At 43.8% G+C, this 72,089-nt stretch overlaps 3 protein-coding genes across 3 annotated transcripts; 2 read left to right on the top strand and 1 right to left on the bottom strand.

Moving 5' to 3' along the window:
- Positions 1-20,224: 20,224 nt before the first annotated feature.
- LOC144123939 (uncharacterized) lies at positions 20,225-21,019 on the top strand. The gene has a single exon (XM_077656650.1). It carries the CDS (start codon positions 20,225-20,227, stop codon positions 21,017-21,019), a length of 795 nt encoding a protein of 264 aa, XP_077512776.1.
- Positions 21,020-25,510: 4,491 nt separating this feature from the next.
- Positions 25,511-31,977, bottom strand: LOC144123184 (uncharacterized). The gene is made up of 4 exons (XM_077656063.1): positions 31,944-31,977; positions 30,753-30,809; positions 27,650-27,795; positions 25,511-26,061 (listed from the first exon to the last, which is right to left on the bottom strand). Exons 2-4 carry the CDS (start codon positions 30,802-30,804, stop codon positions 25,696-25,698), a joined length of 564 nt encoding a protein of 187 aa, XP_077512189.1. The 5' UTR covers positions 30,805-30,809; positions 31,944-31,977; the 3' UTR covers positions 25,511-25,695.
- Positions 31,978-60,643: 28,666 nt separating this feature from the next.
- On the top strand, positions 60,644-66,859 carry LOC144123938 (uncharacterized). The gene is made up of 3 exons (XM_077656649.1): positions 60,644-60,695; positions 62,906-63,057; positions 66,428-66,859. The coding sequence occupies exons 1-3, from the start codon at positions 60,644-60,646 to the stop codon at positions 66,788-66,790; spliced, it is 567 nt and encodes a 188-aa protein (XP_077512775.1). The 3' UTR covers positions 66,791-66,859.
- The last annotated feature ends 5,230 nt before the right edge of the window (positions 66,860-72,089 follow it).

Genomic DNA, 72,089 nt, shown 5'->3' with positions numbered 1-72,089 from the left:
AGGAAAAAAAGAGAAAAAAGAAAACAACAACAAAAAACACACACTCAAACCAAACCAACTCATTATCGCGTATTCTTTAGCAATCTATACTCACTTTCTCGTAGGGAGGTAGAAGTGGTGCTGACGCGCATGCCACCTCTCTCTCTGATAAAAAAGGCTTCTGCCAGTTCCCGAGCTAATCTATCTTTTCCTCTAGCTAGAATTTTATTCTCGCCAAGTCATGGTTCACAGTCTTTTTCGTTTTATCAATGCAGGAGCGGCAATGGGCGGGTAGGTTTTCGGACGAATTTGATGCGTTCCCTAACGACCATTTATGTTCCCCTGCACGCTCGTTTACGCAGCGTCCAGTCTGGCCGACGTACACCTTGCCACATGCGAGGGGGATCTCGTAGACCACTCCCGTGGCACATCTTATGCAGGGATTCGAGTGTTTCTTTCCACACCCAGATTTAGCCTTAATTGGCACCGCTGCTAACCTTGGGGCACATCTTGGCGAATTTTCAGGGGGCGGAGAAAACCATGGGGACTCCGCACTTGTTTCCAACTCGTTCTAAATTGTGGGACCCCTTGTGATTGTACGGTATCACCACTGGTTTGGCTTCGCCGAAGTCTTCTTTCCGGCATTGCCCCTTTGGCTTACCCTTAAGTTTTTGCAGCAGTGCCTCGGTCACGGCAGCCAAGGCGTGGTTAGGGAACCCTGCTTTACGCAGTCTATTCACCTCACCCTGTAAGCTCGCCCGCATCATGTGAGGGCACGACTTGAGGAGTGCCGATTCCATTGAAAGGGTGGCAACAGCTTTTAACAGTTTTTGATTGAGCCGAATAGAACGGTGAAAAATCTTTCTTGGCCCTAGGTAGGTAGCGCCAGCAAGCACTTTTGTCCCCCAGCTTAATGTTAAGGTCCGAAAATCGGAGGCAGTCCTGTTGCGGAAGCTCTAATGTGAAACAGAGCCCCTTCCAATGTTGTGTGAACATTTCTAAAATGTTCATGATGGTCTCCCGATAGCGGCCTGTGTCATATCTCTTTAAATTCACTAAAAGACCGTCAACATATCTAAAAAAGTTTAGGACAGTTCCATCGTCAGTTAGTGATGCCGAAATGTTGTCAATGGATGCGAGAAAAATGTTACATAAAACTGGCGCGACACATGAAGTGATGCAAAAGCTCTGGCGTTGTAGGAACCACCGGTTGTCAAACTGGATGAAGGTGGACTTAATATAAAACTCTAAAAAGACATAAAATTGTCAACGCTTACTCCTGCCTTGTTTTGAAATGCAATAGTGCCGCTTGCCTCTATACACTGTCGAACAGCAATGAACAGGTCGCAATGGGGCACAGAGTAAAAAAGACCTACAACATCTATAGAGAACGTGTAACCAATCTGCTCTTCCCTCTCCTACACGCCGGCTACATCGAAGGAATTTTTCGCGGAAAAAGGTCCGAAACGTGCAAATCCTTTAGGTGCTTAAGCAAAAAGCGGTTGATGTGCTGCTGTCAAGTACCTAACTATGGCCCTATGGTTTTTACTTTTGTTACACGATGTTACACCAACTAGCCCAGCAAGAGGTACTGTTAAACGAACTTGCCTATCACAAATTGCATGGACGATCAATTTAGTCTGTTTTTTTTATTTCTTTGGACGATTCGTTAGCTCCTAGGCCTAACGAGCCACGGTCTGTTGTGATGGATCGCGCGGCGCTGTTGATCCGATCGCGGAGGCCACGTTGTTGTAGTAATTTTTCTCTTCATTCAAACCAGATGGCGCCACTTTCAGTTGAGTTATATCGTCTGCATATATTGAATGATGTAACATAAGCCATAATGTCCCGCAGAATGCATGAGTTTACTGCTAGCAAAGATGCATTTCGTATTCTAGAACTCTATATTACCAATTGAAGCTCCCTATACCATGATCGTGTGTATTGCCTGGCAGCGTGAAACAGCTCGTGTGCACGGAGCTCTTGTGCACGGAGTCGCCAGCGACGCGCTGCTACACTGACGCGTTTTAAATAGCCGAGGTGGTTTTTCGGTTCCCCTTACGATTCTTGATAGCCGCGGTGGTGCGCCTCTGTATTGAGTACGCAAGTTAGCTTGCAAGTTATTTTTCAGGCGTCAATGTGGGCATGCCTGCGCTTCGTATCATAGTGAACTTATGAAAACTTCCCCTGCGAAGTCGCCCAACTCATCTACGAAGAGAAGCAGAGCAAGGTTTTTTGGCTTATTCCTTTTAGTTATAGATGGCGGGAAAATTAAAACCTATCAGCGGCATTTCGCGCTTCTTGCAGTACCTGCATAAAAGGAATGAAAAACAATTACCGTCTGCACAACCGTTCGATAACAGCGCCAACTTACGTTCAGCGATGTTTCAGACGGTAATTCATCAGGGCGTCTTGGTTCAGCGCGGCACGGAGCGCGCATTGTGCAGCGAGTGAGTGCATGCTACAAGTTTTCCTCTCCGTTCCCTTTTACCCTCAAGATAAATGTAAAACGCCGTGTTATGCGAACAAGGTAGCTGCCGCTTAATTACCATCGGCCATCGGCGGCAGTAGCGGCTGCCTTCTGTCAATGAAAAACCACGCGTATTGAGTACAATATTTTCTTCTTTAAGTAGACTTCCGGCCTTTACAGTACAGAAAAGAGAATCTGAGCTTTTTTTTTCTATTTGCTGAAGTTCATTTGGCAAATAAAGCAGTTTTCATATTACCCCTTTACAGTGGAATCTGATGGGCAACAAAACTTGCGGCTTAATGTTTCTTCTCTCGCATTGGTCTCGTTCTCGGCGCCACTGCAACGCGTTCCGTGAAAGTTCAGCATTTAATGCACAGCCTTAGAAACGTTTCTTGAGGAAAATCTCTAGTTGTAAACCATGCGCACATGTGCATTAATGTGCGGCCATATGACAGCGAATTTCCGAAAATGCCAGTGCTCAACCTATGAGAGCTTTCTTTGCCTAAGTGAAGACATCGTCTTCACCACGTTTCGAGTACCATTGCTGTGTCGGACTTCTTAATCTCTTGCGATCTTTCACCTGTCTAACAGCTGGCGTTGAAAGTAAGTGGCAACTAGCTGTATCTATTAACCAGTTCTGGGACACATAGAGTGAAAACATTATTTTTCTTTTAGTGTGCAACAAGAAATCTATAGTCGGATAAAACTTAAGTCTGCAGTGAAGCTCCGCCCACTTTCAGGACCGGCGCACAGAATTCCTCTATGACCAAAATATAGTCCGTTGTTAAAACTTCTTTTCTCACCTAAACAAGAAGCCAATCGCGAGAAAAAAGTTAAAAGCTGTAGAATTTTTATACGTGGCTTGTTTAATAAAATCGAACATTAAAAAGCTGGTTTAGTTTACTTTTTTGACTGGCTAGCAGATTAATATAGTGCGCCGTGGATCGTGGCCCAATGTTAACAACTGCTGTTTTTTTTTAAGTTGTATCCTACTATTGAGCAATGCCGAATAAGGATTGAAGAGGCTATAAACAAAACAAAGGAGCACAGCAAATGTTTACCTTCCTTCTCTCTCTCTAACTGGCTGCCAAAGGAAATGCTCTATCGTTTTTCTTCGCTTCGTCTGTTTCGCTGCAAACAAGGTAGTGTGTTCCGGTCGCCATGAGCGGTACATTTATTAAATGAGCTGTGGGCATGCTAAATTCAGTAAAGCAACGCAAACTAGTGCCCGCTTCAAACGGCTGCAGTCAAGCATCTTCGTAAATATGGCAGGCTTAAGCTAAGAATTCCTGGAAACGCATTTAAATATGAGATTCATGCTGAAGACCTCCACGTATTCAGTGTAAGAGTCGAAACTTGAACACGTATAGTTTGTTGCTTATGTTAAGAGTCAATGAGAATATTTGTGATCGTGAACTTTTGCTTACCAACTGCAGTTGTGTGTCAGTTTATAAGATATAAAAATGTATAAAAACGCACAATACTGTGCATTATACGAAAAAATCATTCAGCTAACAATTTCAGTAAAAGAGTCGCTTGCCACACACTTTGCCTTTTACTGTGTCTCAATGAGAGCATGAAATCACCTAGGTATTTTTTTTATTCGCTTGAAGCACCAGAGGAGCTTGGAGGAGGCTAAGATGGTGGCACTTGCGCTTGGTGATGGCACTTGCGATGGCGTCCATCTGCACGACCCACGTAAACAACGGAGACGGAACGGTAGGGGCCAGGGGGGCAGTTGCCCGTGTCACCAGAAGCGCCTAACAACAAGCACTGCCGGACACATTACAGTTTGCTGATCAGAGTGAAGAAAGCCCTTTTTGAACACTCCACTTTTGCTAACGCAATCGTTCCTTTCATGTTTCCTTTCACGCTCAAGAACTTCCTAGCGACACTTGACCAGACTTCTCCCGGCGTAATTCCGAATAAATATTTTTAACAACACTTTGCACTTAAGCGTGGTATTAGCAAAAGCTAACAGTGCATCTTGGGCTTTGTATAGCTTAGAATTAGACTTTTTTCACCCTTTGTTCCCGTTTTACACGATATACTCTGCATCTAGCTCTTTCTATCTCCAAGGTGAACATTGGAAAAAAAAAAAACTCGTAATGACATCAGGAACCTTGCTTCGTCGTCTTTGACAAGTTGTTGCGTTTACAGACCGTGTCTTTAGAATTATGAAGAGAGAAAGTTCACTAACATATTTTGACTCTAGGTCGGCACCGTTTCTGTTCCCCTTTGTTACCAAGGCACAAAAATCTTCTAAGAGATTCGTCATATGCACTTTTTACAACGGCTTATACATGTCTTCAATTCCGTTTGATGTGACAATCATGGGGATCCTTTCGCTCCAAAATGACGTATGCAGTAGAGCCTATCGATCCTACGAAGCCTGCTCTGGTATTGCTTTAGCCAGGCGCTTAAATTTAATAGCTATTATGTTTTCTTTCCGCTGTAAGGACGTGTGAAATGAAATTACAAATTAATTGACCAAAACATGATGTGTTTATTACCCATCGACAAAAGAGCTGTGCACTGAATAGTCCCTATAGTAAAACTGCTCATCAGCTGCCAACGTCATGTCACTGTATCATAAGGCCGACTCGTCATGACTGATGTCGCAATAGATACATGAGGTAAAACATCTGCTTTAGAACTGTATAGAAAAGAGTGGCCTAGCCTCCACTCCAGTGACCCTTATATAATCCTAGGTCTTTTAAGCGCCAACTAATCAGTGGAGCCAACAAATCCCTGGGAGCCCAGTTTCTCAACAAGTTCTATAAGACGTTCGCCTTCTAGGTCCATGAGAGTGCATAGATTGTCCACAACGCCGGTATGCCTGTTCAAGTCTTCCAGAGTGTAGCCAGCCAAAGCTTTGGCGAACTACTTGGTAACAAGTTCAATGGCGTTGTGCTGAGTTTTCGGTTTTACAACTTGAATTACGGTTTTGGCGGCGGACTTTCCAACTTCCTTGACTGTTGACATGATGTATGGCGCAGCTTTCCATGCAGCCGCCTACATTTTATGGGCAGCCTTTTTGAATGCCGCCTTGGTCAAACTACAGAACTTAAGGAAGAAATACTCATCCGTCTTAAAGGGAACAAAGACGGCGACAAAGGAAGACGCCGATAGGCTTCATGCCGTCGATAGCACGTACCGTTATTCACTGAGCGTTAGTCACATGCATGCACTTCGAGCAAAAAAAAAAGCAATTTTTGACACGCACCCCTTACAACCATTAAATTAACAAAGCTCAATACCTGCTGATTTTAAAATAGACGAACTTCGCTTCCGCTTGCATCGGATCGTAGTTAAAATATTCTAGCTGACTACGGTAGGTTTTGTGCTCGATGCATATTTCTTTGGCTTCAAAATTGGACCTTTTTTCTCTGTTGCGCCCTCAACCATTAGGTTACGCGGTTCCTTGTCGAAGCCCACCGCCTGTAGCCTACTATGCCCGAGTGCTTTATTCTTACTTATTCATTGAACTGGTCTTTGTATATTAGAGCATTACAAGATAACCTAACATTTGATTAGAAGCTTCTAGCGTTTCCGGGGTTTCAGAAATGTTTGTGATTGAACTTACTGTACAAATACCTTCCAAGCCCACCGCGTATTTGAATTACAATCAAACTGTTCATATGAGGGTGCTAACGATCGTAGTGTTTTGGTAGGTTGAGATGGTGAGCTATATCTCAACACTTCATGCCTTTTTAAATACAGTCGTGCTTTGCTAGTACGAGCTCCGTTAATATGAACGACTTGAATTATGGGTACACACTGTTTCTTGAAACCAAACTTCTTCAGTGCATTTCCCCCTCCTTAACATAGAAACTCATATTCTGGACAATAGAAAAAGCGGAAATGCATAGAGCATATTATGGATCATGCATTTATTTTGCTCGTTAATACGGACGATGAAGAAAACAAATTTAGCCTTCACCCCACAGATCTTTCCATTCCTGCATTATCAGTGCAGCACACGGGTGAAACGCAGTGAGATAGTGAAAATGTTCGAGTGATAGGTTTTACTCGTGTGGTGTCAGGATTTTCAGTTTCAAGGTGCCCGATCACGCGCCTTGCCATTTGGCGTATTGCGTGAATAGTCGAGATGAAATCTCTCTTTGCAGCTTGTGATATGATGAAAGCCGCGTTCAGCAGCTGTCTGCCGACTGGGAACGTTTATGTAGTACCAGGTCCTGCCATGAGAACAGTCGTACTTAGTGATACGTCATCCCGCCATGCATCTCTTAGAATACTAGGGGCTCAAAACTGCACATTATTGTTTTAAAGATAATCACGACTAGGAGAACTCAGTTTAAACTCCCAAGATTTATTATATTCGTCACTGCTTTGCACACCAGTATGCACATAATCAGACTTAGCGGTACTTATAAATTGTTTACAGATTTTTTTTTATTCCGAATTCGTTATTCTGGAGATCACGCTTAACGGAGAGTTTTGCGCGAGAACCAAAGTGTCCATATTACCTGGGCACGATTGTACTTCCTGAAAACATTTTGCAAGATGTACCTCAGGCATATTTATAAGAACTAAAATTTTCAGGTCTGGCGTTCACGACGTGTGTGCTAGCTAAGGGTAAGAGTAATGAAGTCAGCACTTGGTGATACTTTCATGTCACGATGCTGGCTCTACAGTGACTGGATTTACTACGAGAAAGACACTCTGCTTTTCTCAGAACGTATTTGCGCCGTTTTTTTGCACGTAATCAAATAGCAGCTTTTATGCGTTACCTCGCTCTCCAGTTCTGGGTCGTGTTGTAGCTGGTAGGGAAGGTGTCGCAGGAAGTGCTCCACCAGTATGGCTTCATCGGCGGTGTATTGGGACTTGAGGTCTTATATATCCTCCTACGAGTTCTGTAAACTATTTGTACCACTATTTGTAAATAGCGTTTTCAACAATTTTGGGGTTTACTTCTTGTAGCGACCTGTGGGCAATGAGGAACGCTCTAGGACAAAGTTCTCCAATAATTTAATCAACCTACTAATTTAAACCCATTTGGCAATGCACTTCGCCTGTTTAATGATATCAAGGTCCCTCTGGCTGACCTGGGCCAAGCGGTTGAAAAGAAAACATAAAACAATTTCCGCCCAGAGAAAGCCGCTGTGTACGCAGAACGGTGTACACAATCTTCACAAGACAAGCCTGCCGTGCAGAAAAGTGTTCTAGCCGGCGTTCACATGAGATGCCTGGCGAAAGCAAAGCAGGAACGGGTACTCGCGGCGAAATTGCGGCCACGCACTTCGCCTACAGTTTTGTGCAAAAAAATGTTCTATATTGACGTCTTTCTTTTCTCTGCAGCACAAGGAAAATAAACAAAAATTGGTTTTTATGACAGGAAATTGAGCAGTATCTACCTCACATCTTGGCGGACACCTGAACCATGCCGTACAAACAGGGATAAAGGAGGGAGTTCATTCATTCATTCATGAATGAGAGAGTTCAAGAAAAAAGGAAGAAATAGGCACCGTAGTGGAGGGCTACAGAATAATTTGGACCATCCGGGGATCTTAAACGTACACTGAAACGCACAGCACACGGGCGACTTTTTCCGTTTCCCTTTCTTAGAAGTGCGGCATTTACGCGGCCGCTTTCGAACTCGGGAACTCCGGCTAAGTAGCCGTGCGCCCTTACAACTGAACCACCGCGGTGGGTGGCACTTTTCCTCCGAAGTTAAACCATCCTTTCCACACAGCCTAGAAAATGGCTCCAAAGCCTCATTTTCAACGCTGTGTTGATCAGATGGGTTAATTTTTGTACTTTGGAGCGTGGCTGTTTAGCATCTTTAGAAGTAAATTTGAGAGGAGCAAGGGTGACAGCATTCATCACCTTCCAGAGATATGGAACACTGGTGGAGCATATGAGTCGCACAACATAGTCTATAGAATGGAACCCCTTGGGTTTCTTCCTTTAGATAAACGATGTACTGTCGGGTACAAATATGCTACCTATACCACCCACGATTGTGTGACTTGGTACACTTGTGGCTCTTTCGAGCGGTTATGGGAAGCTGTAGCCCCTCACATCAACATTACAAAGAATTCAGGACAAGCTTTTTTTTCATTGGCTGCCACCGGATATCGCATGGCTTTGTACATTTACAAAAAAAAAACTCGTTGACATCATACGGGACATAAGAAAAAATAATCGCTGAGCAGCTGTAGAACACAACATGGGATGCCTCTAGGCTTATTGCCACTGGCTGAGCGCTGTCCCGAAGTCCTGTTATTGAAATGGCAAACGTACATGCCTCTGCATGAAAACGATCTCCTTTCCCTCTGTATACAGAAAAGGCTGTGCTGTAAAGCGGCACAGCAATCAAGTCTTTCTCGCTAGTGTTATGCACAATTCTTGTTTCCGACAGTGAATTCGACAGTGTGGTTTGCGTTTGGTGTGCGCTTTAAAGACTCCAGCTGCGCTAATCGCTCGCTGGCTAACAGACGGCTAAGTTTTACACGCCATACATTGATTCTCCTAAGCACCTTGAAATGCGACAGTTGCAAAAACTGTTGCGTTCGTGTATAACGAAGCCACGAATACAAAAATAAAATCGCGGGGTTCCTTCTGCTTTGTTACAACAACGTTCAGATATATATATATATATATATATATATATATATATATATATATATATATATATATATATATATATATATATATATATATATATATATATATATATATATATATATATATATATATATATATATATATATATATATTAGCAGACAAGTTAAGGGAAATGAGGGGCTCGTTTGACAAATACATGAAGGAAGCCAACAGTCACCGAAACGAAGGTGCATTGAGGAATGTTTTCTTTTTTTCTTTTTTTTTAAATTTATTGTGCGGATTAGTGGGAAAAAAACACTTCATTTAAGCTTTGATTTAAAGAAAACTATTTATAAAGCAGCAGAAAAAACAACCATGCCGCCGGTTGGATCCGAACCCAACCCTCCGAATATCGCGTCCGGTGCTCTTACCAACTGAGCTACGGCGACGGCCGTCCAATCTGCAGCAGATTGCAGAGCAGCAGAGCAGCAGAGCAGCAGATTGCACGGCCGTCGCCGTAGCTCAGTTGGTAAGAGCACCGGACGCGATATTCGGAGGTCGTGGGTTCGGATCCCACCGGCGGCATGGTTGTTTTTTCTGCTGCTTTATAAGTAGTTTTCTTTAAATCAATGCTTAAATGAAATGTTTTTCTCCCAATAATCCGCACAATAAATTAAAGAAAAAGAAAAAAAAGAAAACATTCCCCAATGCACCATGGTTTCGGTGACTATTGGCTTCCTTCATGTATTTCTCAAACGAGCCCCTCTTTTCCCTTAACTTGTCTGCTAATAGCTTAACGAGGGTCTCGGTTCTGGCAGTCTTAATGCCATAGGTAGCATAAGAGGGCTCTCGCACAGTGTCCGCCCTCGCCGTTAGATGACGTTCCACGTCACACTCGCGGTAATACAGGACGTGCTACGTCCGCCGCTATGGACGAGGGTGGCGTTGGTGAACACTCTCAAGGTTCGCTTACACGCAATAAACATAAATATCCACGAGAGCAGCAGATTGGACGGCCGTCGCCGTAGCTCAGTTGGTAAGAGCACCGGACGCGATATTCGGAGGTCGTGGGCTCGGATCCCACCGGCGGCATGGTTATTTTTTCTGCTGCTTTATAAGTAGTTTTCTTTAAATCAAAGCTTAAATGAAGTGTTTTTCTCCCACTAATCTGCACAATAAATTAAAGAAAAAAAAGAAAGCATTCCCCAATGCACCATGGTTTCGGTGACTGTTAGCTTCCTTCATGTATATATATATATATATATATATATATATATATATATATATATATATATATATATATATATATATATATATATATATATATATATATATATATATATATATATATAACATAAGAAGCCACGATACAGTCTTCTTCTGCGAGGATAAAAAGGATATATGACCATAGGAAAGTCAACCGGGAATGCGGACATTTGTCAGTCTTTCTACAACTTCTTTGAACAGCGCAATTCCGGTACTCGCGTTTTAGTTTAGAAAGAGAACAACCATTTTTTTAAGGCTGGTGTTACTGTTACTGCGTCTTATAGCTTATTCCCACTGGCCGAGATTTTACTTTGGGTTAATGTATTCAAATCCTTAGTGCCAGCCGGCGGGTTCGATCTCTGCTGCTGCAGCTGCGTTTCTAGGGTGATTGTCAGGCACGCAGCCTTTAGCTTTCCTTTCGCTTTTTTCCTGTTCCTAAAGAGTAAACAAATATAATGATGTATAAAATTACACTGAAGTACGAAACCTTTGTGCGTGGAGATTTCAGAGCTGCTTTAATTGACCAAGCCATACAAAAATGATACCGTGCCCTACGCTAAACCGCGCCGTACAATATAACACGTACGCTCTCAAGAATCTTTAAATGCATTCATTGATCAAACTACCCGAACTGTGTAAAGCTAAACGTGTCGATGTCGTCTGCACATTTGTGCGTCACGAGGATCCGTACCCCGAAGAAGAATAGAATAGTTTTTTGCTCCTTCTACACACAAAGCCGATTCACTTCAATAAGCTCGACCTTCATGACATGTATGTAATTATTACTAGCTCTTCATTCGGCGGTGCAAATTTGGGCGCCATAGAAAATGCTGCAAGTCCTACGGATTGCTTTCCTGAGCAGCTTGAAGAAAAGGTCTCTTTGTTCACTATTAAATTCAAAATTATCTATTAAAAGACTGTTTCTGCAGTGTGCAAGCGCCAGCTAAAAACGGATAAAATTAGAATTCTTGACACAGAACGGCAAAGAAACCAAGAACACATATAGTGCCCACAGCGCCTTTCATTGTGACTGTGAAAAAAAAAACCAATGAGAAATTATCAGGCTGATGTGAATGCAGACCTTCGATGTATAACCTAAACATCGATATCCTGTAGAAATATTTGGACTATTATAACTGAGATTACGTCCTCTACATTCACCATTCTACAAATTTTTGAGTAATGAAGTTCTTCAATCGTACAAACGCATGCTGTATGCAGCATAATGTGAACTTTGAAACATCACACGATTCACAGGCGGCCTACAAAAAAATTGACAATTTTTATCCCTTCACATATACTTACCAGTACAGTCAGGCATCCACTGTAAAGTGTAGCTTTTGAACGACTCAGCGCCTCTTCACAGAACAAGTGCCACCTGGCTTTTAGGTTCTCACGACACTATCAGCTTCAATCTATTGGCACATGGAATCGATAAAAGCTTCTAAAATATTCGTCCCAGTTCATAGAAAGGGTGCAGCAGTAACTAGACACTCGGGCAAGCGGCGGACCGCACATCAAAGGCCATGCAGCCGCAAATCTCAGCACTGTCAGGAGAGAGAGAGAGAGAGACTCTTTAATGAAGAAACAGAGAATTTATCCGGCGTTTCAATATCGCTGGCATGCTACTCTGCGTAGGGAGGGGAATTTGGGAGATAAAGACTGAAGGAGAGCAGCGTGGAAGAGGTGGAAAAAAAAAAGAAAAAAACGAAGATAAGATGCAGCCATGAAATGGGTACTAAGGATACAGTGGCGAGTATTGATGCAACCTATGGAATGATGAAGTGCATAGTCCGACGAATGTGCTGACGAAGTTCACTGCAAGAAGAATGCATGAAAGTAACCTGCAAGTGAATTTAGAGCTTATCGAGATGTCCAATGTCTTTTAAATATGTAAAAAGAAAGTTCATTGCAAGTCTCTGTTGCCTGAAGCAGGCTAAGGGGCCTAAAACTTTGTCCATTGTTAGGGGCACTGGGCAGAGCTTCTGCATGCAATGTTCATAGTACGCACACTCGTTAGCATACGCAGGGCACTCAAGCAGGATATGTTTCACAGTTTCTATCGAAGCACAGTTGTCACAATGCGGACTGTTCATTTGTCCAAAACGGTATCGCAGGCCATTTGTATATGCAGCATTCAGACGAAGTCGGTGATAAAGTGTTTCGAGTTTGCGAGGAATTCTGGGTGAGAGTCTTGATCTAAGATGTGGGTCGATTGAGTGAAGAAATTGGTACTGATGTGTCGGCAAACTCCAAAGCCGATACGTTTCTTCGTACGCAAAACTTTTAGCCATTTGGTACGCATCAGATTTCGTGAGAAAACTTCGAATGTATCTCTGATGTTGATGGCCCTTACGGGCCGCTTCATCTGCTTTTTCATTAGCCATAATGCCACAGTGAGCAGGTACCCACTGAAATGTTATGCAGTGGCCTGCGGCAATAGCTAAATGATGGATATACCCAATGTCCAGGGAAACTGGCTGGTGATTCGTTTTCTTCAGCAGGTTGGCCAGGATCTGCAGAGATGCTTTTGAATCGGTGAAGATAACCCAACGGCCGGCGCTTCGGCGCAGGATGTAAGAAACAGCTTCCTTAATGCCGTGAAGCTCAGCTGTTGTAGAGGAGGTCCTCCGCTGCAGCCGGTAAGAAAGGGCATGACCTGTTGAGGGCACATAAAGGCCACAAGAAGAAGTTTCTTTAGTAGTTGAACCATCGGTGAAGATATGGGTGTGCTGCGTATATTCTTCGATTAAGTAGGCGAGAGTAGCTTGCAGAAGTGCTGCCTGTGGCATGCGGCTCTTTGCATTCACACCTGGAACAGACTTCTTCACCTTTAGAGGAGAGAGTGTCCATAGAGGAAAGGCCAGAGGTAGTAGTTTCTGAGGCTGATTAATAGTAGGAAGGGGCAGGAGCTGCACTGCCTGGTCAAAGCTAGAGTTGCTGCGAGTTAGGTGGACACGGTGTAGGAAGTGCTTCTTTCCTTGCAGGATATGGCGGAGATGGGTACGCATAGTTTCCTGGGCGGCAATTACCACTAGTGGGAGACATCCTGCCTCCGTTACTGTTCCTGATGCAGAGGAACCCCTTGGGAGGCCAAGACATATTCGCAGGCAGTTGTTCCGTGCGGCATTGAGAGTCTTATTGCTTGATGTAGATAATCTTTGAAGCACTGGTAGACAGTAGCGCAAGGTTCCTTCAACGTAGGCTTTTTCAAGCAGAAGCATTGATCGGCAGTTGCTACCCCACCTTGTTCCCGCCATGAACCTGAACACTTGCGATGCTGCAGTAATCCTCGCACGGAGTTTTTTGATCTGAGGGAACCATGACAGATTATAGTCGATTACAACACCCAGAAATCGCTGAGATCGTACATATGGCAGCGATCGTCCGCCTAGGAGTAGCGGATATCGGGTCATCGTTTTTCTTGTAAACGCCATTGCAACACTCTTTTCTGGCGAGAGACGAAGACCTCTGGAAGCCAGGTACATCGAAATGTGCAATAGTGCTCTCTGAAGACGTTGCCGGGTAATATAGCGCGAACGTGACGCGGTCCAGATGCAGATATCAGCATAAATTGTTATGCGGAACCCTCGCGGAAGGTGTCTTCTTATGTTAATAAGGACAATATTGAACAGGAGAGGGCTGAGCACCACTCCCTGTGGTACGCCCCTCTCCACTGCGTGAAAGCGTGTTACCGTTTGGAGTGGTAATAAAAATTTGTCGTTCTTTTAAATAATGCCCAATCCACTTGTATAGCCTTCCTCCAAGGCCAAGACTGCCAAAGGCTGCGAGAATTGCATGGTGAAAGACGGAGTCAAAAGCGGCCTTGATGTCTAGGAAAACGGCTGTTGGGATGTACCTAGCATGAAGGTACTCCTCAATTGATGAGACGAGGGCGATGATATTGTCAGTCGCAGACCTGTTTTGACGGAACCCGTTCATTTCTTGGGGGAACTCATTTCGGCTTTCTAGGAACCAAGTTATGCGCTTGCAGATGATGCGCTCCATGAGCTTACCTACGCAGCTCAGTAGGGCAAAGGGCCGGAATGATGCGTAGCTTGTTGGCTGCTTACAGGGTTTCAAAACGGGCACGATTTTCGCCAGCTTCTATTCCGTGGGGACCTCACCAGCCATCCAGGAAGAATTGTAATACTCCAGGAGTCGAAGACGGGAGGTGTGGGGTAGCTTTGCAATGGCGTCATAGGTCACCTCATCATGACCCGGAGACGTGTGCCTGTTTGTCTCCGCGATAGCTGTGGATAGTTCTTCCATTGTGAAAGGGATGCCTGTTTGACCATCTGCAGAGAGTGTCGAATGCCCTGACCCTGCCGACAGCAGCTTGCAGTATTCTTCTGAGACTTCTTTTATAGATTTTTGTTCTTGAAGGGAGAGTGCAGCGAAGGGGTGGAGTTGTTGAAGTGGCGTGCGCATGCCTCTAACTATCCGCCAAATATTGGTTACTGGTTTGCGCACATCCAGCGTAGAACAAAAGTCACGCCACTTTTGCCGACTGAGTTTATCCATGTAGCGTCGAATGTGACGTTGTGCCCGTCGGCATGCACGTAGGTCATCGGGGCCCTCAGGCAATACGCAATTGTCGATGCTAATTCCTCATTGCGAGTTGCCGCAGTAACTCCTCTGCTTACAGCGTCCTTGTATGCGTCCCAGTCTGTAGATTTTGTAAGGAATTTCTTTGGGTTCCTCTGCACATGGAAAGCCGATATGAGGATTGGGTAATGGTCGCTTCCACGTGTCTCCAAATCAGTGCACCAGCCAAAGTTGTGGGCGAATGAACTTGTGACAAATGTCACGTCGATGCTGCTGGCAGTCGTCGGGCCTCGGAGGTAGGTGATGCTGCCGTCATTTAATGGCTGAACTGAATGCTTGGAGAGAAGTTTTGCAAGCCTCGGGAACATGTATCTGAGCTGCCTCAAATTTTATTATGAGCATTGAAGTCTCCGCAAATATTATGCGGAGAGGGCGTCCTTGCTATCAAGTCTTCAAGTCTCAAAGCATCAAATGGCGTGCCTGGATCAAGATATACTCCAATCAGAGTGTACTGTTGTCCGGCAATAACTGTGACAGCGCATAAGTATTCATTGTCGCTCTGAGGCGGGACATCAACCGGTGTGGCCGGGATATCCTTGCGAAAGCCTATCAGCAATCTGCTGACGTTATCTGGTCGTTGTGAATGATGGAAATAGTATCCATTGAGTCGGAAAGTTTCCTCGACGCGTGATTCACAGGTGACGATGAAGGGGAAGCGGTACGCTCGCACGAGCTGTCGGAAATCTGATAGTTTAGAGCGTAGCCCGCGAGCGTTCCACTGGAAAAGGTGCATGTACGAAAGATGTTGTGGATTGTCAGCTGCGGTGAATTTCTCGCTGTGGAAGCCACGATTACTGAAGTGTGGTATTACGCCCCTGCGGAGCGTAGGAGACCGACACCAACGGCTCCATTGCAAGGACAGCTTCTACTTCTGGGAGTCTTCCTGACGAGGGGTTTGCACGGATAAGAGCCTTGATGGCTGCAAACAGCATCGGAATCAGTAGACATGTGACATCTTGTTCAGAGCTTCCGGTTTGCTGCCTGCCGCTGATCTTCTTGTCATGTTGTGGCGCCCTAGGGTCAGAGCAAGCGACGCTGTTTGTCGGGTCTTGTGTAGTGCGTTGCAGTAGCTTTGATGAAGGAGAAGAACCAACTGACTTCCCACGCTTCTTTTTTACCGCATCTGCGTAGGTCTTGTCAGCTGTTCTGCCACGCTGTGTTGACTCATTCTCGGAAAGAGCTGCCGTAGTCGTGAAAACCACGTCGGGGTTAGATGGTGGTTCATGGCGCTTAGGGGGTTTCCCTTGTGTTTGCTCTGCCGTGCGAGCAACTGTGGCTGCTTTCTTTTTATAACACCCTCCATAGGAAGCAGGGTGTGGGCCACCGCAGTTAGCGCATTTAGGTTGCGCTCTCGAAGTGCATTCTTTGTGCGAGTGGGGACCAGCGCGCACTTTGCAGCGCACGGGGCCGTTACAGTGTCTTGATATGTGGCCATGCCTCTGACATTTATAGCACTGAGTTGCTGCTCCGACGTATTCAGTTACAGGGTAACTACAGAACCCCAGCGTTACTCGTTTTGGTAGCGGTGCATCTTTTGCGAATTCCAATATAACTGTGTGACGGCGTACCGCTTTTATCTTTCCACCATCCTCAGGAGTGTAGGCGATTAGCCTCCTTGCTGAGAGGACACCTTGGTCGCGTAGATATTCCTGCAGATCTTCGTCTGTGTAGGTGACAGGTACATCTTGTATTTTGCCATAGCTTGCCATGTAAGTTTATGGGACTCTGGCCTCTACAGCCACTCCAGCCAGCTTAGTTACCGTGAGCAGACGGTTGGCGGCGGGCAGCGTCGACACTGTAACCATCAGGCTCCCATCCTTGTGAATGCGATGGATGAGGACTTTTTCTTGAGCCGATGCTACAACCGCCGAAGCCACAATGTTGGGGTTGGCTTTCCATAGGCTTCCTCCTTCCTCAGTGGGCTTGAAAACTACAGGAACACCGGTAGCTCTCTTTTTCTTGTACGATACAACTGTAAATGATGCTTGGTCCATATCCTCTGGATGGTCGGTCAGAGGCTCGTTGCTGGCTTGGTCGTCGCGCAGTCTCTTGTTTTGCGGGGCCTGGTCTGTAGCCGCAACTACAGGGGCCGCTGGACCCGCCGCTGGCGCTGCTGCCATCAGTGCAGGATGGAGTTCGGCTGGCGGTGATGTTCCGTGTCGGCGTTGATACGGCGCACAGCGCCGAGGAGGTCGCTTGACGTGCTTTTTCCGGCGGCCAGGGACCCCCAGGTCGTCGCACGTCGAGGACACACGCCAAAAATACTGGAAAACCTCTGAAGTGAGAAAATAAAGCCGAAAATTACGGACCGCTGTCAGACAGCCGGCCCACTATTCGCCGTCTTCTTCTTCACACTGCCAAGTATCTCCATTACTTCTATGTAATTTAAGAGCAATCGTCCCTCTTGCTCTAGCAGAAGCTCCAGGAGGCACGTCCTAAATAAATGGCAGCAAAACGGCGATGCATTTTCTTCCAGCGAAGAACAGACGGGTCGTATTTGAGGTAATTCATAACTCGGTTTATAGTTTATGGATGTTTAACGTCCCAAAGCGACTCAGGTTATGACGGACGCCATTATGAAGTGCTCAGGAAATTTTGACTACCGGGGGTTCATTAACGTGCACTGATATCGCACAGTACACATGGATCTAGAATTTCGCCTCCATTGAAATTCGACAACCGCAGCCGGGACCGAAACCGCGTCTTTCGGGTCAGCAGCCGAGTGCCATAGCTACTGACCCACCGCTGTTGAGGTAATTCATATATACACAGTGTCGCATTTCAGTGAAGCCTTATGCACGTCACAGATTCCGCAATATCGTTATTGATAATTGTGAAGAGACAATTCCGATGGCGTGGTACAGTTAATCTATGCCGACGTTTGCAGCTGTATTTGTTGGCACTATTACGCTTGAGATAAGAACCAGTTTCAAGGGGCAGGACAGAGTGCTGGTGAGAATATCGCAAGCAGTTTTTTTAATAGGCCTATAATCAACGGAGCTTCGAAAATAGTATAAATATTATGAAATGCAACGGTGCAAACACCTGAGTGTTTAAAGAATATTTAGGCATTGCTATTTATTCAAACCAACATGAAGCACTCGACACATATGCGAAAAAATTATTCTTGATTGCTACAAAAAGCATTTGTGAAGTGTGAAGCTGCCAGGAAATTGATCTTTAAACAAAGCTCTCAGGATTGTTAGAGATCTTCAAAGCTGCATGTTCTTTTTTTGCAGAATGAAAGATTACAGAGTAGCACAATATCTCTTTCAAGTGTTCGCTCCACATGAACAGACAAGCTTGTTTTTTATATATTCAATATTATGGATTAAATACGGCGCCAAAGAATTAGGTATGCTCACTTTCTAATTCAGTATTGCAACAGTTATTGGCGTGGCATAGTCATAGTGAAAACACGTTTTGTTTACTGTATTTTTTCTTTATTGCAGAATGCGACTCAAATGTCTACTGGAGTTAAGCCGCACACTTACAGGAGAGAATACTCACAAAAGCTACGAAGCTGCAAGCTGTATCGTGCTTGGATAATCCACGTAAAAATTTTGGAGGGTTTTAATACAGTGAATTCGGCCACACAGGCATTTTGGCCTAAGATAGAAGAGAAAGGACCAGGTGATATGCATAGTGTTCATTATCATGAAAACGATTGAAGTCTAGAGGGCAAGTAATCTTTCATATTCTGTTGTATGATAAAGCACCTACTGCATCTGCCTCCGAACCAAATAGTGCACACCCGCTTTGAAATATAGAGGCAGATTATGCAATGATCATGACAAGAAAACTTGAAATACAACCTCCTTTATATAGGCCCCTTGATCACTTATCTGAGACATCGTGTAATAACAATCGATATCAATCGAACGATTAACAGCCGTTCTCATCGCTCACATCAAGATTGTCTGCAAAAGTGTTACGTTTGCTTCCATATTTGTAATGCCTAGAAGTATTGCTTGATAGCTACTATTATTTCCTCAAATGTACATATCAACATATTGTATCTCTTCGAACTGACCAAGAATATATTCAATCAGACGCCCTTCGGTATAGTAATGATCAGCTTTGATTAACATCTATCAAGGACGATGGAAGTATGCCGGTGCCCTTACTCCCCCCTCCGATAATCTATGCACTCATGTGCGAGGTGGCTTAGTAAACGTTTGCAGCTCAGAGCTCTAGGAATCCTTGTAGTAGTAGAGTGGCCCGATTACGGACTTAACTTCACCTGCGACAGTACGATAACGGAACGAGGGTTGGTAAGATGGTAATATTTACGCTTGATATTTCAGCTTCACAAACAGCAGTCCCGTTGGGCAGCGTTCACTGCAATGCTCGGCACTTAATGAACAGCGTTACAAAGGTGTCGTGAAGGAAATCTCCAGTTGTAAATAATGCGCACATCTGCCGTGAAGTGGGGCCAAACGATAGCGAGTTCGCAAAAATGCCAGAGCTCAAGCTGTGAGTGCTTTCATTAGCTCACTGCGAACACATCGTTCTCACTACGCTTCGAGTACTAATGATGCTGATGATGATGTCATCTGGCTTAATGTTGCACCGGGCTTTTTAATCTCTTCCTGTCTTTTACCACACCAACGACTGCACTTAAAAGGAAGTGTCAGTCTGCTATATCTGTTAACCATTTCTTGGGGGCATAAAGTAAGTACATACGTTTTCTAGTCTGTAGAAAGGATTCTTGAGCAATATCGACTGTTGTTTTTAAAGAGGTGAAAAAGAAAACAAAGAAGCATAGCACATGTTTAAGTTTATTAACATTTTCTAAGTAGCCGCCAAAAGATATTTCCTATCGTTTCTCTTGTGTTCGTCTCTTTCGCTAAAAGCAATGTGCATGATCCTATCGCTATGAAGCACAAATTTAATAATATAGTGGAGGCCAGCTTTAAATCATTAAGGCAGCTGAGGACGATTCAGGCACGAACGCATCGGCCCGACGCTCATCCTACTTTTCGTATTACAGCTGGCCCGGCTGTCTGGATCACCGTCGCGGCTTCCCGGTTCGCCAACACGTGCCAACGATTGCCAACGCAACTTGCTGGCTTTTACTAACTTCGTCACACCGGGCCCAGTGGTTACTGCGTCGGCGCATGTGCGCATACTCCAGCTCTCCGACTGTGGCGCACTGATGCAGCGGGGCGTATAAAAGCTGAACTCCTGACCCTGGACGAAGCATTGCTAGGGACGATTCAGGCACGAACGCATCGGCCCGACGCTCATCCTACTTTTCGTATTACCGGTCTGTAATACTCTTTACTTGTACATACATTTTGTAGTTTGTGCCTGGGTCGTCCTAAAGCAATGAGTGATGATGAAGGGTTCGGTACCGCGTCTAACACGAAAGAAAAGAGAGAAAAGCTATTCGACAAGGCTCCAACTACTGTGAAAGAAGTTGGAAGTTTTCTTGTGAAGCTTAACAGCAAGTTGGAAGCCTTGGGAAGTAACCTGAACCATGAGCTTGGCACCCTGCGGGGATCAGTCGAATTTATTAATGAAAGTTTTGAAGAATTTAAGAAAGAACTGGCCGAGGCACGTCGGGAGATAAGCGAGCTTAAGGAAGAGCAGAAGTATCTAAAGAATGAAAACAGTGAACTTTCGAAACAGCTGCAGCGTACTAGAGCAGATCTAACTGAACTTCAGCAGTACAGTCGCAGAAATAACCTTGAGTTAAAAGGCATCCCTACTACTGACAGCGAGTCACTGACAGGCATTGTCTCCGCTCTTGCCACGAAGGTGGGAGCGGAAATAACGGTGAACGATATTGCCCTCGTGCATCGAGTGCCAACAAAAGACAGGAACAAATCGAATATCATCGTTAAGTTCAGGTCAAGTGATGCCCGTGATAAACTGCTCGAATCGGCAAAAAAAACTCGCTTAATCACATCGGACCTTGGCATTTCTGGATCAACATCCGTGTTCGTAAACGAACATCTTTGCCCAGAGTATAAAGTGTTGCTTGCTAGGGCTATAGCGGCGAAGAAACTTCACAACTGGAAGTATGCATGGGTATCTCGTGGCCGGATCTTGGCGCGAAAAGCAGACAACTCGGACGTGATCCGAATTTCTACAGAGGCCGACCTCGGCCTAATAGTCTAGTTCATTAAAAATGCTGACTGTACGAACCACTCATAAATTTCTCACGTTAAATGAATCACGCACCATACTGCATTGCAATGTAAGGAGCATAGCTAGAAACTTTGACGGCCTTTGTACGTTTCTAGCAGAGCACAGCTTTCTTTACGATGTTATAGCCATTACAGAAACCTGGCTGATGCCCGGTGAAAGCTATAACATTCCCAATTATGTATTTCTGTCCCGTCCCCGCATTTCGAACAATCGAGGAGGAGGGGTAGGTTTGTACATTAAAAAGACCCTTGTACACTGCGACTATGCGTATCTTAACGCATCCGTCAGTAGCAGTTCGGAATTTCTATTTGTTGAACTTGAGGGTGTCATGGTTGGTGTTGTTTATAGAGCCCCCCACGCAGATCGTAGTAAGTTTGTGAATGATCTTGAATCTGTTTTTATACGCGTAATCGATAAGAACAAAAAAGCAATCATCGTCGGCGATACTAATATTGATACTTTAGGTGCCAACCACAGCGAATACACTGACCTGTTATTTTCATATGCATTTACGAATCTTATCTCTACTCCGACCCGAATCGCAGGTTCCAGCTCGACATGCCTCGACCATGTGATATGCAATTTCGTGCCACCTTGTTATTTGGCTGGGGCATATGATACAGCAGTGGCAGATCACTTCGCGATTGCCTTCTTATACCGCGTAGACGATAGAGATAGCCGTAGAACTTCTGACAGCCCATGCGAGCTTAGGAAGAAAATTGACTATCAAAAATGCGCACTCAGGCTCTCTGAAATGAGCTTTGCAGACCTCGCTGATATGAATGCCAATGAACACTGCTGCAGCCTTGTAGATAGAATCAAAGCTGTGATAAATGATTGTAGTTTTACGCAGAAAAAACGTACTATACACATCCAGTGTGCCCTTGGATGACAGCAGCTGTGCTAAATATGATAAAAACGCGCGACCACTGGCACACCAAAATGAAACAAAACAGAGGGAACGCATATTATAGTGCTCAGTATAAGATTCATAGAAATAAAGCTGTTGCTACCATGCGTGTACAGAAGAAGCTATATTTTAGTAACCAAATAAACGCATGCGCCGGCAATTCTAAGAAACTCTGGGCTACAGTGAACTCGATAATTCAGCCTACTCCATCAAACCAAATACTTCCTGACCTGGCCCTTTCCCCAGACAAACACCTGCTATCAGATCAGTTTAACGATCATTTCTGCTCAGTGGGTGCTGATTTACGTTTAAGTATGGGTCTCACAGACGAACCTTCTCTGCCTGAGTATCTTGAAAAGACCTTCGGTTTTATAGAAATAAGCAGTGACGAAGTAATGAGTGCACTTAATTCAATGGATGCTACTAAGGCCACGGGTCTCGATGGTATTCCGGTTTTCATAATAAAAACAACAGTGGCGTCCTAGCTGCCACCTTAGCATCTTTATTTAATAAAGCGTTTCTGTCCGGCATCTATCCTGATATTTTGAAGCTCTCCAAGGTAGTCCCTATCTACAAAAGTGGGAATCCTAATGAACTCGGAAACTATAGGCCGATCTCAATCCTTAGCTGTATAAACACTCTGTTTGAAAAACTATTGGCTAAAAGAATTACGCAATTCCTGACTAAAAATGCAATTCTGTCAACGTCCCAACATGGTTTTCAGAAATTTAGATCGACCACCACGGCTGTGCTTTCTATAACTGACTCAATCAATGAAGCACTCAATAATAACAATATTTCTGTTGGTGTATTCCTGGATATTAAGAAGGCATTCGACACTGTGGATCTCGATATTTTATGCAAGAAACTAGAACGATATGGGTTCAGAGGTGTATCACTCGATTTCTTTAGAAGCTATTTAACTGGGCGACGGCAGTGTGTTATTATTGACGAACACGCGTCAAGTTCGCGTTCTATTTCCGTAGGTGTTCCGCAGGGCTCAGTACTGGGGCCTATACTTTTTACTCTTTACATAAACAACTTACCCGATTGCCTAATAAATACCCGTGCCATTATGTACGCCGACGACACCTCATTGTTGGTGACCGCTAATTCCGTTGAAACAGCCAAGCATACTTTAAACTCAGAACTTCAGAGAGTCAATAAATGGTTTTTAACAAATAGACTCACTTTGAACATAGGCAAGACTAAATATATTATATTTGCATCCCCTTATAAAAAATACCAGAATACCTGCTCCGCAATAACGATAGGAGATAAAGAAATTGAAGAAGTTAAGACTATTCAGTACTTGGGTGTAACCTTAGACGCTGCATTAAACTGGAAACCGCATATCGAAAAATTGCGTAGCAAACTATCTTATGCATGTTTCGTTCTGGCCAAAGCTCGGCGACATTTCGAAATACACACACTAAAAACAATATACTTTAGCTTCTTTCAGTCCCAATTAACTTACTGTATAGAATCATGGGGGTTCACTTACATCACTTACATTGAACCTGTTTTACACCTGCAGAAGCGGGCACTGAGAATAATGACTTGCACAACACCATATACGCCTTCTCGCCCTTTGTTTTTTAGACTCCAAATAATGCCGGCATTGCAGCTTCGAGATTTTCGCGTTGCACTACTCGTACTAAGAGTCCTCTCCGGCACCTCCCCCTTTCCTTTGAACACATTCCATAGAGCCCCAACTAACAGCCGTTCAGCAGCACAGGGAAGATTTCTGGTTCCTACATCTCGCAATGACTATGGCCAGCGCCGCTTCGAGTATCAAGGGGTAAAAACTTGGAATAAAATCCCCTGTGCAGTCTTTGCAACGTCCAATCCTTATATTTCACTAAAGACCTTTTTTCTGTCACAAATAATTACCTGATTTACAATGCAAATCGCTTAGTGATTGTCTCTTAATATTCTCTGAAGTGTCTATGTTGGGTTTGCCATTCATATGTCATTGAATAATCACTTCTAAGGCAACTGCGTTTGTTTTGTATAAAAAATGCTGTTCCTGTCTTCATATGTTTTTTTTGTCATGAGCCCTCTTGTATTTCTGTAATTTGAACCATCTTGCTTGTACGCTTTGCATTTTTCCACCATTCTTATGTGTATTATTTTGGCATGCAGAAGAAATCATTTGTCCTCACTAATCTCTTTGCTTTTATTGCATGGATCCATAACTAGCCTTTGGCTAAGGATCCAGACAGTGATGATATGTACTGTACTGAAGAAATGATAATAAAAAGAATTGAAAAAAAGAATTGAATTGAATTGAATAACCTGATGCATGACTCATAAAAGCTGCAGACATCCACCTCCGTTAAAATGTTAGGCCATAAGCAATGCAAATCAGCTAAGAAGAATTCCGTGGCTTTTCGTACGTATATATACCCCATTTAAGAATAAAAACATACATACTTTTTTTAGGATTGCAATGGTTTGTGTGATAGATTGGGCAGTGCGTTTAAAAATGCCGTCTATAATGAAGGACTGTACGTAACCAGTGCAAGATCCGTAACCTTGACTTTCCATTTTGTTTTGTATGTTAGAAGTTATGAAACAAAGTATTATTGATGTTAAATATTTGGTTACTAACTCAAGTTCCATACAACTTTATAAGATATTAAAATGCATCAATAAGCCTAGACCTCACACTATTCTTTTTTTAAGCGTTAAGGTAATTTTTATTGGCTTGAAAGACCGCAAGAGCTCGGAGGAGGCAACACGGTGGCGCTTGCGCTTTGTCATGGTACTTGCGATGGCACCCATCTGCACGACCCACGTAAATAACAGAGGTGGAACAGCATGGGGCGGGTGATCAATTGCTTTGTTACCAGAACCTCCCAACAACAGCCATTGCCGGGCACATCACAGCTTGGTGAGCAGAGTGCAAAAATCCTTCCTTGAACATACGGTTTTGCCAATGCATTCGTTCCTTTAATGTTTCCTTTTACGCTCAAGAAATTTTTAACTTACACTTCACAAGAATTATCCCCGCGTAATTGTGAATTATTTTTAACCATAGTTTATCTTTAGGTTGTTATCAATGAAAGCTAACAATGCATCTTGGGCTTCATTACAGCTTCTAATTTTATCCTTTTATCCTATCTTCCTTAAGGTGTAACAAGAAATACTGGCCACCTAGCTCTATACAGGGAGTTCACTGAGCAGTTTGAAATTGTATGCCAGAAAGAGCCCTGGTAACTTTTCGGTTTCTATTTGTTACCAGTGCACAAATTTCCTCTTCGCGATTGGCCACTTCCTCTTTTTAGAACAACCTACACATATCCTCAATTCCGTTTGCTTCGACAATGCTGTGGGTCCTCTCGCTTCAATAATGGCGCAACTGTAGCCCATGCACTACACATCCACCAAGTCTACAAAGCGTGGATTGGCATTGCTCATGATCGACACTTATATTTATTGGCTATCACGTTTCTTTTCTTGTGTAAAGACATGTGGAATGAATTTACTAAATTTGTGACAAAAACAGCAACCGTTTATTCCACGTCAACGACAGTACTGTGCCCTTAAGATTCCTCTCGGAAAACTCTTGAGCAGCTGCCAATGTCATGTCACTGTATTCATGAGGCCGACTTTTCATGACTGGGGTCGCAATAAATACATGAGATATAGCATCCGGTTGCTATCTGTGCGGAAGAGAGTAGCCGAACCTCCATTCATATGATGCCTATATAATCCGGGGTCCGGCAGACAACTACTGATCATGGGAGAAAACAAATCGCTGGGCGCCCAGTTTCTGGCCAAGTCTTATAAGACGTTCGCCTTCTTGGTCCATGAGAGTGCATATATTCTTCACAACGTCGATTTGACTACCCGTGTCTTCCGTAGCGTAGCCAGCCATGGCCTTGGTGAACAACTTGGTCACATATTCAACGGCTTTCTCCTGTGCTTTCCGTTTTACAACGTTGAATACGGCTTTGGCGGCGGACTTTCCAGCTTCCTTGAGAACAGGCTTGATGTATGGCTTAGCCTTCTTATAAGCCACCTTTATTTCATGGCCAGCCTTTTTGAATGCCGCCTTGGTCTTGTTCCAGAGCTTACGGAAGAAATACTCATCCGTCTGAAAGAGAACAAAAAACACCCCCCACTTTAAAAAAAAAACAATTTTTGACACGCACTCCCTGCAACCATTAAAATATTAATTCTTAACACATAATGATTCCTAATTGAACATTCTCCGCTTCGGATTGAATGGAATCGTACGTCTGCAATGTTCAAATTGACTACAACGAATTATCTGCTCAATAGTGGCTTCACAATTCGGTCTTTTTTATCACACTTGGGCTCTCAATCGTTAGCATATGCGATTCCCTGTTCACGGCCATCACCTGAAAGCCACCCTGTCTGAGAGCTTTATTGTTCATACTTACGTATTCATTCAACAGATATTTTTACATTGGTTCATCAGCAAACACAACTTTTGATTCAAGCTCCTTGCGTACCCATGGTTTCAGAAATCATGTACGATTGAACTTACTGCAAAAATATCTTCCAAGCCACCGTCGTATTTGAACTGCAGCCAAACTGCACATGCGTATGAGGTCACTATAATATTTCTTAGCCTTGTCAAAGCTAAGGTGGTGAGCCAGATTTCTATCATTTAACTCATTTTCCAAATAAATTCTTGATTTGTTAATAAGAGCTCCGTTAATACACACGGCCTGAAATATATACAGAAAGTTTTCCTGCGTTCAAAAACATCTTCAGTGAATTTATGCCTCGTTAACATGAAAAGTCGTATCGTGGACAACGAATGGGACAAAAATACAGAGAGCCTTTTTGAGCCATATATTTTTTTCGCTTTAATATGGGCAACGGTTTAATCAAATTTGGACTCCCCCTTACACATCTTTCTTTTCCTGCATTCTTATTCCAGCACGCGAGTGGAACGCAGTGGGAAAGTGCAACTGTTCGAGTGATAGAGTTTTTTAATTTGTTCTCAGGCTGTTCAGTGTCAAGGTGCCTGTTGATGCGGTTTGCTTTTTGCCGTATTGCATGAATAGTTCTGAAGAAAGCTCCCTCTGGAGCTTGTGATATGTTGAGAGCCGCATTCGGCCGCTGTTTGCCGACTGAGCAGGTACTTGTACCACTGGGTCGCGGCGGTGTGAACAATCTTAGCAAGAGAGACGTCATCATGCCATTTCACAGAATCACTCATCTCATAGAACAGTAGTTGTGTAAAACTCCACCACATTGCTTAAAAAATAATTGCGGCAAGGATAGCGCACATCAAGGTTTGAACATTTTTGATATTATCCTCTGCATTGGCCACCACTGCGCAGATAAGTAGGCCTAGCTGGACCGTAAATTTTTATGACCTTTCTCCCCGGTTAGTTATCAAGAACTCGCTTTATGGGCAGTTCTGCGCGAGAACAAAAGCGTCCATATTTCCTAGACACGACTGTACAGTAGAAAAATTGGTAAGTACCACAGGCACAGTGATAAGCTCTGAAACTTTTTGCTATGTTAGACGTTCTTAAAGTGTGTGACAGATTAGAGTATCAGTACGGATGTACCTCTTGATGATACTCTCATGTCAGCACGCAGGCCATATAGTTGTTCGATTTACTACGCGAATGGCACGCTAATTTTCGCCAAACATGAGCCATTTTTTCGAAAGTAACCAAATAGCTTCTTTTATGCTTCACCTCACTGTCCAGTTCTACGTCGTGTTGAAGCTCGGAGGCAACGTGTCGCAGAATGTGTCCCACCAGTACGGCTTCATCAGCGCTGTATTGGGATTGCACGTCCAATACATTCTCCGACGACGTCAGTTGCTTGACCGTAGTTTCCGCTGAAGCAGCAATGCATTGAGTATTTAAACACTGTTAATAAATCACCTTGGGGGAAAAGAGTCTGTTGTTAGGATGAGTTAATGCAGCCGCAATGCAACAAATGGGCTGTTCTTCGATACTAGAGCCCACTTGACTAAAAAAAATTAATCCGACTAATAAAATACTTAGTTCTGGGTAAATAGTTTTTCAGATATATTTAAGTTGAGGTGATCAGCCTTCTGCAGGCAAATTATCAGCCTTGCTATCTGGGTGCTCAAAGGGCACCCAGATAAACAACTTTATTTCTAGCGTTTAGCGGAGGACACTTTTTTTAGACATGGTATGGTTAGTTCAGTCGGCTGAAAAGAGCCAAGCGAGTGCGTAGCTGATATTTAACAGCTTTCTTTAGAGCTGATATTTTATTACCATATGAAAAATTTATTAACCATGAAACACTAGGTGCCATGGTTGGCAACATATCACATTCTTTTAAAATCAGGTCTAAAAATAATGTTAACGGCTTACTTTCCGCAAATTTAATAAGTGAGCTAGAAATATATAAAAAGACAACAAAAAACTATAAAACTATAGCGCGCTATGTTTCGCGATTGCCTGAGTCTTTGCGTAGTTACTACATCAGTGGATTCATGTTGATAAAAAGTTCTTGAATCGTTTTTTATGTTCAAGCTCAAGTTGCCTAGCTGAAATCTGACCTCTCTTCGGGGATTGTCTGTTCTCAAGTCATCGTGATCATGAGAGCTAATCATCAGCTAAGAAGAAAAAAAAGCTCTTTTTCGGAGCACTTGTTTCACACACTAGATGTGTTAAATCGGCATATGTGCATTACTTCTTGATTTTTGTATTGGCGCTACAGTTGGAGCAATGCTAGTTCAGCTCGTTTTCACGAGATCACTGCAAAACGCAATGAGTCATTCAGGGATTGCTGGATTCAAAGCCTGCCGACCATCATTTTTACCATCATAACTGGACTCCAATATTGTGCTTCTCGACCTTTCCATGAGAGGCAAAACATAGCACCAAAAAACAGCTAACACTGGTTGCTGGCCCATTACAACACGCCAAAGCATCACTTCCGTTACTTTAGAAGCGATCATTTCTTATACCTCTGCTAGTAGGGCGTTTTGAACGCCTTCCTATCGAATGTCATTCGAATCGGCTGCCTAACTCATGCTTCTTCACGAAGTTTTTCAACAGCATTCGGTTCAAATGACATTCGAGCCGACGATCCTTCGTGAAGAAATTCGAGATTTTCCAATGCCTTCGCAACGCGAACACAGTCCGCACTGACCAATAGGCGTCGCCGTCGTTTCGCCCCTTCGGCTCTGTGGCTGTCGATTTCGATAACCGCTTCTCGCGTTTTTATACAGTTTGTTTAGCAAATAGCTGGTCTACTCGCTAAGGAAGTACTCGAAGATACACCACTGAACATTTATCGCATAAGGGTAAAATTTCCCCCATGTTAGCCAATGATGACGACGGCACTCATGTTCTTCTTTATATCGCGGCGTGCAAACGAGCACTAGCTGCTTGCACGCAGCGACGTAAAGAAGAGTGTGAGTGGCGTCGTTGTTAATGCTGCACTCCTACATAAAACGCAAACTGCACTTTAGTTCTTTACCCGACGCGGTGGCTCAGTGATTAAGGCTCTCGTCTACTGCACCGAACCGGGTTTGAACCCTACCACGCCGGGTGCTTTTTGATGGAAACGGAATGCAAAAAGCGCCTGTGTGCCGTGCGACCTCAGTGCACATGAAAGGTTCGCAGGTGGTCGAAATTATTCCCTAGACGTCAAATACGGCACCTCTTTCATCTTTCACTCCATCCTTTATCCGGCCCCTTAAGGCGCGGTTCGGGTGTCCACTGAGATATGTCAGGCAGTTACTGCGTGATTTCCTTTCCTCAAAAAGCCGATTTTGAACTTCCATTCAGTTCTCTTAAATAATCTCTTCTTTGCTGTACCAGCTGTAGCCCTGCTTGGTTACCCAGTGCGATAATCTGTGGTAAGTGCCGAAGCAATCGGACGCCTAGGAATAATTAATAGCCGGGTTGTTGACATCGCGTAGGACGAGTGTATCCCGATAATTGGCGCAGTTTTCTCGAACGTGACCAATAATTGATGTTAAATTAATGCGTGATCATCGCCTTGACCTAAACGGCTAATTTCTTAGTCACAGAGGACAATGACGACTGTTGCGGCCACCTAAAGTATTGCTCGGCGGTGCGAGTCACACCGGCGCTTCCTGTTTATTGTATGCGCGTCTTGCGATGTAAGAAAGAGTCGATTTTAGACCAATGTCAGAAAAACACTTGCCCACCATTTGCGTTCGCAAAATCTTGTGAACTCGCTCTCCGCAACTGCCGAAATTAGAGAACACACCATGTTGCCTCACTAGGCAGAAAGCGGTCGTCGACGATTAAAACTTTAGAGTTTGGCGAGCGCTTATCGTTGGTGAATTTTCAACGGGGCAGGTGCGCAATGTAGCCGCTTCTTTCGCTTCTACATACACATAACGTACAAGCAAACGCGGATATGTTCGCACGTTGACATCATCAGCGTGCAGTTTTCGTTAAGCAGCCGACGTGCCGAAGACATGACGTCTCACCATCCGCCAATTAAATTCGTCAGTGTCTTTGGCGTAAGCACTATGTCAACTTACAGCTATATGCTGCTTTTGATACTGCTCGTATCGCTGCCGGGCTAGTGCGACCCTCGTGACCGCTGCTGTTGTCGTTTGACACTAAAAACGAGCAGAAGTTTTGGAATGCGTTTGGAAAGTGTCGTGTTGCACCGCGGGAGTCCGTCCAGCCTGAATGCCATTGCAAGTATCCAATGCAATTCGACTCAGATGCCATTCGAACGTACCCTTTCTACACATGTATTAAACTGCTTGCCCGAGAAGCTGGATACCAGAGTACTACACCGGCTCATGTGACCTAACGATAAGCTTCAACTCACCTGTGACGATAAAAAGACCAAGGACAAAAATGGCAGCCGTAATGGCATTCATGGCGCCTACAAAAAAGCGGAAATATGAGGTTTTGAAATTTTGAAAGCTATCTAAATAAAATGCGAAAACTTAGTTGCTTTTGATGCCCTTTGAAATTACACCAGTGAGCACCGCTAGTTTATTTTTTGTTTTGCAAGTATGCAGCTTCGCCAGACAATTAATATAATTGAGCTTCAAGATCATACAAAGAAGAAATACTGATGAGATTTCATATTATGACGTATTATCCTATGTTAAACGCAGCGATGAGCTTAAAAAATGAGCGCTGTTCTTCAGGCAGCCAGTAATGTGACATTTTACTGGAACGGAGTAGTTTCGTTTACAAATATAGCTATGTTCAGAAAGGAGTGCTTGCATGAATTCTCGGCGCACAGAAGTATTAAAACTAATAAGCATATTAATTCCATGTATTATGCAGTGAAATCTACTCGGCGTGTGCCCATACAAGAAAGTTTGGTGCACAGGTTTAAATCTGCCCCACTTTTGTTCTGGGTAGCATGTGGTCTTTAGAATACCTTCGCAAAGAATAAAATCACTCAAAAACCGTTTAAAGATAGCTGTAAAGCCACTGGCTTGGGATTAAATGTGTTATATTTTTGCCAAACAGAAAGAATTGCGCCAAGCTCGCAGGGCGCAAACATAGAGGTGCATAAAACCAGACGTGACTGCACTGTGCTTTCGAAGAGCAAATGGTACCAAGCCAGAAAAGCTCTTATGTATTTATATTTGCGAAGAAGTAGGAAGCCTCGGAGCTTTCCTCGTGACAAATATGAATCTAAGCAATTACACGGATAAATGCAAGTTAGTGAATGGAATTTTTTCAACCACAGCACATGCGTTTGACGCCTTTTAATGCCAAAAACACATCCAACATCCAATGTTGTATGCTAACGGCCGAGTGCTCTAAACGTTAGCTCCGGTTGCGTGCTTTCTTGAAGGGCGCGTTGAACTTTTACAATTAGAAAATATAGACATAAAAGCTCATTAAGCAGCAAGAAATATTTTTCAAAGGGGTGAATTAGCATAAATAAGCGTTTAACTTCAGAACACGCTTCCTTCATAACCAATACTTAGGATCGACAGTAAAAATTTAAACAGAATTCATGTTCGTGTCGCCAAGTACGAAACTGTGCACTTACCGGTTGAGCTGAAGCTCAGAAGAGACGATGTGGGACTTCTACGCACTTTAATGATTGAGGAACAGCTTCGAGAGGCTTTTTATGCTCGCCGAACAATAAGTAATTCCACAGCCTCTTTATCTTAGGCGATAAAAGTGCGAAGGTGACGAGAACAGATAAATAGCTAATCAGCAGAAGGTATCAGCACACTACCGCTATCTCGAAGGTTGTTCATCTTTCGCAGCGCATGTGTAAGGTTATCGAGACTATTATAGTCCGATACGGTTCATGAACGAACTGGCAGGTGTCTCTAAAAGGAGGCCCTCATACCAATTCTGTCGATCGGTTATCGCGTCACCACTGTTAATCATCTTCTACCATGGTTATTCCCTGATCAGCTTACACCCCCTGCGTTTTCATGATAGCAGATCCATGGGGGATTAGTTAACATCAAGAGGACATAATCGTTAAGAGGGGAGGGGAAGATGGGGGCATCAGTAAATGCCATTTGCTGGAGCGGCTCATTTAAGGGGCATTTGCCGCTTCGTCTTTCGGTTGTATCGTACTGGCTGATTTTCTTTGTATTATAAATCCAAGCTCAGTAGTAACTTGTCGCTGACGCTCTAACGATGCCTTTAGTGTTGTTTTTTTATCAGTAGAGCACCACTGATAACAGGACGCACGTCTGCTCTTTCAGCAAAAATCTCTCAAGTGGCTTCCCATGTTTCGAATATTTGTCTTTTGAAATAGCTAAACCTGAAGTAGGTTGCAAAACTCACGGCACAACTAAAGATCCAGCATTAATTATGTAATAAATGAGCGTCAATGCCTCGAAATGTATGATGCTGAATTAGTTACCTCGGGTTTGTCTTTACTCAAGAAAAATTAATAACTCTTGTCAATACCGCAAAGACCTAAAGGCCTTCCATATTACTTCTGACTACTTAGGTAACTTGCCTTACCAGTAGCTTTCATAGATAGGTTGTTGTACTAGCATGCAAAACTTTACCAGGCTCATGATGTAACAACAAAACTATCTTTGTTTACGCACCTCGTGCTGTATCCCACCTGCCGCAAAAGCATTGTCTCCCAATCCAACTTGAACAAGAAGAAGGTGGGTAAGAAACTCCGAGGAGTTCCAGCAACTTTTATAAAAATCATTCTTCAGGCCTGCCTGGAAAGATCTCCACAAGTCGCACATCCTGGCCAGCGCCCAATCCTTTCTTTGCATCCCTGTTTGATCCTGGACCATCGATCCACGACCAAAATACCAACGTATGGCACATTCTTGAAAACGGGCATTTCTCACCCCGTTTCTCTAAGAGCTAAGACAGGCCAAATTATTTTCGTATTTGAGGTCTAAATAACAGTTTACGGCACACAGCATACTTCAGTACTTACACTATTGCGCTTTTTATCGTAACGAAACCACTGGTTCGCATCAGAAGCACATTACTTCTAGGAGTTGAAGAGGTTCCACGAATAGCTTTTTTCACAGGGCATGCAGTCGCAGAGCCCAAATCACTGTCCAAAATTTACAAATTACTTTCTACATTAAAAAAGTAATAATATTCTTCCTACTCACACCTGGTGGTAAAGTAAATATCTCCAAATGCGCACTTTTTTGGCATGCCGTTCTACCCATATGTTAAAAATGCAAAACATTTTGAAGAGCTGCTATTTAACTTTTTGGGCCATCATTTGCTTGAGAACACTTTCTTCCCAGAGGATTTCCTTCATATGAAGTACCCCGCGCAAAAAAGTTCATGTTAAATCCCGCTTTCAAACTATTGATAGAAAGGTTTTCCTCGCCTTTCTGTGGTAACGACCAGCTTGTGCCCTCGATGATAGGCATATAAACTTTTGACCTACTGTCCTCACATTCCTATAGAATTTAAATTCATATCACTTGGTTATTAGTAAACTAACATGCGCTTACAACTTTATGCACTTTTACTGAAGAGCTTTAAAGAGTACAGCTAAATCACAATTGCGTGGAAACTCCACAAGTGCAAGAACGCGGAACAGCTTTGATATTGTGACCCAACTGCTCCAGCCTCTGCGTCGAAGACGACAAATACCTTTTCGACATGTAGAACACATAACAGCTTTTATTTACAGATGCCTTTGTGAATATTTTTCTTGTAAACGGTGAAACCAAAAAGCGCACCGCCATGTGCACAACACATTGACAAAACCACTGTAGCCCCTTCGGGCCTCAGTCATGGCAGACATCAATGTCCCTCTAGCGGACAACCTACACTCCTGAGTTAGGTCGTGTTGCATAGCATTAGCGCTCCTTTAGCGAGTTCTCTGTGCCAGCCATGGCCTTTGTGACTGGTGGCGTTACGTGGCTACATGTGGTGAAAAACAGGCCGACTAGGCGATCAAAAAAAGTTTTCGGTAGGAGGTACTATTACAACTAATCTGCAACATACTTAAAAATGTAATTATCACGAAACTATTTTGATGTGTTAAAATTATTTAATAGACTGAGACTCTAAAGGTTGAATTTTGCTCATTCATGTTAATTGTTAGCACGTACAGGCAGCACATTACCGAGTATGCGCTGTGTGCTACCAACTGCTGTGTATTCAACTTCTGCTGCAGCTAAGTATCTTTTTAGAACATGGCCTATACTTAATAAAAATCTACACGTTACCATAGCAATAAATGCCCCACTGAACACTGGTCTCTACACATTAGCAAAAGATATGCGATCATTTTGAGACAAATTCGAAGCCTTCGTGCCGCCCTATGGCCTGATCTACTGGCAGCCGCAAAGGTTCACGGCATGCGCAGTCTCTGGGAAAGCTTATTTTGTTACTGTCTTGCGACTCAGCCACCTCATATTATTACCAGCTGATGGAGCATTATTGTTCCCCAGCGCCGTCAGACATTTCAGGCCATTGCCATGCATGACTGTTTGGAAAAAAAAACTTCTTTCCGCACAACCGCACCCCGTGAACTTTTTTTGTCTAAAGCGTGACATGCTATGCAGTACAACAATGAATTTTTAACCTCTCCGAGCGTTGTCCTGACTCGTCGAAGTAGTTTATAATTCCTGTACTATTTAGGCGCTTCTAAACGTCTACCTTTGCATGATCAACTGAGACAGCAGCATTATATGCCAAAGGTAAGGCGCGTGCATAGATTCGACATATTTGTAAACGCTGTTGGGACATTCTTATCACGATCAGCGTTGTCGTTGTCTTTTTCGTGTTCACAATTTTAGAGCTAAAGCTCTACTTCAGACCAGAGTTGCAAAAGCCAAGCTATCGCTGAAGCCTTGACCTTCAATAAATAAATGTGCAATATTGCCACGACTGGGTTGCCAAACCGCGCTGGGGCGAACAGGTCAGCTTTGCGGGCTACTGAACAAGAGCACTATGCAATCACCGCAGCCGGTCACACCTTGTGTACTGCAACCCAATCCTGCGCCGAGCATATGCACATCGTCATCTTCATCAACTTTGCCTTGGCGGCGCCAGACAGATCAAAACAGCTTAACCTCCATCAGAGCTTAACCTGAGTCGAATATCACTGCCAGACCTGCCAACAACCATGCAAAGCAAAACGCTGAGACAATCAGGCTAAACACACGTTTTCGCACGTCTACTAGGTATACGTTAAAACTATTCTATTTTTTTTCTCCATCATTCACCTTATTCCAGCGCTGAGTACAGCGCATAAGCTAGTTTTTTAGAGTGCCCACTCACGCAGCCCGTTTGGAAGAAGAAAGTAAAAATAAAAAAAAGCAAAATTAGAAAGGAATGTTTTATGATGATGATGATGATTTATTACGGCGCAAGGGCATCTGAGGCCAATAAGTGCCATTGCACAAGGTTGTTTTCTTCTACTCAAGGCGGGGTCAAAGACCCATTTCTCAACCATTTCACCCTAAAGAAGGCGAGCACCAGGCAGGCGAAAACTTGTACCCATTGTATCACCGGTAGGTGCCCGGCGGCACTGGGGATCGAACCCCGCACCTCCCGCATGCGAGGCGGTGAAAGGAAAATTTCAAAAAGAAAATGAACTTTTGTGTTTGTATGTATGCATATTGTAAATCATAATTCATGGGGGTCTTCACTGGTACGTTCACTGGGTCTTAAGGTAATTGGAAAAATTTGTTGAAACGGGGCAGAAAGGATAGTCTGTCTGCCCTGCACAACAAGTATATTGTAGTACCAGGCAGTCGGGACCAAGATGATGACGTGATCATGTTGGAGCTGGCTGCCGAGAACGAGGACAGCGTGCGCTCGACACAACCACTCGTGTAGGCTGTGCAGGCGGCTTCCAATTCTGTAAAAATGTGGAAGCTGTGTCTTTGGGGTATAGCTAATTTCGATGGTCATGAATATACCGATCTCTTCTGTTGCTGCAAGGTCTGAGGTCATCAAGGACACTTTAATATAGCGGTTGTTCGTATGATTCACAGCAGCGCAGGTATATCCAAGGGGCTCAGCGCAGGAAGCCATATTCACGTACATGTCCGTGGTGTTTTTGCGATATCGAACACGGTGGCTTCGAAGAAGCTAACTTTGTAATTATTAACTTGGAAGCGAAATGTCAATGGAAAGTTGTAGATCGCTTACATTAACATGCAGAAAATTAACAAGGAGGAAACCAAAGTAACGTTCAACAGTTTAGCAATGAAACAGCAGTTCACAATTGGTAGCGAGGTGTTGGAAGTGGTAAACGAATATGTCTACTTAGGGTATGTAGGACCCGCTGATCTGGATCATGAGAGAAAAATAACTATAAGCATAAGAATGGGGTGGAGCGCATACGGCATATTCTCTCAGTTTGCCAATATCCATTAAGAGAAAAGTGTACAACAGCTCTATTTTACCAGTACTCACCTACGGTGCAGGAAAGTGGAGGATAATGAAAAGGGTTCAGCTTAAGTTAACAACAACGCAGCAAGCCATGGAAAGAAAAATGGTAGATGTAACGTCAAGAGACCGGAAGCGGGCAGAGTGGGTGAGAGAACAAACGCGGTATAATTACATCTTAGCCGAAATCAAGAGGAAGAAATGGGCTTGGGCGGGGCCTGTAATGCGAAGGCAATATAACCACTGGTCCTTAAGGACAACGGAGTGGATTCCAAGAGGAAGCAAGCGTTAGGTGATTAGGTGGGCGGATGAGATTAAGAAGTTTGCAGGAATAGGGAGGGCGCAGCTGGCAAATGACACGGTTATTTGGAGAGACAAGGAAGAGGCGTTTGCCTTGCAGTGGGTATAGTCAGGCTGATGATGATGAGTATGATGACATTGCTTTGAAAAACAGGTGACTGAAACGTTCGCACCAAGCTACCGTTTACGTAAAATAGTTCTTTTATCGGCGTTAAACCATAACTCGTGCAATAAAAACGCTACTACGTGATAACGATGCTAATTTATGGTCCCAATATGATCTTGAAGAACAAAATCCGGCTCTTCTGAAGTGTTCTCTCCAATGAGAGTTTCCGGACACACTGGGGAGCAGATGTGAGCTAGCAGTTGGTTACGTGGTAACTTTATTTTAAGGCCAATAAAGGTACATAAATCGTACCTTGATAGAAACATCACTGCTACCTGTTGTTAGAGAAGGTCTAAAACGTCTTCTTTGACACTTTGTTCACGTCAGCAAATAAAAAGTTAGGCATTGATTGTTCTTTAATTAAAAGACTTTTTAGAAAGAAAAATACTGCATACTAGGTCACGCGACTCTGAGCAGCCCTCAGTTCGTTTCACGCCGCTAGCACATTCCGTCTCCTATAAAAGAATGGTTACATTTATCTGGGACACAAGAGCTGTGCAGCGAAATCTACACAGTAGACTTCCGGCTTTTTTAAAATGCTACAATGCAACCGCGGTCTTTCACATTGGAAGGCACACTGAGTGATGCGCTAATTGTGGTGTAGTTGTTGACTTAATTCTAAAAAAAAAAACTGGACAAGGAAGGCTTGCTTTCTACATTTGTTTTCCTTATCGGCAAATGACGGAATATTTAAGCACAAGAAGGCAGCGCATAGTTTACTGAACGCACAAAAGAAAGCTTGCCGAGAAAAGCTTTCGTTTACCTAAAAGAGATCGGTGCACGAAGCCCTTAGAAACTTTTACGAATGATCCACACGCGGCTATGCCACGTATATGAACCCGTAAAAAGGCAACCTAATCGTGCGAGCTTAACTAAAGGGCATGTGACATTAAAACGACGGTGATAGCACGCGAATTGCCTAACTTGTTCAATCATTTATCCTCATGAAATTTCTATTTTAGGCAATTTCATTGACTCTGGTACCACATTGGCACTTTCTTTAGAAATAGTTTTCTTTATGTGGATAATAGCGTTTTCAGGTAATTTCCGATGTCAGTTTCAATCATTGCTTTTCCAACGTAGGTAAGAAAACTAGCCCAGTTCGAGCTGGTTATTAGCATGTTCATTCCCTCAAGCCATTCTAGGAGACAGGGGGCGTTTTAGGGCTGTCCAATATGTTAAAAGGAACGCAGGAACGCTGGCCCTTCGACGGTTGTTGCACCGTCTTCTTATAACTGCCTGCGTCAATGGCGTGGTCAGACGCGTGCAAAATGCCAGCCGGGCAACGGTAATGAGCCGTGAGCACCTGCATGATTTCAGAAATTATGCTTGAACATCGAGTAATAGATAACGGCTTATGGACAATAACGTTTTCTGGCGAGAGGTGACGCGTGATCTACTGAAACAATGACAGAAGTGGCGCCGTGCAAGCACTCGCACAGCTGAGCATGCAAGACAGTGCGTGACTAGGCGGCAATAACCTAGGATTATCAGCGACAACATAATCCTCACGTATGTCGTTGGCCGCCATAGCCTTGAGACAGGTGAGTGCCACTGACACGGGTTGTCTCTGAATGCACGGAAGTGTTCGGGACTCGTAACAAATGCACGGCTGACTATGCACATGCAAGTGACCTGGTCGATAACGCAAGGAACGAGGAACTGAAGGTTTAGCCGGAAAGGACTTGTCCGTTCACTTTTATCTGAGAATTTCGCCTGCGCTTGTTGATAATCCTTGCGCGCACTTCAAGTTCCACAACACTCACCTTTAAAATATTACGGCATCTTTTCACCTCCGTGCTATAAACTGACGTGTGTCGTTGATGAACAGTTTTTGGCCCTATGTAAATTCAAAGGTCAGCACCATAACACTAAGCGTTTTCTGAGGCAACAATGGAACCCCTGTGGTCTGCGTTTTGACAGCGCTAACCATGCACACAAAAACGTCCACTGCATTATTCAAGGTTTCCTTTCTATTTCCGCATTTTTGGCTGGTGACGGAGCCAACAGAATGTGCGAGCTGAGAGTTCGAACAAGAGACTTTTCCGCTGTTCTCCGCGCTTTTATGAGATGAACTGCGGAGAAGAAAAAACTGAGAAAGAGTGAGTGTGATCCCGATAATAATGGCGACAACGATAATGATCATAACAATAATGCCCGAAAAGCTACTGAAAATGCGTCGAATTTATGCAAGTGCGTGACCTTTGGGATGTAATACTGTATTGTCAACTGATCATACATTGTTAGACGCCCAGAGGAGACCTAATAGCCCAGGAATTAATATCTATTTCGACCCTTCAAAGCCACCCGTGAAGTGCTCAACAGTTCTTCTGTTCCGACTTCATGTACTAACAGCCAAAAATGTTTACGGGATGAGAACGTGCGGAAAAAAATTTCAAAGCAGTCATGCAAGCCAATCGCCTGAATTTCTGAACGCTGGGGAGAACAACAGTGCTCTCTATCAGCTGGCAGTAATATCAGGCGGCTGTGTCGCAAGGCAGAACAACAATAATTTTCTTTCCGGGAACATGTATGCTGTGAACGTTTGCTGCAGCAAGTACATGCGGCCACCGGGCGGCAACAAGCCTTCGCATTTGCCTCAGAAAGATCGCAAAGGCTTTGCCGCTTCGTAGAGACCGATGTTTGGCAGGTCTTTTCTAGTGAAGTTAATTGGTAGAGATTCATACAGTAAAGGTCAATCTTGTCCATATCCATTCCAATAGTACGACATTAAATAAAAACAAAGCAGATTTGATAAAACAACCTATGCCGCTAATTGTGCAGAAAATTTCGCCCGCCTTGGCATTGATAGAGAAGCGGTGTGAGGAATGACCGCTGTCTACCAGCTTTCATCTTTGTCATTCCATTTCAAACGTACCAGAGTTTGTGCTCAACCAGCTCCGATCTTGTCCATAAAATTTGTGGCTCATTATTAAACAGTCTAAAGTAATGACCCTTCACCACTTTAGGCAAAAACATTTTGCAGGTCATGTGACAGCCCCTCAAAAACGTCAATTTTTAAATCTGAAAAAATCAAATATATTACTTTTGCACTCGAAAATTTTTATTGAGAATGATTGTGCTTTGCGGCTGGTATCGCACAGTAGGGACGTTTTAGAACAGTTTTTCCCTCTATTTTAATTTATTATTTTACTTCAAGATTCATCGCCAATTGATATATTTTAAACACTGTTTCGCCTTATTCTTTTGCAACAACTCATTATTGTGCGGCTCTTTATAACATTTATTACCTCATTAAATTTATAAACTATTCTAAAACACAGTGTATTTGAGAAAAAAATATGAAACTTAAAAAAACTGTGCAGTGACGCCTTTCCGGCCTTAAATTTTGTAAAAGCTGCCCTTTTAATAATATGAAAATAGACTCGATTGAAAGCAAGTTACACTTGCATTTAAGCTCAGCGAATTTTATCGGAGCCGTTTTATATAAGCGGAAAGAAGTTCTGAAGTTCAGTGTCCCGCCTCTAGCCATAGTTGCCCTTTACTGCAACTGCACTGCCGAAGGCGGTAGTGGCGCCACTCAGAATTCTGTGTTGGGTTTACGCGAGCAATGGTATGCGAGATCAGCATCAAATGACTCGAGGGGGCATCGGAAGTTGCGAATATGATTAACTCACAAAGCAGGCGTCCCCCCACCTCTGCGCTCTGCTTTCCAAAGGGCGAAACGCGGCGGAATACTATACTTTTATTAATTTGCGTAAAACAGAGAAGCTGAGGCTGACTATTCTAAAAAAATTCATACAGACTCATTTTAACAAAGCATTGCAGGCTTGATATTGACCGGGGCAATATTGGAACCAAAATGGCAATGTTTTAACGTAGATAAACCGAGTAGACATGCCAAAGCATGTGTTTAGACTGATTGCCTCGTGGTTTTGATTTGCTGGGTCGTCGCCATGTCTCTCGAAGATATTAGACCCAGGTTAAGCGCTGATCGAGGTTAAGCTGATCGCGTCGGTTCATGCCGTAGATGGAAGTTAATGAAGACGACGATGTGCAATTCACAGCGTCATTGTGTGTGGCAGTTAAAGACGAGGCGTGATCGAAAGTGGGGTTAGTGTATGCTCTCGTGCGGTGTTCTCATTCACTTTCGCGTGTCTTCTCGTGCACAAGACTAGATTCGTGCTCTCAGTTTGAACGTGTAGAGTAGTGCTTTCTGACTAAATCACCTGGCTGCCCCGGTTGATCCTCTAATTCAATTCAATTCAATTTATTCATCTTGAGGCTGTTGGGTGCGTCAACAAAAAGCGAGAGAAAAGACTTGACAGGGGTCGACGCACCCTACAATGACTTGACAGCAGCATCAGAATGGCATACAGCGTGTCACACATTCATAACAGGATCACTACATGAATATGGAAATGAAAGAAAACGGCATGTAAGCACAAAGGTAAAAATATAAATGATAAGTCCTAATCTCAGTTGCATGAAGTGCCGATGGAACCTAAGTGTACATAAATTTAAATGCCTTATTTATTGAGCACGGAAGAGTGTTTGAAAGCATTTGGAGACCATAATTCGTTCGAGTTTTCGGCCCGAATCATGTGAAGCCAGTACGGGTGGCGTACTTCAGTTCTTTACATTTTAAGTTCGACAGGTGCACAATAAATGGAATATTTTTTCTAATACTTGTTTTATACTGCCTCAGTAGTATAGGTTCAATAATTTGTGGTAGGGGGTGATGAGAAGCGGTGCAAAAATCGGTTCCGTATATTCGAAACGTAAAGCATTAACCATATTTTGAACGATTTTCATTTGAAGTAAATTCAACAATTTAATACTCATAAATGATGTTGTTCCCCCGACCAAAATACAATAGTTAGCAACAGAGGAAAACAGTGCGCTGTACAGCATGACCAGGGTATGCTTTGAAAAGAGGTGTTGCAGTCGGTACACAATACCAGCAACCTTGGACAACATGTCCCTGACTGTTTCAACCTGTTCATCCCATGATAAATTTTCAGTAAAAAGCACTCCTAGGCTTCTGACCGTAGGAACAACTAGAATGAATTAGAAATCCATTTTTAGATAAATTTCGGTGACAGTACGATCCTTGTTACGAGGTCTAAAAAGTACAGCTTTGCTTTTTCCTGTGTTTATGATCAGTGAATTGGACTCAGACCATTCGTGAAGTTTCTGCAAACAATCTGTAGCTTGCTGTTCAAGATCTCGCACATGTGCTGCTCGGAAGAACAGAGTGGTGTCATCTGAATATATGACTAAAGTTGGAAGTTTACTTATAGAGACTATGTCGTTTACATAATGAAGCAAATGCAGCGGTCTCAATATGTCTTGCGGCACACCAGAAGACAGATGTATAAAATTTGATGACTCGTTGTCTACTGTTACTTGTTGGACACGGCAAGTAAGGTATGATGTAATTATTTGATGAAATTTTCCGCAAAAGCCATAGTGTTCGAGCTTCGCCAACATTGTTTTGTGATTGACGCGATCGAACGCCTTCGAAAATTCAACAAAATGTCGAGAGTGAAAAGTTTTTGTTCAAAGGACTTTAGAATTAGTTCTTTTAGGGTAACAAGCGCACTTTCTGTAGGAACGTTTTTCTTGGAGCCATGCTGGCTAGGCGTTAGTGTGTTACATTTCTCGCGGAACCTGGACTATCGCTTGTGTAACGTATTTTTTTTTAAAACACTTCGCGAAAATGGGGAGGATCGAAATTGGGCAACAATTCGACCGGTAACTTTTGTCTCCAGCCTTATGAACACCGTTTACTTTATCAATCTGCAAACGTCGGGGAAACACCGCATGTTTGAGGCAGCAATTAAAAATGTGCTCTAAAACTGGGACAGTTGCATCGGCTACATATTTTGTTGGTTGGAGTTCAAGATCGTCTATGTCTCGAGACCTGCTGTTACGGAGAGTCAGAAAGCATGTTTTGATTTCATTGGCGTCCGTTGGCATCAAGAATGCCGTGGAAGAAACCCGCGAGTCGAGGTTTTTGATATTCTGGGGACCGTGGTTGCCATTTACCAGTGACGCGAAGAAATTATTAAATTTTTCTGCCAAAAGTTTTCCACTGACTGGTTATCAGCCTACACCTCAAGCATGCCGCTGTCATGTTCACCTCGGTTCAAAACTTCAGGTATTGTTTTCCATGCAAGGTCACTTCTTTTAATTACGTCTGAATTAAATAATTTTTCTATATACTCTTGCTTTGTTTGCCGAAGAAAAGAAGTGACTTGATTTCGATACGCCTTAAAACGCGCTAGGACATCGAGGGATCGGCGTTTGATAAAGCAGTTTTAAAGATACATTTTGTTTTATCTTTTGAAGGCATTTTTTTGTTATCCAGGGCTTGCGGGCCTTGCGGGGTTTTTTACAAGTCACAAGAAGAAACTTTTTGTCATAGACAGACCTGAATGTAGTAATGAAGGCACCATATGCGTCCTCTGGATCATTATTGCTGAGCACGAGATGCCAGTCCATGCCTGCAAGTGCTGCTCGAAAGGAATTTCATGTGGCCAGGTTTATACGGCGATAATGTACCACAAGAAACTTGCGTTGTTTTCGGGGAGCAAAGGAATCTATAAACATGAATATGGGTAGGTGGTCACTTATCAGGGCATTAAGGACTCCTCAATGATGGCAGTCCACTGGATAGTTACTAAGGAAAACGTCAATTGCCTTCGCTGCCTGCGGCCGCGTGGGGTTATTTATGACATTAGTAAATTCGTTGCTGTGCAATATGCAGTCGACCTCACGTTTATTTGTATATTGCGATAGAAAGTCTATGTTATTATCAGCGCCTAAAACTAGATTAAGGCTGTTTGCTGCGATCTATCGGAGGTATTCATCAAGAAAGGCGATCAATTTAGAAATGCTGCATTTTGGAGGCCGGTATATAACGGAGAAAACACTACTTCCGCTTTGCAACGACAATATTTTGTAGTCCTCTTGGGTTATAGTAAAGTCAGTAAGAATGTTGCATTTGAAAGTTTAGTTCGTTGCTATTATGACACCAGCGCCCCCTTTACTAGTACGGCTTTACACACGCGTGTTGTAGTCGGGCAGGTGCAAAGCTTCGTTACTACTTTCATACCAAGTTTATGTAATCATTATTACGTTGAAATGGAAGCACAGTGTGCAAAAAAATGCTTCTAATTCATCGACCTTGCTTCAAAAAGGTAGCGCGTTTAGATGAAAGAAGGACACAGCATTCTTTTTCTGTGCAGGTTTAACGCTAAACTAAGGTCAGAAGGCAGCACGAATGTTCATATCTTGGGGAGTCATTGTAATGTTAGGTATCAGAAAAAGCGTGAAATATATTCTATCTTATCTAGGTCTCGCTCGCGGGCGATACGCACAAACGTCGACGATACTGTTTTCCTAGCAAGAATGTGGCCGTTTTGTTTCCAAAAAAATTTCCACTTCTGCTGCTTCATCTGCGCTATGCCATGCCCAGCAATTTCTTGAGCAGGGGACACAAGTGCTCATTCACATACGCAGCATTCACAAAATGCCTATATTCTATGCTCTTTAAATACGGCTGCTTCTTGAGGTAATCATATTCTCTGTTCTCGAAGACCACAGGGCTCATTTTTTTTTTGGTCTCGCATTCCACTGCTCGTGTAAACCGAACATTGAATGCTGAGCGGCGCCAAGGCTGTGTACTGCAGTCCAGAGACTGCACGGAGCAATAATGGATTGAAATTCGGCACTGAGCTTGAAAACTTTTTTTTCTCGCTGAAAACCAAAAAGGCACCTTTAAAACATACTGGTCGCGATTACGATAAAACGCATCAATCGGGCCACAATTCATATTTTTACACGGAACGCTTCTGCAAAAAAGTCAAGGCAGAAAACGCGGCACGAAACTTTTTTTTAAGTTAGATATCTTTTTTTGATATATATTGCTTTGTAATATAGTTTAAAACCATTTACCAAGGTAGTATATATGCTATAATAAGCCGTCCAAAAATATGATGCTGCTTACAAATGCCGTGTAACAATTTTTAAAACATGGCAGACTTGATGCTTCTTAAGTGATATAACGAATTAAAACATTGAAAACCTGATAAAGAATTAAACAGCGCTGAAACACCCCTGCTGTGTGATAAAAACCGCCATGCTTAGCAGTCTCTATAAAACCTTTTCGAGCGCAAAAGCAAAATACTTGATTTTTGGAAATTTTTAGAGACCAACTTTTGCACTTCTCTGAGAAACCGAACAAAACAAGGGAGCCGCCGGCGTTCATTGACGCTGACAACTTTGTAGAGGCCGTTCATTTTCACGAAACGAAAGGCGCACAACTGGCTCCTTGGGTCAGTGGACACCTCAGTCTCGCTTCAATGTCCGTGGCGTTGGTGTCCAACTGCAAAACATTTTTTGATGGCGTTCCGCGCTCTGGCTAGGCAGCGCACTCACCCTGCCACCTTGGTAGGTGGCAGGTAATGGTTGACTGCGAGAGGTTTGCCACCCAATGAGCGCTGAGGCCTATTGCCGCAGTGCAGCGTGTCTGCCACAACGTTTTCAGCGCTAATGTATGCAGCCCACATATTTCACTCACCACCCCCACGTATCTTAAAATGCGATTGTGGCAGCCACTCAACCAGGGAGGCAGTTATGAGCTCTTCCTTTCCTCGAAATCATCGGCGTCTAGAATGTTGTCAGCGCGAACGCCAAATGAGCACAATGAACGCCCGCGGCTTTGCTTTTTATATCCTGAATTAGCTGAGCTAATCCACGTTAATTTTTCTAGTAAACGGCATCACTATGGGTGTTGCGGCACTACGCAACCGCAAAGCGAACAGCCATGTGCACCAATATCTGCAGGAAATTTGTTCTGGAAGGTACGATTGCCACTAGACTAGAATATACTCAAAAATTAAATTATCAGCGAAACCATCTTTATGTCTGTAAACTGTTCAGTGAACTGAGACTATAAAATTAGCATTACGCTCATAGATATAAATTTTTACCGAATATTACACGCACTTTTCGTGAACTTCACCCACATCTGCGATTACCCATCATCACCCTTCGCTTCACATGAACTTCATCCTCATTTGTGAATGATCATCATCAACGCTCCTTCTTGGGTTCGATCTCCGACGTCATTATTGGCAGTGACAATGAATCTCGGTCGCCCAGCTTACAAGCGGTGGAGCGTGCTGTAGATCCCTGTCCGGCTCAATCGAAAGCCTGCAGCTACGCTCTGGTCGAATCCTGGTCGGCCGATCTTCCAAGGTGGAACATATCGATCAACATCCCCCTTTTCCGGCTGCCGTCCCTGCTTCTTCCCCAACTGGTGCGCTTCCTCCCGGACCCGAGGCTTCTACCGGCCTTGCCCACACAAACTCGTCTCATGGTACGCCTTCAGCTCAACCTACCTCGACTATTACCACCCGGCAGAGCAATCTTCCCGTTTTTCTTGGCCTCCCCGGCCACGACATTGATAACTGGCTGGAGCAGTATGAAGTTGCTAGCGCCTATAACCGTTGGGACTCTTCGACCAAACTTTTGAACGTTGAATTTATCTTGAGTCATGTAGCCAAGACATGGTTCGTCAACCATCGGGTCGCCATTCCCGACTGGCTTCAGTTCACCACTCAGCTTCTTCAGATGATTGGAACGATGACCACCGGCCCCGCTGCTTAATTGCCAAAAGGAATTAGACACCCGTGTGCAGCTTCCCGGGAAGAGTTGCACGTCGTACATTGAAGACCTCCTTGCCCTTTGCCGGCGTTTCAACAGTATCATGCCAGAAGCCGATCGGGTCCACCATGTTCTTAAAGGAATAGGCGCTTTCGCCTTTAGAACTCTCGCCGCACAACACCCTTCATCTGTTCCGGAAGTTCGTACCACCTGTCAGCGCTTAGATGACCTCCAGTCACGTTAGACCGCCTCCCGGACACCTGGGACCATCGTTTTCCCACAGACACTGATCTCCGCGCGCTAATTAGATAGATCATCTGCGAATAACTGCAGGACTCTTACCCAGGAACTGCTCTCTCTGCCTCCCACCCTGCCAGTTATTCTATTCGGAACGCTACTCACCATCCCATTCATCTACGAAAAGGTTCTGCAGTTGCATCTATCATCCACACTCCACCTGTTGCTCTTCTACCCCACAGCATTCCTGTTCCAGCACCTTATTCTGCTGCTTCTGGTGAGGCGCTTTCTAAATAAATAAGCCATGACCTTTTGCCAAACAAGAAACATGCATTACTTGCTCTCTTTAAAAAATGTCCCCTCAAACGACACCCAGTCCTCAGTTCGGTGTCGCACCTGTGCAGCCGCACATCGCATTACAACTGACGGTTCTACTCTAGATCGTCGTCGGCCCTACTGAGTGTCTTTTTCCCAATGTGAGATAATACAGGATAACGTCGTGGATATGCTGAATCGCAGCATTATTCGCCCTTCTACCGATCTCTGGTCACCGCCTGTTGGGCTGGTGAAGAAAAAACACGGCTCGGTTAGATTTTGCGCTGGTTACCGTGCTCTGTATAAGATAACTTGAAAGGATGAATATCCCTCAGCGCGAATTGACGACGCCCTTGACTCTTCAAGATGCCGAGTTTTTCTCAAGTTTATACCTCCGCCCGGTTATGGGCAAATACACATGCATGAAGACGACAAAGGAAAGGCCGCTTCCGCCACTCCCAATGGGTTGTACGAGTTTAACGTGATGCCCTTTGGCCTCTTACACGCTCCCGCATAATTCGAGCGTATGATTGATACCGTTCTGCGAGGCCTCAAATGGAAAGCTTGCCTATGCTACCTCGACGAAATAGTGTTTTCCCGAAAGTTTTCAGAACATCCACAGCATCTCGAAGAAGTTTTTGTGAACTTCAGCCCTGGCCTCCAGCTCAATACGAAGAAGTGTCGGTTTGCTTCAAAATCCATCAAAGTCATTGGCTATATCTTCAGCAGAGATGGCATTAGGCCTGATCCCGAAAATGGCTGCTGTTGTGTATTTTCCCCGGCCATCATACCTCAGAGGTCTGCGTAGTTTTCTCGTATTAGCGTCTTATTTTCGGCGGTTCATCCATAATTTCTCTTCTGTTGCATCCCGTATACATTGGCTGCTTTCTACCGGCGTCCTTTTCGACTGGACTCCCGACTGCAAGACTGCCTTTCAGAAGCTGAAGCGAGTTAAGACAACAAATCCAGTTCTCTGCCAATTTGATGAGTCTTTCCCAACCAGTTCACGTACTGATGCTAGTGGCCGCGGCACTGGCGCCGTGCTTCTACAACAACAAGATAGAACCAGCGAAAGGGTTGTTTCTTACGCACCCACTCGCTGACTCTGGCTGAGCAGAACTACCCTATCGCAGAACTAGAGTGCCTTGCATTTGTTTGGGCTGTTGAAAATTTTCGATCTTATCTTTACTGCCGGCATTTCGCGGTAGTCACTAATCACCACGCTGGCTCTCATCCCAGAAAAATTTCACCGGCCAGCTCGAGCGCTTGATTCTCCGACTTCAAGAATTTCAGTTCACAATCACAAAACTGGCAAGACGCACCTTGATGCTGATGTCCTTTCTCGATGCGCCTGTCCCGTGTCGCTTGCTGTGTGTTGTCTTTCTCGGCGCTACAACCCTTTTATGAAAACATGCACCAACTATGCCGTCAACAAGTTTTACTCAGTTCCCTTTCTCGTTACCCCTTGTCACACCGTTACCTAGTAGTACTTTCAGTGCTTCCTTGTCTGCACGTACAAATGGTTTGCCCATACAGGATGGGAATACCGCGTCGATTGCTGCTTTTTCCGACACCCAGCATGATCTGGCTTCCGCCCAGCAATCTGACTCGTACTGTTGGTCGCTGATAGATCGACTCAATGGTATTTCGTTACCTCTAATTATCGAATGCGACGCCAACTTACCAAATTTGGCATAATCACAACCCTTTCGGCGAACCATGGGGGCCAGTTGTTCCTCATTCTCTTCGCTATCAGATCTTGCATGCCTTCCATGACGATCACACCGCTGGTCACCTTGGCTACCGTAAGACTTACGACAAAATCAAGAACCGCTTTTTATGGCCCGGTCTCTCCACGAGTGTTGCCAAGTAAGTTGCCTCATGTGTGCCATGCCAACGCCGTAAACGATCCATGTCACCTCTATCGGGCCTACTTCAGCCTCTCCCCTGCCCTTTTAGAGCTTTCGAAGTTGTAGGCGTAGACCTATACGACCCTTTACCGTTGAGCGCGGCGGGAAATCACTAGATCATCACAGCTGTAGACCATCTCACCCGGTATGCAAAACCGCAGCTATACAGTCTAGTTGGCTGCGGTGATAGCAAGCTTTTTTTCTGCGAGACATTATTCTGTGCCACGGAGCTCCTCGTGGTCTCCTGTCCGATCGCGGCAAGTCTTTCCTCTGTGCAATCGTGGCCCAAGTTCTACACGCCGCCAACACTGTTAAAATGACAACATCTGTCTGCCACCAGGAAACGAATGGTCTCACAGAACGCTTTCATCGAACACCGTCTCATATGCTATCCAAATACACTGACCCACATCAGAATAACTGGGATTCCTTGCATCCTTTTGTCACCTTCGCATATAACACTGTAGTTCAATGCACGACCCGCTACTCTTCATTTTTCCTGGTCTATGGTCGGTCCACTGCATTCATCCTGAAAGCATCCTTCTTCTCTGCACCTGTTCTCTCTGACCCACTCTCGTATGAACAATTCACTTCACGCTTTGCCCACTGTCGCGAACTTGCCAGACTCAACACAGAGGCCGCCCAGACTGCGCCGAAAAGCAGTTACGACTCCTCTCCCCGTGTGGTGTCATTCAATCCTGGTGACGAAGTCTTGCTCTTGACGCCTACCCGCACAATAGGATTGTGTTACAAACCTCTCAGTCACTTCATCGGCCCATACACGGTGCTCGCGCAAACTTCACCAGTGAACTATTGCGCAGTCCCAGCGTCTCCTGTGAACGACCGTCGCTGTTCGTATAACTGAGATTGTGCACGTGTCTCGGCTCAAGCCTTTCACCCGCCGTCATTCTCCCCTTTAATTTCTGTGGCCAGAATGGCCGCCCCCGTCTCGGGGGAGTGGAAGGAACTGTGAGAACTTTTCGTGAACATCATCCACATCTGTGATTATCTACCATCACCCTTCGCTTCACGTGAACTTCATCCTCATTAGTGAATGATCATCAAACTCTCGTTCGTGGGTTCCATCTTCAACGCCATTATTGGCAGTGCCAATAAAGCTCGGTCGCCCAGCTAATAATAATCACAGCGCATTGCGGGGCATGTGCTTTGTGTTCCCAAACACTGCATTTTGAACTTCTATCCTACTGAGCGAAGTATAATTGGACTAGAGTTGCTTATACTGAATATACATCTACCCTTGAACATAGCAAGAAAAGCCCTGGCCAGCACATGTCTCTAGGAGGATGAGAAATATTATCGCTCTTTCTTTCTGAGGCAAATGCGAAGCCCTTAAGCCCCTTTTCCGCCCTATGGCCTGATATACTGGCTCCCACATGAGTTCATAGCATGCACAGTCTCAGGAAAAAAAAGGCATTGACTTGCATGACTGCTTTGATATAAAATATTTTTCTTACACCTGCATCCCGTATACTTTTCCTGCCGACAGTACGTGCTATGCAGCACAATGAAGCACTGTTAACCTCTCCACAGGTGGTTTTTAGGCGTTCAGGTAGTTAATAATACGTATGCTATTTGGGCGCTTCTATACTTCTAGATGTGCATGATCAACTGAAAATAGCATCATATGCCAGAGGTCAGACGATAACATTGATTTGATGTATTTGGGGGCTCTTCTCGGATATTATCATGATCATTGGCATCGCAGTCGTCACCATCGTGTTCACGCTATGTCTCAATACTTTTCGAGTGGAAGCTGTACTTCAAAACCAAAGCTGCAAGAGTCGGGCCATCGCTCTAGCCTTGACCTTGACCTAGAATAAATAACTAATATTCCGACGCTGGGATTCCAACCTGCGGCGGTGCGAACAGATCAGCCTCGCCGGCCACTGCGCAAGAGCACTATGCTATCGTCCAGCCGATCAGACCTCGCGTGCTGCAAACACACTCTCGCGCTGAGCATTGCAAAAAGTTGTCGTCAACTTCCATGGCCGGCGTGAACAGAGCAGATAAACGTATCCTCTATTCGAGCTCAACCTGAGTCGAATATCATCACCAGACGTGCCGACGACCCAGGAAAACAAAGCCTAGAGACAACCAGGCTAAATACATAATTAGCACGGCTACTTGGATTAGCTGCATTTAAATACTTTCATTTTTTCTCCACCGTTCGCCTCATTCCGGCGCTGTGCAAAGCGCATAAGGTAGTTTTTCAGAGTACTTACTAACGCAGTCTGTTTGGAAGTAGCAAGTAAAAATAAAGTTGCAGCATCCGAAAGGAGAGCTTCAAAAAGCAGAGAACTTTTCTGTCGGTATGCGCATTGCAAAGCTTAGTCCAAGGCGGTTTTCTTAGGTACATTCCGAAGTGCGCAGCGTTAATTATTTGTATTAGGAAAGTCATTACTCATTAGTATGCCCCCAAGCGCTGACTTACGGCTAGAAGGAAAAACTACACAGCTTTCAGGGAAAATACTTGGTTAAAAAAGCAAAAAACTTGTGTGACTGATTTTTGAGTTTACATTCGGCGAGGGATTGCTCCCCAGCGACGTTTGATGGTTTCTTGGCCCGGAGGCGACAAGATGCTTTATGAACACAGGTGAGCGTGTGGCATTTGAAGTCCGCGAGAAGTTTATCATTATGCACAAGTACTACTCTGCGCTAATAGCTGTCGCACGGGTGCTTGCCCCTGGAAGACTAGAGTTCATCTCGAGATAACCACTTGCGTAATCGTCCAGGTTACGTTCCTCTGCATAGCAGCCGGGCAGCTGTTGTTGGATCAAAGCGCGTCCGTCTATTCAGAGACAAGACGTGTCACTGGCACTCGCCGCTCTCACAGCTATAGCGGCCTCCGACATTTGTGAAGAATATCTCGTCGTGGCCGGATAATACAAGATTATTACGGCTTAGCGACGCACTGTATTGCATGTTCAGTTGTTTATTTATTTATTTTATTTGAAAATACTGCGTTCCCATTCTAGGGGCTATAGCCGGAGTGGTCACATTTGATGTGGTACAATTCCACGCATAAAAGGGTACATGACAAGAATTTACAGATATAAACGCTGCACACAACACCATACAATGCTAAGACTGAATTGCCGACGCAAAATTCGAAATTGGTAATTCACGAATATTGCCATAGAGAGAGTTCCAACTCTCCACGGTACGCGAAGAAAAGTTGTATTTGAAAGCGTTAGTACGGGCAAATAAAGGTTGGATATTAAGATCGTGATGGCTCCTGGTTCCAGATGGTTTTAAAAGCGAGATATGCTTGCCCTCTGAAAGGCGATTAGCAGAATGCACTGTATAGTGAAGAAGTTTTAAGGACTCAGTGTTCCGGCGGGATGCGAGCGGATTTAAGTTTAGGGAAGACATCGCAGATGAGGGTGAAAAATGAAAGTCGTAGCGGCGGAAAATAAATCTTACAGCTTTTCGTTGTAAAGATTCTACTTGGTCAATTTCACACTGCTTATATGGATCTGAAACATTTGAAGCGTATTCAAGAATAGGGCGAATTAGAGTTTTGTACATGAGCAATTTGGTCTCTTTAGGAGCATCCCGTGCTGTGCGCCTCAAGTAACCTGCCTTTTTAAGAGCTTTAGCTATGATGTGATCGATGTGTTTTGCCCATGTCATATTGCGGGAAAAAACAACGCCGAGATATTTATATTCATGTACCGTTTGCAGGGATGAATAATCGTAATTAGAAGATGATAGGTGGTTGCTGAAAGACATGACAACAGTTTTGCTGAAATTGATTTTCATCTGCCACGTATTGCACTAGTCACAGAACATACCAAAAGACTGATTCAGAAGGAAGTGGTCATTGACTGAGTTATTATTGTGGTAAAATACACAATCATTGCTGTATAGACGGATCTTTGAGGTTATACTGTCAGGCAAATCATTAATATAGAGTAAAAACAAAAAAGGGCCAAGGACAGAGCCCTGGGGAACACCTGAGGTTACATCAGCTAATGAAGAATCGACGGAATTGAAGCGAACAGACTGGGAGCGGTGCGAGAGGAAATTGGCAATAAAATCAACGAGTTGTGAGTAATTGAGAATTACTTTTAACTTGCATAACAGTTTAGAGTGAAGGACCGTGTCAACAACTTTTTGAGAAATCGATGAATATGGCGCAGATTTGGTTACCGGCATCTATGCTGAAAAGAATGTCATGTGCAAATTCGGTTAACTGAGTCACTGTACTAAATCCCTTTCGAAACCCGTGTTGAGCTCTTGATAGAAGATTAGTTGCTTCAAGAAATTTCATAATTTGTTTATAAATAATGTGCTCTAGAATCTTACATGAATGTGCAGTTAAAGAGATCGGCCTATAGTTAGAAAGAAGTTGTTTGTTGCCGGATTTATAGAGCGGGAGTACGTTGGCAAGTTTCCATGAGGAAGGGACAACGCCAGTGAAAAGATATTTTTAAAAATAATTGAAAGATATCGACATGACCAAAGGAAATAACGTGCAAGGAAGGTGTATGGGATACTCTCCAGACCAGTGCAATTTTTTGTGTCAAGGTGCAAGATGAGATTTAAAGCGCCGTGAGTGCTTACCGTGATATCAGAGATAGAACGATCATGATTCGGAAGACTGAAAGATGGAATCATGTTATTATCACGTGCAAAAACAGAATGAAAGTAAGCATTAAATGCGTCGGATATTTTAGCAGGGTCAGCGACAATTTCTCCATTAATAACGAATGAGGTGGATGAGTGCTGGAGGGCAGAACAGAGCGCCAGAATTTACGAGGGTTATCTCTACGCAGCCCTTGGCGCTGAAAGCGAAAACTGAAATCTTTAGCAGAGTGCATTTTATTACGAAGTTCATTATTCGCAGCTTGAAATCGAGCAAGAGCATCAGGGTTATTGTCACGTGCCATGCGCCTCAACCGGGACACACGTCGTGACATCTTCAAAACATCGCGATTAATCCATGGGAGTGCAGGATTTATTTTCTTCGTTTTGACGGGAACAAACACTTTAATGCACAGTCTAACAATCTTTTCAAAATATTCAACCAGTTCATTAACATCGCCGTCACGGCTGACCGCGCAGAAGGATTCGAAGCACTCGGCCAGTTTGTCGATTACGGCTTTATCGTCAGCATGATGGAAATCAAGAAATGACGTGAACGTGCACTGTGGGTTACTAGTGAAGCGGGGCAGGGTAAGGAGAATTGCTTCATGGTCGGGAATGCCATCGACAACCGTACACTGAAAGCCGATCTCTATTAGATTGGGGCTTAGGAAGATTAAGTCTAGCGGCGAATTTAGTCTGGTAGGAAACGTAACTATTTATTTGAGTCCAAGAGAGAGCGAGATATCTAGCAATCCTTTTGCTAAAGGAGCATCACGGCCAGAATAACACATCGATGGCCAGTGAGTACTAGGCACGTTGAAACCACCCATGAAGATATGTTTGGTACTGAAAGAGTATGTATGAACGGGCTAATAGAGTGCAAAACAACAACCGAGGTACCGGGCGGTCGGTAAAAAACGCCGATAATGACAGTCTGTTTTTCTAAATAAAGCCTGCAAAGTAAAGCTACACCACCGCCTTTGCCATCATGCCTGTCGGCACGGAAAGCAAGGTAACCAGGTGGGGTAAATTCAGAGTCATATATGTCAGGGTGTAGCCAGGTTTCAGTGATTCCAATAATGAGAGGGTCATGGGAGGACACAAGCGCGAGAAGATCGGGGAGTTTGTTTGAGATGCTTCTAGCGTTAAAATTTAAGACAACGAGACAGGTTGGAGCGCTAGGTAACTGTCAACGGGGTGACGAATGAAGCTCAGTAGGTTCGCTTGCTTCGTGAAGGGGTAACGAAGGAGACTCGGTAGATTTGGTATCCACATGACTGGATGACGAAGGAAGCTCAAAAGTTTCGGACACATCATAATAGGGGTCCCGTTTCAAGCCACTCCACGCTTCGCCTCATGTGTACCTGACACCATCATTGAAATCATGGTTGTACCGAAGCTTCATCTTTGTACCACCGTCACGAAGCAAGGAAGATGCATTCCATATTTTCTTACGAAGGGCTCGGACATTCGCCGAGAAATCCTCAGTGATGTAAAAATTTTCCCCTTTGAGTTTTGATAGGTCCTTCATGACAAGAATCTTCTCACTGAAATCAAGGATCCTTAGTATGACAAGACGTGTACGTCCATCACTGAGTCTGCCGATGCGATGACAACGCTCAATACGGGTACATTTTATGCGAAGCTTGTCAGTAAATATTTTGCAGATTTTGGACAATAAACTGTTGCCATCTTCATCAGGACTTTCTAGTAGACCGTGTGCAACAAGATTGTTCCACCTTGACTGGTTTTCCAAGTCTTCATTCTTTACAACCAGGCTGGAGGTTGTTTTTTTTAAGGATGTATTGTCCGAACGAAGGTTAGTGTTCAAAAACTCAGAGTCTGAAGGAGTTGCAGATGATTCCAGTGATGAGACACGATCTTCAAGATCATCAAGGCAAAAGGAAAAAGATTCCTTAATATCTGTAATGCCTCTAGCGATTAGTTTTTGACCAGCAAGCAGTTTCGTGAGCTGAGAAAGCATGTCTGCCTCCCCCAGAGCGGAAGACGAGTCAGTATTGGCGCGCGTTGCCCGCTTCCCACTAAGGTGTGTAGACAAGTTAGATGAGAGTGATCGTTTAGGGGGGCCTGGATTTTGTGCAACGTCCCCGCTTTTTAGAAGGCGAGAGAAGCAAAATACAGCGTTTGAACAGAGGCTAACAAAACTCTATGGGCAGGAAAACAGCAGCAAACAACGATCATCAGATCGAACGCAGTGAGCGTTATTGAGATAACATACCTGCACGAAGAACATGGAACGATTAGGCATGTTGTAAAGGCTGCGGCCTTCCTGCCCATTAGAGTGCTTGCACGGCAGCTGTTTTCTTAGTATATCAAGCGGCACTTCTCACCCGAAAACGTTATTGTGGAAAGGTCGTCATCTAATCTTCGATTTTCAAGCAGGATCTCTGAACAGATACAGCTGCTCACGGCTCATTACCGTTGCCCGGCTTGCATCACAAGACGGCGAAGCAAGTGCCAAAAGGCCAGCGTTCTAGCGTTTCTTCTAATTTATAGTACAACGGTACAGCATTGGCTGTTGCTTCGAATGGATTGATCCACGGAACACGCTAATAAGAATGCGGCTTGCCCTGTCTGCGTAACCTAGAGATGCTGGGAAGCGGTGATTAAAATTGGTGCCGGAAATAACCTGTATAAGTGATTTACCTCTTGACAAAAAATCTTCCTAACTAAAAAGCTAAATTGGTCACCGAATAACTGGCGTTACATAAAACAGAGCTTTCCTGAGAACATATTGTAAACTTGTCGCCGATCGTGTCGTGCCGCTCTCGTTTTCACGTCAGATGGCTTCAATGAAATTCGCATGATTAGGCAATCTTCTTACGCATTCTTTTCATATTTCACAGTCTCCTGTTTCAAGCTGCATATTTCATAGTCTACAAGGGCTCCAATTCCTGACGCCTATTATGTAAAGAACACGCTTTCGTCGGCTTTTTTCACGTGTTTTTTTTTTATATTGAACGCTGGTGTATTTTAACTATACAATAAACGAAGAGGAGAAAGTAGTTCTTGTCCACATTTTTCTTTTTCGTAAATATAGCGATGAGTTTAGCATCGTAAGCTAATCTTTTTTTTCTTTATTGCCTGACTTGGGCAAGAACCACAATACACAAATAAACTTACAGGGCACAATGAACAATACTTAACACTATCCGCCTGGTGGGTTGTGGCTTCGTCATATTAAAACTCAAAACTCTCTATGCACCACCAATGGCTCTACTCTTTCGAGCCACTCGGGTGCTTCAGGAGCGATTTTTTGAATTTCAGTATACTTATACATACACTCCTGAAAATAGATCCGTGCTGGCCGTGCATCAGGATCGCAATGATATCCTGCCATTCTGGAGCGCCAAATACAGGGGAGTCCCATTGGCATAATAAGGTCGAATGGTGTTCCATCCTCACTCTCTACAGGCAAGTACCGTATTCCATGAGAGTCTAACGGAAATTCCTTTCTTAAAGTCCTTTGCAAGATGCCCCTGAAGTATACCCCTTCCCAACAATGTAAAAACACGTGGTCTATTGTCTCCGGTTGTTTACAGATTAAACAATGTGATCCCCAAGGTAGAAATAAATGCTTCGCCTCCAAAAATTTCTTTACTGGTAGTGTTAGCTAATCAAGGAGTATGAGTTCTTCTGTAATAGGCTGTAATTACCGGTAACAATCTAGCAAAAGATAGGAAAAAGCGCTCAATAGATTCGGCAGTAGAGCTAGTCTGCTGTGTGCACTGTCAGGCTTAGTCATTAAATTTCTGTAAAGGAAAACATTGTAGCGCGAATTCCTTTTTTTTTAATAGAATCAGTTATGTATCTGATGAGAGCTCACGAATGAAGAGGTTTGGGAGCTCCTTACACAAACATGAGTCATATTTACATGGTCCAAGAGGCTAGAAACCTAGGGAAGGCTTCAGATATAATACCGTTCTCACCTTTTATTAAATAGCAGGTTGTTACGGGCGGAACTGTCATACGCTATGGTCTCAAGTAAAGACGCTGACTAAACGCTCTCTTGCGGTTCGGTCTTTATTAAATTGAGGATAATATTTTGAGCACGAATTGTTCCAGTTGTTGGGCGAGAACCACGGTGACACACTACGCTGCACCAAAAAACCTGAACTACGGCAGTGCATAGAATACTTATTCAAGTGAGAATGTGTGACCAAGCCGTCATGGTAGTTGGGATAGAAGACCAGGTGAGGGATGCTGAAGATTTCTTCGGATCTCTTCAATTTTTATGAACAATAGTTAGCTCGGGCAGGGAATGTAATGCAAAGGCAAAGATAACCGGCTTTCCTTAAGGGCAACGGACTGGGTTTCATGAAAAGGTAACTGGAGCAGTGGACTACAGAAAGCCAGATAGGCGGACGAGAGTAAGAGTTTACAGGGATACGGTGGCCGCAGCTTACACAGAATCAGGTTCAATGGAGAGATCTGAGAGAGGCCTTTGCCCTTCACTGGGCGTTGTCACGGTACTGCTGATGATGGTTAGTGATAAATTTTTTTTTTACTACCCACCACGCTCTTTAAAAAAATATATACTAAAAATAGGATACCGTAACATAAGCAATTTCTAAAGTGCACTGCGCGCACTCAAGTTTATTATGATAATGAATAGTTAAATAACTATCATACTACCACACGTGCTCTAAACAATGTACTGGCGAGCAAATATACTTTGATGTCAGAAGCACAAATTGAGAGCGTCTATGTGATATCGAAAAATAATTATTCTTTCTCTTGTTAAGTAAAGATATTACTCATCAATTGGTGTAGCTACTGTTCTGACGTCGATATTGATTTAATATAAGAGGCCACTGAATCGCCAGCGGCTTTTTTCTATTCTAGTGTCGTGGAATTCTGCGATCATCGTCAGACATGGCTGCTTGGCATATATCATATACATCCCACGCAAGTAAATGCGTTTTGCTGCGCAACGTTTTATGAAAGAGGAGATATTGACCCATTTTCTCGCGCTGGTCTATCGATAAAGGGACAGTGAAGACCGTGATAGAGTCGCAGGCACAAGTCACCGCTGAGCATTTATACCATACAGAGTAAATGCAACTAATCATCTCGTCAGACTAGCACAACGCCTACATAGTTCAACCACCTTCCAGAGAGCGGCAGTCGGCATATATCATCTCTTGATTGCATTTTATTTGTTCTAGTCACCTTCACATCTTTATCAAGGAATCGTTGGGATTCCTGACCTCTCGTGGAGCTTAAAAGGCAGCACTCCGTGGCTCCTGAAGTACCTCTATTGTGTGGACGTCTTCTATCGTTACGTGTCCGCTGCAACCTACTGGTAAGTTGGTACGCCATTTTTTCAAGAAGGGCGTTCAGTGTACAATAGAAGTACGCTTTACAAAGCAAACCTTTCAAGAGGATGGGGTCGATAACTATGAAGAACTCCAGGTCGAAAAAAAATCTGTACTGGTTTAGGTATTTTTTCTCTCCAACCAACCTTTCCTTCGACCGGAACGGAAGCGGCAATGACGTTCAGTATTGAGAAATAATTTTCCCATTAAGCAAAAGATTAGCCAGTGGATGGCATAAAGGTGTAAGCCACTTCCCAAGCAGCACAGTTAATTAGGACAGTATTGGAAATTAGTGGTTTCACTCTGGCACTTTGTAGGCATTCCGATATTGGGCCGATTAGCCGTGCTGCTGGGGATGGGCAGTTAGTAGAATTTCGGCATAATATTCATTTCATTGTTACCTCACCGGAAACTGTACACAGTTTCACTATCAACTATAATGTCAGAAATTTTTACTTGCAAAATAAGCTAGCGGCGTATGACAGGCCACTACGCTCCCAGAACGGATGCTAAAACGTACCACATTGGGTCATAAAGGTTTCACCTGGCATGCAATGGGGCATGCGGCGTGCGCGATAGTTCACAAAATGCCATTTATGCGCGCTTTTTTTTCCAAAAATTCTCTGAAGTCCTACTGATCGTGAGAGTAGCCTCTTGGCTCGCCATCACGCCCGGATACTAATTCATTTGCAGTTTACTGGCTTTGGACCATTTCCTCTTCAAAATCAAACGTCAATCTTGTCTGCTTTATGGTCTTGCTTTGTTTAACGTCTGTTTTCCTTGAGTACTATTTTCTACTGGACAAAACAATCTGGCAGCATAAAGTTTTTGTCAGCCGCCTTGACTCTATCTTAAGGATGCTTTCAGGGGATACTTGGTAACAATATTTTTCCAGTAGGACATTCCCCCGGCCAGATCAAAAACGGCAAAGAGGCCAAACAGTTGTATAGGTTAGACCCCATTGCTATTATAAAGAAGTGTGCTAACACAATGGATATATATGTGAGCAGTGCATCCTTGCTGGTAATAAGCTCTGGACAACAGTCATACGGATATAATATTAAAAGCCGCTCCTGCTTTCCTCCTGCCTGCCTCAAAAGAGTGCTGTTCTTAGAGTGCAGTAGCTTCCTGCAAAATAATAATATTGTTAATGTTCTCAGTATTCGTGCATACTTGATCATTCATGTTTAACGGTACTATATTGCTCAGGTGATGTTATTCAAATGGAAAACAAGTATTGAACTAGCGCAGCACAATTATGCGTTTATGCTGTCGTATAGAGGCGCCGGAAACCAACATATCTGTCACATCTGCTCTTAAATTGATGCCAAGGTTTAACTACTAAATAATTCCACTCTTTTTTTCAGGCGCCATGAATGTCATTACGGCCGTCATTTGTGTGCTTGGTGTTCTTGTCGTCACGGGTGAGTTGAATCTTACCACATTGCGTCATGGGAGCCGGTGTTATTCTCTTGTATCTTCTTACTCAGACAGTTTAACAAATCTCTATGTTCAGAAAGTTATGAAAGGCTTGAAAGTTAAGAAAGGCATGTCAGCTGCTTTTGGGAGCTGCATTTTTGCATTCGTGGAATGGCTGACCTGCTCAGTATGGGAGTCCGGTATGCTTGTGAAAGCTTCTTGTTTTGGACACCTTATTATACATAGATTTTGCACAAAGTTTTAGTGGAAGCACACGCAGACCACGGAAAAAATGGAACGCACAAACAAGTGCTATTTTGTGTGTTCATGTGTGCTGCCTTTCCCGTCATTTGTGTCTTTTTGATTTTGTCGAATTGACAGAAACCGCACTGCTTCTGGATTATTGTAGACTGTGAACCCAGAATTCTCTAAACAATGTAGTACACATTGCAGCAGCAACCGACGATAGCGTGATATGGAGCGGCCGGCGGGTGTTTACTTCAGAAAGACAAAGAAACCGCTGTTCATGTATATTCATTAAACACGGACAGTCAGCAACTCTTGTTGCAACCAAGCTTTACAGTTTTCTTCGCCGATTATAGCTTGTATTGACCACGCTGGCTTGATCAAACGTTAATCAACGAAGAAGAGTTATGTTAAAGCCAGGCAACTTCTCCTAACAAGCGAGCAATTCGCCGAAGAACTTTGTATCGGCACGGTCACTTATATAGTAACCACAAAGAGAAATATTCCGTTAAGGAAGATAACGAGCATAAGTGTTAATTATTTTTGTCTTGAAATTTTCTCACATTTTCATTAAAGCAATCAATGTTGTGGAAAGCATGCCGTCCACATTCTTTTCCCTTTTCTTAAATACAAATGCTTTCAATGTGTCCTAATTACCGGTTAATATATTTATATGGCTTCTAAATTTGCACTGAAGAAACAGTGGTGTGCATAAGAATACAGCTCTACTGATCGCAGTAGTGTTTGCCATGTTTGTGGGAATTTAACCCACTATGACATGCCAACAAAGCTCCGCTAACGTTAGAGCAGTTCGCTATGCGGTCGCAAAAGGTTAATTTCCATCGGCATGCTCAAGTAATAGTATCTCTAAATTCTTTGAACAGAAGCCAGCAAATAAGGATTAAAATATGGAGGCCATAAAAGCTCCGCATTAAAAGTGTAGCACGCCACAGCCTGAAACAATGTCTCCAGACGAATGGGGTCTTCTTTGCATATCGCTTCGCAGGCACTGCCATTGATGTTTGTTTTATTTTGGTTTTGATTTCTTTATTTGCTGTTATTTTCTGTTTTATTTTACCGCAAGATACAAGAGCTCTTTTCTAAACAAGTCGAACACACATTCCTCTGTGGTCGAAGATTCCGGCTCACGATCCAAGTCGCAGTTGTTCGAGCCCATGCTCACCCAATCTTGTTTTGAGCGCAGTTGACTTTCTTTTTGACCGCCGTAGTGGCTCAGTGGTTAGGCCACTCGGCTACTGAGCCGGAGCTCCCGGGTTCGATTCTGGCCACTGCGGCTAAGTTTCGATGGAGGCGAAACGCAAAGGTGCCCGTGTGCTGTGCGATGTCAGTCCACGTTTAAATCCCCAGGTGGTCCAAATTATTCCGGAGCCGTCCACTACGGCACCTCTTTCTTCCTTTCTTCTCTTAGTCTTTCCCTTATTCTTTTCCATACGGCGCGGTTCAGGTCTCCGCCGATATGTGAGACAGATACTGAGCCATTTCCTTCAATAAAAAAAAAAACAGCTTTAATTTTTGAACTTTCTTCAGAGGCATACGTAAAGCGAGTGGAATGACGTCCCGATCCTGTATACAAAGCAAGAATTGTATATTCTCGTCATAACTGCTGTAGCGCGTGATAGTTGTGCAGTGTTTCAAATAACCACTAGAGCTCATGTGGTGGCGACGTCACGACCAGTCATAAGTTTCTCGACATGCACCACAACTGCGCCGGCCTTTCCAGCTGAACGCGATCCACAACGCTGACGCGTTTAACCTCACATTTAGAGGAGTTTTGTGCCGCCTCCTGACGTGATCTGAGAACGTTCTACACATACCAAAAATGTATTAGGCGGGTCACGTTTTTTACGCGAAGGGGGCTGTATTGAATCACCACTTTCGCATCCTAATATAAGTTCATTTAACGCTAAGGTCATTTGCAAATAATAGTGGAATACTCGCATCATTGCAGCTTCAGCAGAAACTTCCACAGAGCAAGACAAGTCGTTGGAGGTGGGGTCGGATCTCCGATCCCAAATCGTCGCCGATGAAGCCGTACTGGTGGGACACATTCTTCGCAACGTTGCCCACGAGCTGCAACAAGACGCAGAACTGGAAAGCGAGGTGAAGCTCCTAAGAATTATTTGAACACGTGCGAAAAAATCGTTACCTCTACAGAAACCAAAATCATGGCATGCACAAGAAATAAAACCACGCCCTAACATAAGATATCCTCAGTAGCTCACTTCAGTGCCCCTAAATCTCAGCCTGCATATTCGGGGTGATCTGAAAGCTGCGCTGAAAATCTAAACGCTCATCAACGCGACCGGGTTAGTGCTCGCGAAATTAGCATTCTTTGCAGGCAGTTACAAAAGGCATAATGACTTAAAAATATGGATCACCATATTACCCTTAGAAGCAGGTTACCACTACTTAAGTTTGTGACCGGAGGTTAATAGGAGACAGATCACTTGAATGGTAATTAATATACGAACCAGATTAGAGGTTCATCTACTGTGACTTGAATTGCATAATCATTCAATTCCTAGGGCAAAAAGAACCTCTGATGGATAATTGTGTTTGTGATTTACTGATATAAAAGGGCCACTTTAATGAATAAGTAAAAATTAAAAATCAAACTCTCAGACATTTCTCACTCCAGGCTGTGCTTTTCAACAGGGAACTGTGTGTGCTAATGATATAGGGCAGAATTTGGGGATAAAAGGTCTGTTTTAACAGAAACGGAATCGGTTGAGTAACAGAGCCTTCGTGCAGTCTGTAAGGTGATTTTGGGCACAATAATGGATAGAACCACTTCCGTACTTTGCCTAACTATGCGTCTACAAGTATTTATATATAGCGCATAAACATCGGTCGGTGCAATTGAAACAAAATCCCTAGTAATTAGAGTCTTAACAGTCGCACGCAGTACGTGTTAAAAATTCCTTTTTTTCATTGCTCAAAGTCTAAGCGCGCAACCAAAGGCACAAATAGTACGCGATAATAAAATTTATGACGACGCTTACGCCAGCTTCATAGTGGAATGCGACAGCGTTAGACGCAACGTTGTTTCAGCATGTTTCTGCGTGTCAGTTTTTGCTTCACACACACAATGCCGCCACTGTGATCTTACCTTTACTGGAACACACATAAACATGCGCTGAGTATATCTTCGTTCATTTTCTCCTCATACGTCTCTTCAGTGTATTACTTAATGTTGAACGAAATGATGAAACAGCCCGACTTAACCCTCTTATTCTGTACTTTAACGTCGGTGGCCTGGAGGCTATGGACACCGTCTACCCAACCGAATCCAACCTGATCATTTCGACCCTTTACGGCTGCGGGGAAAAGCCGAGAGTAGCGTAATTTTTAAATTACCTTATGACGCCATCAATCTCTCGAGAAATCATCGACGCTTTCACCCATTTTTATTCAACCTGCTTTCATTATTCCTCCTGAGTTAAAAGGAAACATCGAGAGCACCGCTATGGAAATTGAATGTGCTTTTTTGAATGTAATGGTTTTCACCTTCAACGGTGCTCATTGGTACCAACATAGTGGCCAGAGGTTACCACCCCCCAGCGGGCAGGTTTTATGGCATGGCTCTCTCGCCCTAAGGCAGACTTTTGTGAATAACGATTACGAAATCGTACGATATAAGGCTCATTGTCTCGTTCCCACTTCAGATTACGGCGGCGAGAGCTAACGAAATCTGCCACAGCCGAAACGTTGACTCCTTCATATTTCCCGGCCACCCCGTCGGCGCTTCGACAACGATCTCTAAATTACCCCGAAGACAACATTTTTTCACGATATCAATCCGTGCGCCATTTGACGGTATACACAACGTCCCATTTTCGAGGGCATACGTTCCCTCGGCGCCCACCTCAGCCAATCAGGAGAGCACGTTTAATCGTGTTCCCCGGTGCCCCATCGTTTGTGTGTAGTCATCTCGCGGCGTACACATATATTGTCAGAAAACAGTATACGTCGATGCTGTCTACATAGAATAAAGGTATGCACGTTTTCATACTCAAAATGCAGGCATTTTGCAGGACGTTACATCATTGGACACCTTCGAACTTCTTAGCGTACTTATTTCTTTATTTCTTTTTCATTTAGTTTACCACAGGGCCAAGTCCATTAGGCCGTATAGAGAGAAGTGGTACAAAGAACAGATAAGTTTAACAAAGAAGAGTTCATAAGGAAAATCAGTATATATCCAAATAAAAAGTCACCTAAATAAACGAAGTTATCAATGGCTTTCGCGAAAAATAATTTGAACGATGTGAAGAAAAGCGCTCCTAGTTATACAGCATTAGCTACTGTGTTCTTGAAAGATTGGTGATCAGCGGTGGTGACTGTCGAGCCTCGAAGGCAATTCCACTCATATGAAGTGCGTGGTGCAAGTTACTGAAAAAAAGCATTGAATCTACATAATGAAATGCCGAACTTGTAAATATGATTTATTCTTGGCGGTACATACGTTTGTGAGAAGATTAGTTTGCTACGTGACATCGGTGACAAAATAACATATGAAAAAAGCACAGGCAGAAAGTTTTTTCACGTGATGAAAAGGATCGTAAGGTAAGGCAAGATTTCATGGCACTGATACTCGGTGTGCGGTTGTAGTTAAAAGAATGAAACTCATTTAGTTATTTTGAACCATTTCCAATGACTGCGTTAGGTTTTTTGACCTGTGTCCAAGACTGGCGCTGCGTACTCATGTTTGGGCAGTATTAGGGTTTTATAAAGTTAATTTTACAGAAGAAGGAGTTTTCGTCGCTTTAATTTCAGACACACAGCGTTCACCGCCGCCTAGTGGCGCCATCTGTGTGAAATTCCTGTAAAATTTCCCAAGTTCCTCTTCAGGCCTAGAGGTGGCATAATTAAAATTCTGAATAAATAATAAAGCAATCTTTTTTCTGCACGTTTTGTTGCAGGCGAGGTCGGAGGAAGCAAAGGACAGGTGCCACATTTATGGTCCGTGAAAACATTGAGAAATGTAGTAACCGCGGCGCAATCAATCTGAAGGAAGCGGTCCTACTTCAATATATGTCGCATATATGTTGCCACATAAAGCGACATCCTCCTTGCTTTCATGTTCGAGGATGGAAATCGGCTGAATGTTCCCGGCGTCAGAAATCTGCCCTTTGCTGATTGAGTTTTTGGCTGGGTATTACGCTGTAAACAGCGCCACAGGGGGGGATTCCGCTTGCTTTCACCGCCGAAAGCACTAGCGTGAAGAGGAATACTGTTATTGTATTAAAAACAAATGCAAACATCGCTGGGCTACGGGCTCGGCTGATCGCATTTCCTTTTATCGGGACTGTGCTTCCTATATCAGGATTGAAAGCTAACAGTCTTCTCTGTGTCTGTCGTCGCTGCGCTGTTTTTACCACGGCTTAAAGATGCACCAACTAGCTCAGTTGTCGGTTCTTCTGAAGCTAACAGTATGCTTGGGCATTATGTTCTTATTCTTCCATTTCAGACGGAGGAGTATTTCATCCGTAAATTCTGGAATAAGACCAAGGAAGCAGTGAAGAAAGCTTGCCGAAAAATCAAGAAGGCTGCGAAGAAAGTTATGCCCCACATCCAGAACGCTGCCGAGGATATCGGCAAGTCCGTCGCTAACGCAGTCTTACCAATCATAAAAGAGAAGGCTGAGAGGAAAGCCACTGAACTCGTGACCAAGTTCTTCGCAAAGCATTTGGACGTCTACGCTCTGCAAGACTCGAGCAGCCATACCGATGTTGTACGCAGTCTGTGCACGCTCTTGGACGAAGAGGGCAAACGGCTTATTGAGCACGGCGAGAAACCGATCGCCCACCAATTTGTTTTCTCTATTGATTAGTCGATGGCTAGAAGCCAGCGCCGGCAGCAGGCGTGTCTACGATTAGAAACTCGTGGACGGTGATAGAATGCAGGCGTTTTATATTTATTACACCCTCAGTTAGGAGAAGAAGTCCTCATAAACCTTGGAGCATGGTATCTATTTCTGCTCAGCAGTTTTGCTACCAGAATCCTAAATGGCCACTACTTTCATGGCGGAGTAATAAACGCATCATGCTTTTTGCTATGAATATATTGTTTATTTTGCTTTCTTCAATCCAGAAAAAGGAGCTAGCTTGAGTACCTAAACATAGGCTGCCTCAAACAGGAACACCAACGCAGGCTTCGTAATGTTTGTGGACTCCTACAACAAGGGCTGCATTTACATCATCATTAGAGTTAAAGAAATCATTTCACTGAAACATAACTCTAAATTTATGGCCGGTATAGGCCATTATAACCATTGCGAATCATGAAAAAGGGGGTGATTTGTACATGGGTACAAATTATAACTGAAACTTTGCTTATACTCTTCCTGGTCTAAAGATTGTTACTCTCTTCTAAAGGAATGAAATGAATATAAAGCAAACGACTCTTTTGTCTTAGCTCTCCGCATTGCGCTGACGTTCGTAGGGGGCAACCTATTATAGCCCGTGAAGTGTGTTGCAGTACACGCGCGGACAAAAGTAAACGCAGCACCCTTTTGTGTTCGAATATTTTTCACGTGTCGACTAATTGAAATCTGTGACAGTATTATTTGGACGCTGGGGCTCTTTCTTGTGGAAAAACGTTTCCTCGATCCGAATAAGGAAGGCGTGACTGCACATAAAAAGAAATAAAAGAGCTCTGCATACTTATGGCTACACCTGTCCAGTCGCGAGTAAAAAAATAAGATTACAACAATGACGTACCCCAGCAGCGAACACGCCAAGAACAAAATTTCCGGGTGTGTTTGCAAAGCACGGTGCCGCGCCAAGCGCGCGGTGTGATTTTGGCTGCTGCGGTGACGTCACTGTGCTGATCTTTTCACTTACGACTGTGCATGATTGTATTTGCTGCGGAAATCTCAACATGTAATTCGGGGCTAGTTCGAGCATCTGCGTAGCCGCAATTTTGGCACATTGTTCTCTGATACAGTTTAGTATGGGCAACCAAAAGCACTTCAGGCTTAGTGTACTGCGAAATATGAGCAGTGTTTCCTTCGAGATCAAAAACAGTTTTCATTCATTCATCCATTTATTCATTTCTAATGGCTTTCTAAGCCACTGGTGCCGCGAGAGAATGCCTGTCACGAAAAGTCCGTAAAAAACGTATGCACAGAACTTTCACACACCACTCAGGGATTAATTTTACATAATACCTAAAGCTTATTTTGAACACGCCTCATAGACTGTGGATAAAGCAATGTTTAAAGATTTGTGCGAAATTTTGTACACCTTTATTTGGAGTGCAAGGCGGTGGAGCACATATACCATCAGTTCCACCGAGCTGAAAGAAACGTGCATGTCATTGCACGCGTTGACTAATTTCCCACCAAGAATATCAACTGGTTTTCGAGACGACGTTGGAAAGTATGCAGACAGAAGTTTCGCGATATCTGTCATGCGTCGTCCAGGTATGTCAATGGACGCCTTCTACTTTCTCAGCACAGTGTAATGAAGCGGGTAGTTCTCACTTAATTGAGTAATGCACCTTTCCAACCTCTGTGGATAATGAGATACGTGGTTGAACATGCGTAGCGTGAAGTTGGAGCTTAAACAGATTTACCGGAATTATCACACTACCATAAGGGTGAAAATAATGAATAATCACACAATAAAGTTCGAAGTGTTTTGATAGAAGCTCTGATTATCTCGATATCTGCAATTACTGCGGGTGGAAAAGCTCCAGAAACCACAGGACGCACCGCCATAACAGAAGAAAAGTTTGCAGTGGCGCCATCTTGCAGCATCCGTGCGATAATGGGCTGTCTGCGTAGATTCGTTTGTGTCAATACACTCGTGATGCAACTCTTCTTGGCAATGCAGTACGGGCAAGGTACGAAAGGGAAGGAGACGGGCTTTGCCCCCGGTCGGTTCCGTTGTTCATCTACATAGCTTTCTCCCTTGCACCTCTCCGCACCGCTAGCCTGAAAATTCTAAATCTCTCCCGCAACCCCCCCCCCCCCTCCCATCCCCACAGCATGGAGACAAAAGTCCGTCCTGTTACATTTCCTGCCTGCTCTCTGTAGCACTGCCAAGAAAGTTGTCCTCGAGTGTATATATATATATATATATATATATATATATATATATATATATATATATATATATATATATATATATATATATATATATATATACATATATATTATTTATTTATTTATTTGTTCGAAGATACAAACAGTCCCTATTCAGAACTATTGTAGGAGTGGGTTGATGTACAGCATTTGAATACAAGCAGGCCTATATTCAGAGCAAAAAAAAATGAAAGGAAGACCTCCTAGCAATCTTGTACAAACAAAATAAGAGGCACGATAGCAAACAAGACAATCACCTTTGGATTGTTGATAGCACAGCTATAGTAGAAAACTTTACAACCCTTTCCAGTGAAGGCTGTGAATTAACCAATGTATCTAGGCCGTTACATTCGCCTATTGCCCGCGCCCGCGGGAATCAAGAAGAATAGTGTACATTGTTGGCACAAATGTAGTCTTCAAGCGTAAGTTCATGCTTATGGTCTGTTTCGTTGGAGTGTCTGAATTGGCATATATGTATTCATCATCATCATCATCATCAGCCCTACTACACCCACTGCAGGGCAAAGGCCTCTCCCATGTCTCTCCAATTAACCCTATCCTTTGCCAGCTGCATCCACCCTTTGCCTGCAAACTTCTTAATCTCATCCGCCCATCTAACCTTCTGCCGCCCCCTGCTACGCTTACTTTCTCTTGGAACCCACTCCGTTACCCTTAAAGACCAGCGGTTATCTTGCCTTCGCATTACATGCCCTGCCCAAGCCCATTTCTTTCTCTTGATTTCGACTAGGATGTCATTAACCCGTGTTTGTTCCCTCACCCACTCTGCCCGCTTCCGATTTCTTAACGTTACACCTATCATTTTTCTTTCCATGGCTCGCTGCGTTGTCCTTAACTTAAGCTGAACTCTTTTCGTTAGCCTCCACGTTTCTGCCCCGTAGGTGAGTACCGGTAAGATTATGCTGTTGTACACTTTCCTCTTGAGGGAAATTGGTAAACTGCCACTCATGATCTGCGAGAATTTGCCATATGCGCTCCACCCCATTCTTATCCTTCTAGTTATCTCCCTCTCATGATCCGGATCAGCTGTCACTACCTGCCCTAAGTAGACGTATTCCGGCACCATTTCTAGGCTCTCGCTGCCAATTGTGAACTGTTGTTCCCTTGCTAGGCTGTTGAACATTACCTTGGTTTTCTGCATGTTAATTTTTAGACCCATCGATCTGCTCTGCCTGTCTAACTCGTTGATCATGATTTGCAGTTCACCTCCTGAGTGACTCAGCAAGGCAATGTCATCAGCAAATCTCAGATTATTTAGGTATTCTCCATTTATTCTTATTCCGAACTCTTCCCAATTCAGGCCTCGAAATACCTCCTGCAAACATGCGGTGAACAGCATTGGCGAGATCGTGTCTCCTTGCCTGACGCCCTTCCTTATTGGAATTTTATTGCTGACTTTATGGAGGACTATAGTAGCTGTGCAGTTGCTATATATATCTTCCAGTATTTTGACATAAGGCTCTTCTACCCCCTGATTACGCAATGCCTGTATGACTGCTGAGGTTTCCACTGAGTCGAATGCTTTCTCGTAATCAATGAAAGCTATATATAGAGGTTGGTTATATTCTGCGCATTTCTCTATCACCTGATTGATAGTGTGAATATGATCTATTGTAGAATATCCTTTACGAAAGCCTGCCTGATCATTTGGTTGATTAAAGTCTAACGCCATGGTATGCAGCGATGGCGTAGAGGTAGAACATCCGCCTCGCGTGCAGGAGGACCGGGGTTCAAATCCTGGTGCCGTGCAATTCTCCACCGGGTTTTAAAAAAAAACGCGTGTCGATGGAATTGCATAACCAGGCCTGGAGTGCGGCCTTATCTCGGTGACCAGAACCGACAACGCACTCTCTCACCAGAACAGGATTTGGCCACCCTGGTGTAGTACTTGGCCACAACCTTCTATGATCAAACCAATATATGTATTATTCATGCTAAACGCTTTATGAATTGGCAAATACAAAAACTTCAGTTTATGCAAGGGTGCGCCGCTTGCTAAAGTAGCTAGGCCTGCTCGCATTATTGGTTTTGTAGGAGCGTCTGTGCGCTGGAGTTTATAGCAAATAAAACGAACCGCTTTACTTAGCACTGACTCAAGCATAATGTGTCATTCTGCGCGTACGGAAGCCAAATGATGTTTGCCTTTTCTAAGATTGGTCGGACAAGAGATCTGTAGGCCAACAGCTTTGTTTTGCAGGTAGAAAAACGTAAGACGCGTTAAAGAAAGGGAACCCTGCTTATTGCTTTTTTGGTTATTTTATGCACGTGTGTCTTTGGTCCAAGGTGTTGAGCAATAACAATGCCTACGTGTTCCTTTTCCGTTACGCTTTCCACAGGGACGTTACCAATAGATTGGGCTCTCTCTATGCTTGCCTGATCACACCCCAATTTCATGGCAGTATTTCTGGTTTTGGTATTAGCAATCCAGAGGATACGTTCTCACCAATGGGGCTCATGGTTGTGACTGGTACTTTTTGTTCAACTCTGGTATGTTCCACTGGGTCTGGTTTGCTTATGAAGTGGTTTGAAATGGCGCGTTCCACCAGTGGGGGATTGGCCAGGGTACCTTGCATTCAAACAGAACTGGCACATGGACGATTTTAGGCTTAACGTGGGTGATAGTTTTTGAGAAATGAAATATTTTCGAAAATTGTATCAAAAGAATCTCCCTGACACAAAAATGTAATTATTAAGAAACTCGCACACTGGTTTCACGACATTTTATCAGGCGCTTGGGAAAAAATGGAGAACTGGAATAGAAAGAGAAAGCCCTAATCAAGCGAGGGGACTTTCCAGATAAGCTCTTCACAGGGAAGCAGACCGGCGACTGGTGAAGAGAAACTAATCAAGTGATGCAATTTTGACACATGATTCACAAAGGTGTCAATACCTGCCTTATCATTTTTCTTGAAGCAATCTGTGGGAACTGCAGTACGGGTGGAATAATTGTCCAACCATTCCTCTATTTGTTCGTTTAATACATGTTGTGTTTCACTCGGACGAAAGGGTGGAACAGAACAAGTAC

The sequence above is a fragment of the Amblyomma americanum genome, chromosome 3 (genome assembly GCF_052857255.1).
Source record: "Amblyomma americanum isolate KBUSLIRL-KWMA chromosome 3, ASM5285725v1, whole genome shotgun sequence".
Lineage (NCBI taxonomy): Eukaryota > Metazoa > Arthropoda > Arachnida > Ixodida > Ixodidae > Amblyomma > Amblyomma americanum.
This window is presented reverse-complemented; position numbering and strand designations above follow the sequence as displayed.

Bases quoted from the DNA above. Each gene is read 5' to 3' on its own strand.
- LOC144123939 (XM_077656650.1), top strand. From the start codon at position 20,225: ATGAGTGATGATGAAGGGTTCGGTACCGCGTCTAACACGAAAGAAAAG.
- LOC144123938 (XM_077656649.1), top strand. From the start codon at position 60,644: ATGAATGTCATTACGGCCGTCATTTGTGTGCTTGGTGTTCTTGTCGTC. The intron at 60,696-62,905 runs GTGAGTTGAATC...GCATCATTGCAG, and splicing joins TGGTGTTCTTGTCGTCACGG to CTTCAGCAGAAACTTCCACA. The intron at 63,058-66,427 runs GTGAAGCTCCTA...CTTCCATTTCAG, and splicing joins ACGCAGAACTGGAAAGCGAG to ACGGAGGAGTATTTCATCCG.
- LOC144123184 (XM_077656063.1), bottom strand. From the start codon at position 30,804: ATGAATGCCATTACGGCTGCCATTTTTGTCCTTGGTCTTTTTATCGTC. The intron at 27,796-30,752 runs GTGAGTTGAAGC...TTGCTGCTTCAG, and splicing joins TGGTCTTTTTATCGTCACAG to CGGAAACTACGGTCAAGCAA. The intron at 26,062-27,649 runs GTGAAGCATAAA...GTTCTCTTTCAG, and splicing joins ACGTAGAACTGGACAGTGAG to ACGGATGAGTATTTCTTCCG.